This window comes from Salminus brasiliensis, chromosome 7, assembly GCF_030463535.1.
Source record: "Salminus brasiliensis chromosome 7, fSalBra1.hap2, whole genome shotgun sequence".
Classification (NCBI taxonomy): Eukaryota; Metazoa; Chordata; class Actinopteri; order Characiformes; family Bryconidae; genus Salminus; species Salminus brasiliensis.
This window is the reverse complement of record NC_132884.1, coordinates 3,485,015-3,548,840: the sequence shown is the minus strand read 5'-3', so window position 1 is coordinate 3,548,840 and position 63,826 is coordinate 3,485,015. Positions and strand designations below refer to the sequence as shown.

The 63,826-nt window shown below is 42.6% G+C and overlaps 3 protein-coding genes across 8 annotated transcripts; 2 read left to right on the top strand and 1 right to left on the bottom strand.

Annotated features, from left to right (window-relative positions):
- The first annotated feature begins 4,706 nt into the window (after window positions 1-4,706).
- On the top strand, window positions 4,707-13,174 carry LOC140559817 (HMG box-containing protein 4-like). Its single transcript, XM_072683478.1, has 12 exons — window positions 4,707-4,780; window positions 5,567-5,695; window positions 6,516-6,597; window positions 6,691-7,041; window positions 7,160-7,357; window positions 7,489-7,592; window positions 8,750-8,831; window positions 9,777-9,841; window positions 10,397-10,514; window positions 10,633-10,868; window positions 11,009-11,131; window positions 12,601-13,174. Exons 2-12 carry the CDS (start codon window positions 5,567-5,569, stop codon window positions 12,643-12,645), a joined length of 1,533 nt encoding a protein of 510 aa, XP_072539579.1. The 5' UTR covers window positions 4,707-4,780; the 3' UTR covers window positions 12,646-13,174.
- Window positions 13,175-13,512: 338 nt separating this feature from the next.
- On the top strand, window positions 13,513-23,747 carry LOC140559816 (GTPase IMAP family member 8). 2 transcript variants are annotated; one of them, XM_072683477.1, is made up of 7 exons: window positions 13,513-14,757; window positions 17,075-17,640; window positions 18,499-18,814; window positions 19,852-19,932; window positions 20,060-20,083; window positions 20,159-20,313; window positions 22,127-23,747. In XM_072683477.1, exons 1-7 carry the CDS (start codon window positions 14,739-14,741, stop codon window positions 22,928-22,930), a joined length of 1,965 nt encoding a protein of 654 aa, XP_072539578.1. In that variant the 5' UTR covers window positions 13,513-14,738; the 3' UTR covers window positions 22,931-23,747. The 2 variants fall into 2 exon arrangements, with proteins under 2 accessions (XP_072539578.1, XP_072539577.1); XM_072683476.1 differs by having other exon boundaries at window positions 13,516-14,757; window positions 20,060-20,313.
- Window positions 23,748-31,908: 8,161 nt separating this feature from the next.
- Window positions 31,909-46,774, bottom strand: lyl1 (LYL1 basic helix-loop-helix family member). 5 transcript variants are annotated; one of them, XM_072683472.1, is made up of 5 exons: window positions 46,013-46,774; window positions 45,546-45,876; window positions 39,629-40,645; window positions 35,089-35,183; window positions 31,909-34,361 (listed from the first exon to the last, which is right to left on the bottom strand). In XM_072683472.1, exons 3-5 carry the CDS (start codon window positions 40,228-40,230, stop codon window positions 33,796-33,798), a joined length of 1,263 nt encoding a protein of 420 aa, XP_072539573.1. In that variant the 5' UTR covers window positions 40,231-40,645; window positions 45,546-45,876; window positions 46,013-46,774; the 3' UTR covers window positions 31,909-33,795. The 5 variants fall into 5 exon arrangements, with proteins under 5 accessions (XP_072539573.1, XP_072539574.1, XP_072539575.1 ...); XM_072683473.1 differs by having other exon boundaries at window positions 45,546-45,614; XM_072683474.1 differs by having other exon boundaries at window positions 45,546-45,592.
- Between the last annotated feature and the right edge of the window lie 17,052 nt (window positions 46,775-63,826).

Genomic DNA, 63,826 nt, shown 5'->3' with positions numbered 1-63,826 from the left:
GTGGGGAAAAGTACACATGTGGACTCTAGCATTCACTGAGAGGCAGATGTTTTGGACGCTGTGGTGTGTTTACTGCTGCAGAATCTATAACCTATGAACCAACAGCTCAACGAATGGCAGGCAGAGTCCATTTGGCAGGCCATTTGGCCAGATGCAGGTCCAACTGTGACCACCTTTTAGCCGGCTGGGTTAAGTAACCAGATTTTACCGTTTTCGTGTAATGACTGACCAGGTCCAGTTTACCCCATGCCCTCATGCAGACCAACAACCTCAGGCCAGGTTTATTATTAATCACTCACTGTGTTTGTTATTTAATGTCAAATATAGCCAACATCTATAAATGAAGTTCTACTGAAGTCAGAATATCTATGTGTAGTTCTACTGAAGTTAGAATGTCTACATGTAGTTCCACTGAAGTTAGAATGTCTACATGTAGTTCTACTGAAGTTAGAATGTCTACATGTAGTTACACTGAAGTTAGAATGTCTACATGTAGTTCCACTGAAGTTAGAATGTCTACATGTAGTTCTACTGAAGTTAGAATGTCTACATGTAGTTCTACTAAAGTTAGAATGTCTACATGTAGTTCTACTAAAGTTAGAATGTCTACATGTAGTTCTACTGAAGTTAGAATGTCTACATGTAGTTCTACTAAAGTTAGAATGTCTACATGTAGTTCTACTAAAGTTAGAATGCCTACATGAAGTTCTACTAAAGTTAGAATGTCTACATGTAGTTCTACTAAAGTTAGAATGCCTACATGAAGTTCCACTGAAGTTATAATGTCTATATGTAGTTCTATTTAAGTTGAAATATCTAATTGTAGTTCATCAAAGTTGGAACTATAGACTTTAACTTGTAGTTCCACTGAAGTTAGAATGCCTACATGTAGTTCTACTGAAGTTAGAATGTCTACATGTAGTTCTACTAAAGTTAGAATGTCTACATGTAGTTCTACTAAAGTTAGAATGCCTACATGAAGTTCTATTGAAGTTAGAATGTCTATATGTAGTTCTATTTAAGTTGAAATGTCTAATTGTAGTTCATCAAAGTTGGAACTATAGACTTTAACTTGTAGTTCTACTGAAGTTAGAATGCCTACATGTAGTTCTACTGAAGTTAGAATGTCTACATGTAGTTCTACTAAAGTTAGAATGTCTACATGTAGTTCTACTAAAGTTAGAATGCCTACATGAAGTTCTACTGAAGTTAGAATGTCTATATGTAGTTCTATTTAAGTTGAAATGTCTAATTGTAGTTCATCAAAGTTGGAACTATAGACTTTAACTTGTAGTTCTACTGAAGTTAGAATGTCTACATGTAGTTCTACTAAAGTTAGAATGTCTACATGTAGTTCTACTAAAGTTAGAATGTCTATATGTAGTTCTACTAAAGTTAGAATGCCTACATGAAGTTCTACTGAAGTTAGAATGTCTATATGTAGTTCTATTTAAGTTGAAATGTCTAATTGTAGTTCATCAAAGTTGGAACTATAGACTTTAACTTGTAGTTCTACTGAAGTTAGAATGTCTACATGTAGTTCTACTGAAGTTAGAATGTCTACATGTAGTTCTACTGAAGTTAGAATGTCTACATGTAGTTACACTGAAGTTAGAATGTCTACGTGTAGTTACACTGTAGTTGGAGTGTCTGCATGTAGTTACACTGTAGTTGGAGTGTCTACATGTAGTTCTACTGAAGTTAGAATGCCTACATGTAGTTCTACTGAAGTTAGAATGTCTACATGTAGTTCTACTAAAGTTAGAATGTCTACATGTAGTTCTACTAAAGTTAGAATGCCTACATGAAGTTCTACTGAAGTTAGAATGTCTATATGTAGTTCTATTTAAGTTGAAATATCTAATTGTAGTTCATCAAAGTTGGAACTATAGACTTTAACTTGTAGTTCTACTGAAGTTAGAATGTCTACATGTAGTTCTACTGAAGTTAGAATGTCTACATGTAGTTCTACTAAAGTTAGAATGTCTACATGTAGTTCTACTGAAGTTAGAATGTCTACATGTAGTTCTACTGAAGTTAGAATGTCTACATGTAGTTACACTGAAGTTAGAATGTCTACATGTAGTTACACTGTAGTTGGAGTGTCTACATGTAGTTCTACTGAAGTTAGAATGTCTACATGTAGTTCTACTAAAGTTAGAATGTCTACATGTAGTTCTACTGAAGTTAGAATGTCTACATGTAGTTCTACTGAAGTTAGAATGTCTACATGTAGTTACACTGAAGTTAGAATGTCTACATGTAGTTACACTGTAGTTGGAGTGTCTACATGTAGTTCTACTGAAGTTAGAATGTCTACATGTAGTTCTACTAAAGTTAGAATGCCTACATGAAGTTCTACTGAAGTTAGAATGTCTACATGTAGTTCTACTGAAGTTAGAATGTCTACATGTAGTTCTACTGAAGTTAGAATGTCTACATGTAGTTCTACTGAAGTTAGAATGTCTACATGTAGTTCTACTGAAGTTAGAATGTCTACGTGTAGTTACACTGTAGTTGGAGTGTCTGCATGTAGTTACTCTGTAGTTGGAGTGTCTACATGTAGTTACACTGTAGTTGGAGTGTGTACATGTAGTTACTCTGTAGTTGGAGTGTCTACATGTAGTTACACTGTAGTTGGAGTGTGTACATGTAGTTACACTGTAGTTGGAGTGTGTACATGTAGTTACACTGTTGTTGGAGTGTCTACATGTAGTTACACTGTAGTTGGAGTGTCTGCATGTAGTTACACTGTAGTTGGAGTGTCTGCATGTAGTTACACTGTAGTTGGAGTGTCTACATATAGTTACACTGTAGTTGGAGTGTCTACATGTAGTTACACTGTAGTTGGAGTGTCTGCATGTAGTTACACTGTAGTTGGAGTGTCTACATGTAGTTACACTGTAGTTGGAGTGTCTGCATGTAGTTACACTGTAGTTGGAGTGTCTACATGTAGTTACACTGTAGTTGGAGTGTCTGCATGTAGTTACACTGTAGTTAGAGTGTCTACTGTGTTTCTATGCTGCAAAAACATGTTTAAATCTTTTTCCTGCAGTACTGAAGAACTGGATTTCCTTTACAGTCTTGACTTTTACTTTTGGTAATAACTGTGTTGATCAATTTTATTGCATTACTGTTCTGTCCCTTTAATGCTTCATTGTTTTCATGTGGTCATCATGTGTTTTTTTCTCCTTACAGATGTAACCTACATCCACCCAGTGGAAAGCAAGTGCAGCATTATAATAATCGTCCTTTTCTTACATAATGCCTGTAGAATGAGTCACAGCCTGCTCCTTGAGAACAGGCAGCCGTGATTTGCCTTTTCAGGGCAGAGATAAGACTGCGTCTTTAAATCTGAACCATGACTCAGCGAAACACCCCCCAGCAGCACAGCAGCAGCTGGGCAACATGGAAACCATTAGTCGACATTCTTTGCTGGGAGAGGGAGGGTGAGCGAGTGGAGCAGCTAACCATGAATAAGCGGAACATGTTCTGTAAACCTGAGCAAGGAGATTTCAGATAGCAGACTGGCGTTCAGACTTTGCCTACTGTACCTATAGTGCGCTACAGCTGAAGAAGGTGAAGCCATGCCTGTATCAGCAAGGTCATGAGTCCATATAGGCCTGTGCTTTCCCTGAACGAGTCTTTGGGGCTGGGGTGTCCAATCTTACCTTAAAAAGGCTGGTTTTAATTCCGTCCAAGCAGAAGCTCATTATTATCATCTTACATTATTATCATCAGTGGTTTAAAGACTGAGACTAACTATAAATTATAATAAAAAATAAAAAAATATTAAATATATATATATATATGCCTTCGGTCTAGATTTGGAATCCGCCAGCTTTTCCCTGTGTTAACCCTCCGAACACACACAGGAAAAGCATTGGTGCACTTACACACAAACACACACACTCACACACACCACTTACACACACAAAGCTTATGAGTCCTCTGAGAAAATCAATCAATCAGCCATAAAATTAAAACCACCTGACAGCTCTGTCCTGTCAAGGCATGGATTCCACAAGACCTCTGAAGGTTGTCCTGTGGTATCTGGGACCAGTATGTTAGCAAGAGGTCCTTTAAGGCCTGTAGGTTGTGAGATGGGGCCTCCATGAGCATCAGGCTGCCTTGGGCACCTGTGACCCTGTTGCTGGTTCATCGGTTTTCCTTCCTTGGAGCCTTGGAGTTTTTGTATATATATATATATATATATATATATATATATATATATATATATATATATATATATATATGTGTGTGTGTGTGTGTGTGTGTGTGAATCAAATATACACAACATAACTAGATTTCAGAACATAAAACATTGCTGTGAGGACCTGACTGCCATCAACCACGAGTTGGACAACATTAGTGGGTCAGATATTGATTTTGGATGACACTCCACTGGCCAGAGCTTCATGACTCCAGAGAATACAGCTTCACTGCTCGGCATCCCAGCACCGAGGGGGGTTCACAGTCCTCTAGCCCACCCTTGGAGCTGGGACTGTTGACCACACTCTGCTTCAGAGTGTCCCATTTCATCAGCAGTGTAATTCAAAGGAGCAAGTATTGTAAGTGCAAATGTATCTTCTGTTTTATAATATTTACCTACATTTTGGGTTAAATTGTTTTTGATTAAATGGTTTAATTAAAACCCCGGGCTGCGTTTCTCTCCCCGGCCACCAGGGGCGCTGCTGCTCTCGCTCTCTCCAATGGTGCATTCATCCACTGATCAACATGGCGCTGAAGTTAGCTTGAAGTTTACGAATGGTAGCTCACGGTAATTTTGCTCGTCACTAAACAGAAACTGCAGTCAGTCGGGGATGTCTGAAGCGTGTCGTTTAAAACTGCAGAGCTATGGAGTCGAGTCGGTGGGGATATTACGAGTTTGCGGCTTTAAAAGTCGCGAGTTAGCTATAGCTTGCTAACTGAAGCTAGCTAAACTGCTAGGCTGATTCAGCTAGTTATTTCACTAATAACCCTTATTAACTGTCACCAGTTGTATAAAAATACCCCGCAGGTGTTGTTAGTGAGTTACTGAGCAAGGAGAGAAGTGGTGTCGGCTGGCTAGATGGTTATCTGGCTGACATGCTAACATGCTAACAGGCTAACTGTACATAAACAATGCTTTCCCGCCTGGGTTTGAACCCCCTTGTTTATGTACGGGCAGTGGCCACCTGCTGAGGCTCCAGGCAAAGTTTCCCTGCCTATGTTTTAAAGGTTATGGCCAGTATAAGGACTTAATAACACCTAAATGACCAACTGACCCCCATAGCACAGCCCAGATGTTTTAGAGAGCAGTCAGTTGCTGCTGCTGCTGCTGCTGCTGCTGGGCACCAAGTGATGGTTGTCCATGTGCTCCGAGTTGTCATCAGTGAACCAGTGGGGTTCAGTGGGTTCTTACACTGGTTTTATGTGGGTTTTGCCTCACGTGTGCTAAAAACAGGTCATTTGCATTATTATTGTACTATAATATAATGTTTTATTCCCACCCTCCTTGCTGTAAGGAGGAGAAGATGCTGAGAGCTTGAGAATGTGATCCTTATAACTTTGGCTTATGTTTCAGATGGAGGGTGAGGTGAGCCTGGTGGCAGGCCGCAGTCAGAGAGAGAAGAGGAGATCTTACAAAGACCTCCTGCGAGAAGAAGAAATAATTGATGCAGAAGTTCGGAAGTCCTCAAAGAAACGCCCAAAGGTGAGGAGGCCAGGGACTGATGCAGGGTTCCCACACATCCTGGAAAAAAAAAACATGGAAATCATGGTCATGGAAATCCCTGGAAAAATATTAGTGAGATCCTGGAAAAGTTGACTGGTATTAAAAATAAATAACTGTGTCTGAATAAACACACTATGTCCAAATGTTTGTGGACACCTTCTCACAAATGCATTCAGCTTTTTCGAGTGGCAGCAGTTGCTGAAACAGATGGACACAAACACACACACAAAGCTTGTCTAGTCCTTACAGTAGGACTCTCTGGGTCATATAAACATGAACTTGAATGCCAGGCGTGGGCTAGAGGGGTATAAAGCCCACCAGCGTTGAGCTGTGGAGCAGTGGAAGAACTGTGTTCGCTAGAATGATGGTGGAGCTCCATCCAGTACTTTGTTGGGGGTGATGAGGTGGGGTGGTGATCATTGAACATCCTGACCTCAGTAACGCTCTTGTTGACGAATTCATTCAAATCCTCACAGTAATGCTACTCCAAACTCTAAGAGAAAGCCTTCTTCCCTGGACAGTAGAGACAGTTTCTCCAATAAAGCACAATCAAAGACCCTTGATTACAGAAGGAACAATGAATGAGCGGGTGTCCCAATACTTTTGTCTCCATACAGTGTACATATAATTAAAACAAGCACTGTACTTCATTTTGACTTGTTTAATTTCCAAAAATCTTCTGGAGTAACGACCAGTGTTTCCAGTTCAAGTCAGGAACCAACATATCAGTATTAATTCTGACACGTCCAATTAATTTTTAGTGTTAAAAACTAAACATTTCCATTTTATACTTCCCAAGGATGCTGAGGGGCCCTTAGCAAGCACTGAAGTTCACAAGAAGAAAAAGAAGAAGCATGAGGAAGAGGATTATCACTACAAAGGTGAGCAAGAATGCCAATCACAAGATGAATGAGTGATAAATAAATGTCATATCATTGATTTTTTTTGTTTACGTATCTCACTCTGTCCCAAAGATCATGGTTCTGGGGCGCACCACAAAAAGAAGAAGAGACTATTGGAGAACCACGGTGCCTCCGTGTCCTCCTCCAGCTCCCCACACACCGCAGTGACTGCCATGGGCCTCCTCCAAGCCATCACCTCCCCCACGGCCGTGGGCTCTGAGCCCAGCCCCTCGTTCCCCAAGAAGCCCTTGTACCCCTCGCATCACCAAATGGCTAAGGAGAGAAAGCGAGAGAGCATGGGGATGCCCAAGCCCGCCAAGAAGCAGCAGCAGCAGCAGCAGCAGCATCAGCAGCAGCATCAGCAGCAGCAGCACATTGTGCGAGAGGCGCTGCCTGTGGTTGGAGAGGAAGTGGAGCTGGAAGGTGAGAAGCTCTTTCATAATCATTTTCGTTGGAAAGGAAGGTAAACTGGCCTGTGTGAGGAGGAAGGAGGGATCTTCAGAAGATGCCTGTGCTCATGTGTTCCTCCACCGCACCACAGGTAATTATGTGGGACCCTACGAGTTTCTGGACGATGACAGCTCCTCATCAGCAGATGACACAGAAGACGGGCAGCTGGTCATTGACGACTCCTTCGCTTCACACAACAGGAAGAGCAAAAAGAGTAAGAAAAGCAAGAAGAAGAAGGACAAAGATAGGGAGCGGCGACACAGCAGTAAAGGGATGAAGAAAAGTACATGTAAGTCTGATTCTGAGTGACAGTGATGGTCAACGCTGTGGTCAGGAGTTCTTTGCTCTGAAATGCTTATTTTCTGAGCTCTTGCTTTGCCTTTGTCTCTCCTTGTCTTCCATCTTTCCTGCACGTTTTAGCCAACGGCAGTTCGGAGGGTGGGTTATACCCTGGGGCACGGCCAGGATCTCACAGTGAGAAGAAGAGGAAGAAGGAAGAGAAGGCCAGATTAAAAGCTGAGAAGGTAAGATGAATTGATCAGATTATTTACTGATCCAACTCTTGCAGTGTAATAAAATAAGAGAATACAGCGAAACCAAATCGTCCAATCAAAACAAGCTATGTGGACAAAATTAACGGGACACTTTTACCTCATTGTTTCTTCACAGTTCTTTAACTGTCTCCACCGTCCAGGGTAGAAGGTTTTCTCCTAGATTTTGGAGAAGCACTTGAGGTCAGGATGCTGGATGAGTACATCATCCCCAATTCCCCAACACTGTTCCACTGCTCCACAGCGTAATGCTGGAGGGCTTTATTGTGCGGGTTCATGTTTATCTGAGAGTTCTATTCTATTGGCATACTTCTCTACAGGGACTAGACAAGCTGTTTGTATGCATTTACACGCGAATGTGGGCAACTTAAAAGTAGCTAAATGCCTTCATTAGAAGGGGTGTCCACTATCATTAGGACACGCGGTGTGTGTCAGGTTAGTAAGACGTTAATGTACCAGTACTAAGGAATCTTGAATTGTATCGTATCATGATAAATTATTAGGTTATTGTGATACACAAAACTAATTTTTTCAGCATATCGATAATTTGTGGACATCACTGTTCAAAGAGCACTGACCAACTCCTGGGTGGAGGGCAGCAGGTTTTGAATGAAAATCACTGCACTAAGTGTGGGTTGGTATTTGGATATTTGTGTTTAAAATATGAATGTCAAAATATCACATGAAATATGGTGTTATTTATATATTTGGGGTGATATTTAAATATTTGTGATATTATATTTCGACCATATCGGCCACCCCTAGTTTTAATAAATCTGAAAGTGGGTCCTTTAAGACATGTGAGTTGTTGGAGGTGGAGCCTTCATGGATCCCCTCAATGAGCCTTAGGTGTTGCCAGAAAAATACCACAAGACTTTCCTGATGTTTTGGAGATGATCAGCAGGACTAGTTCCATTCTTGTTTCTTAGAACTTAAAAACCGTCCGTTTACATTGTTTTCCATGTAGCTTCATAATACCTCCAACCCTTGAAGTGTGGACATCCTTGAAGATTCAGAGAGGGCAAAGGATGGAATTAAACTGTATGTAGAATTAGTTCAAATTACACATCCTCTCTCTCTCTCTCACACTCCCATTGTGTGTATCTCTCTCTCTCTCTTTCTCCCCACAGTCCAAGAAAAAGGTCCTCACTGCATATCAGATCTTCTGTAAGGAGTACAGGTTGAGCATTCTGGAGGAGCAGCCAGGTCTCGGTGAGTACTCATTTAGTAGCTCTTGTAGCTCTTGAATTTACAATCCTTCACCAAAGACATAACAGAGAGCATCTCAGCGAGAGTGCCTTTCACTATGAGCAGTTTGAGCTGTTATGGATCTGGTTCAGCGTTATTGCATATTTATAAAACGGATAGTTACGGTCCTAAAATCTGATCATATTAGTGCGTCACTGTTTTAAAGCCAGTCAATCCTTTTTTGAGGTAAATAGTGTCTAAAGTTTCCTGCTAGGCGTCTTAGCTAGCAGAGTTTACACTGACTGACTGACTGGTGGAGGAGCGGTTATTGCCAATATTATTCACATATGAAATTCATCAGTTAAATACTGAAGTCTCGCGTGTTTTGTCACCATTTAATTACAGGAATGCAGCCAGCTTCTTGGGCTTAAATGCTTAAAACACAGCCCCAGGCTAGCCCTATACGTCCTGCAACTTTCCTTTCGAGGAAGGGTCCCTTCAGAAAGAGGGGACTGCATTTCTACATTATGTGGCATTTGATTGGTTTATTGTAAATGGATTTATTTGTAAATAAATAAATTTATTTATTGGACATGGGTGTATTTCATCATATTTTATGTTTTGTGTCGTGCCAAAAAAGCACCTTTCCCTGTGATCAATTTGCAGTAACGCACCGCCTCTCATAGCTTAGTGCTTTTCCAAATCTAACCCATGAGGAAAATGTGATGTAGCTTTCTATTTAAGGTGATTCAACGGGCTGATGGTGACATTTAGTACAATAGCTCTTGTTTTAGTGTTGCTTTCAAAGGTCACTGCCTTATCAAACCCATTGTGAAAAGCTTCAAAAATAGAATAAACAAACACTAAATGTTTGATTGCAATGAAATGGGAAATGTTGGAGATCATTACGTTTTTTATATGAATATGAATGTTTACCTTATTACATTTTTGTGTTGCTGTTTATCACAGATTTCGGTGATTTGAGTAAGAAGTTGGGAGATGCTTGGAACCAGCTCCCAGAGGGAGACAAACAGGTATCACCATGCAGTTGTCCGTACTGAGCAAGGCCTGTTCCTGGATATGTTGCATTGTTGAAATAATTGCAATAAGACCAGTTTATGTCCCTAATATATTAATAATGCACTGATCAGCCATAACATCAGCACCTATTATAGAGTAAGTCCCCCTTGTGCTGCCACAAAAGATCTGACCATTCGATGCATGGATTCCACAAGGTGTGCTGTTGTATCTGGCACCAAGACAGCAGTCAGCAGCAGGTCCTTTAAGTTGTTGGAGCAATTATGGTAGATACTGACCGCTGCATACCATAAAACTACCACTAAAAGACTTGCCTGATGTTTTGGAGATGTTCTGACCCAGTTGTCTGTCCATCACAGTTTGGCTCTTGTCAGAGTGGCTCATATTCTTGCCCCTTCATAAATTTACAGTTAACTTGCTGCAGACATATCCATCCCATTGACATATGCCATAGTATCTGTGTAGTGTTGCTGTACCAGTGGTACTAATGTTATGGCTGACCAGTGTATTATAGTTACCTTTATATAAAGTCTTCTGCTTGTCATTCTCAGGTGTGGAGGGAGCGGGCGGAATACCTTCAGCACAAGCGGATGAAGTCCGAGTCCAGTGCAAGCAAACACAGCAAACACAGCCAGCCCAAACCTGCCAAAGACACCAGCAAAAATAAAGGCTAGTAGCCCACCGCCCAAGTCACCTCTGCCACTCTTGACATTTTAACTGATGTTTTAATGAATGTCCTTGATCCATCAGACTGTAACCCCACCCCACCCCACCTCACCTTCTGCAGGTGTTGCATCTTTCCCAGGTGTGGTTACCCCAACAACAGGAGCAGCTTCAAGTGTGCCAAAGAGGGCAGAGCCACCGGTCTCACCGGCACAGAATGGCACAGTTCTAGTTCCCATAGCTGATGTCCCGCCCTCCCCGCTCAGAGACCCAGAGGTGGACCCCATCGATGCCGCTGCCCACCTGCAGCTGCTGGGGGAGTCGCTCTCTCTGATTGGCCGAAGGCTGCAGGAGACAGAGGTATGGTAGGCTTTCACGCCCAGTTTGTCGTTAGAGACTGGGAACCTCACCTAGCCAGGTGTCTTGTAGTAACGCACATTGCTTTTGTGTGTGTGTGTGTGTGTGTGTGTGTGTGTGTGTGTGTGTGTGTGTGTGTGTAGGGTATGGTGACTGTATCAGGCTCACTCTCCGTGCTTTTGGACTCAGTGCTGTGTGCTCTCGGTCCTCTGGCATGTCTCACCGCTCAGGTGCCAGAACTCAATGGCTGCCCTCCTCATGTACTGGTAACTGCGCCGTCCTAAACACCTTCCTATAACACTACTAGTGAACACAGCAGATTATAGTACCTGATAAGAGCAATCTGTTGATTTACAGATCTATCACAATAACCTGTGGGAACCGGTATCTTTATTTAAGGTCCGAAAAAGGACACGTATAGACAGCTGATGTTTGTTTGGTTGCTAAGTAAAAATAAAAAAAACCCTTATATTTACTCAGTACATAAACACCCAGTAGTTGTTTGGTAAGGGTTTTCTGTATGTTTAAAGAGGATGTAGGCTACAGTAACTCACTGTTAATGCTGCCAAACGTTACATGAAAGCAGTCTGATTAAGTCTGAACTTCGTTATCCAGCTATTCCTCTGTATTTGCTGATCATTCACAAATAGAAACTTGCAAATTTTGCAAGCTTTCAACAAGATACTTTTCTTCTGGGTCTTGCTGTGTTTTTATGACTTGCAACACGTATAAGCTAGAGATCCTGAGAATTTCTTTTCCCAGTTTTGACATTTTTCACATGATGTGAATCTGGATGTTGTTGATGTGATGATAAATGGACCAGTAGAAATGCTCCAAAATCTTTTTACACTGATTTGCATTAAAGGTCAGGAAGGTTTTTTCCTTAGGTTGACATGTTAGAGGTTTTTTGCAAGTGTGACAGTATGTATATAATCTCGTATAGTAGATTTAGTTGTAGTAAATCTGATAAATATGTACGATATGGACAAAAGTATTGGGACATCTGCTGATTCATGGGTTTTTTTTTGTTTGTTTTTTTAAATCAAGGGTGTTTAAAAAAATTAAAATAAAAATGAGCTGATCCTGCTTATGTTGGAGTAACTGTCTCTACTGTCCAGGGAGGAAAGCATTCTTAGATTTTGGAGCATAGCTGTAAATATTTGAATACATTCAGCGACAAGTGCTTTAGTGAGGCCAGGATGATGGATGATCACCACCCCACTTCATCCTCAACCAACTCCCCAACCCCATCCCAAAAGCATTAGATTGAGCACCATCTATCATTCCAGAGTTCACAGTTCTTCCACTGCTCCACAACTCAATGCTGGGGGGCTTTATACCCCTCTAGCCCACACCAGAGCCTGTCTGCTAAACCACTATGGGCAGTTCTTCTCTACAAGGACTGGACAAGCACTGTGTGTGTGTCAGCAGTGTAGCTAGATGTGTCTGTAGACATTTGGATGTATCATATAGATAGATAGATATAGATGTATTCTCAACGTCGCCACACTTCTAGTTGGGATGTGGTGCGTTTGGGAGGGAGGGAAGGCTTCAGGTTAATGCGGTACTGTTATGGAAGTGCTCTGCTTGTGCTCACAAGTCTGTATAAGCGAGATAAAAATCTGATGAACAGAATTACGTTATGTAAAAAAAAATGTTGCGTTTGCTGCAGCTTCCTGCTGTTCTCTGTGATCATTAACTGTGATCTTCGATTTTCTCTCCCAATCTTTTCCAGTCAAACACTCTGGACAATATAGCCTACGTCATGCCTGGACTCTGATTGCCACTGGACCGACTCTGTCTCACTGTCGGACACACAAAACACTCTCTCTATCCCCCCCCCACCTCTCTCTCTCTCTCTCTCTCTCTCTCTCTCTCTCTCCCCCCCTTTCTCTCTCTGTCTCTTATTGTCACTCTGTGGATAAAGGACCTTAGCTGGTAGCTCCTCACCTTTGGGCCATTGTGGGCCCAGACAATACTCCTGTTTTCCAACAAGGAAAAGGACTTGAATTGCACATTTTTGCACTGGACAGACCACAGGAACACGTCTACTTTTAACCTGCTTCTTAATCCGTTGTTCCATTTTTATCCTCTACTATTGGTTATGTTTTTCTGTTGGCGTGCGTTTTGTTGTTCTTTCAATTAAAAGTATTTTAGTGATGGCTTTTAGCTTCTGTGCGCGTGGTCTGATTTTTAAAGCGGGGGGATTCTTTTCTGCAGTAGTTGTTTGGTAAGGGCATCCTTTATGTTTAAAGAGGATGTAGGCTACAGTAATTCATCATTAGTGGTCCCTAAACCTCTTTTCTGGGGGCAGGTGTTGAGAATTGCTCCAGATCAGGTTGCAACCTGACCAGTTCAGATTGATTTATCGTTACCTCTCAGGCAGACAGGCAGTCAGTCAATCAGTCAGTCAGTCAGCCAGCCTATTCTTTAGTACAGCTAAGCATTTACACGTGTGTAGAAATTTAAGAAGGTGGGGTTAGTTTGACGTCTGATCACTGTGCAATAAACAAATATTATTTAATCAATTTAAATTCAGGTTTAATTACTAAAAAAAATTTAAACAAATAGAAATTAAAAATAAACTTAATTTTAGAAATTAAATCTTAACCAAACAAAACTTAGAATTAAAGGAGAAAGTATAATTCAAATTAAGCTAAATGAACTACAGATAATTAATTACTTATGTAATAATAATAATAATAATAAATAATATGAATAGTATTAAAAGTTACTGGCCAGCAAACTGAGGTGGTGCCACTCTGATCCCGGGTCATTCTGCCTACCATCAGCAGCCGGAGCCTGAGTGAGCACAGCTGGCCCTGCTCTCTCTGGGTGCTCCAGGTGCTCTCTCTCTCTCTCTCTCTCTCTCTCTCTCTCTCTTTCCAGATCACATCAGTCGTGACGCTGGCTGGCACGGGCATCTGCTAGTTGATGCATCAGAGCTGGGTACCCAGCACTTTCCTCCGAGTGTGTCGGATACCTGGTGATGTTGCATCAGCAACAGTTTGAAAAGAGGCGGTGGCTGGTTGCGCATGTGTCAGTCCTTATCTTACCAGCGTCGGAAGCATTACTTGTGAAGGGGAGATTTGGGTAATGGGCAATCAAAAATTTGGGAGGAAAATTAGGTAAGATTTTACCAACATTGAGTTATGTGGGGCTCTGAGAGACTTGATGCCCTTAATGAGCCAATGCAGCTTTGCCATCAGTGACCGGAGCCTGAGAGAGCACAATTGTCCCTAATCACTCATTAAAGCGACGGTGGTCGCCACAGGCATCTGTAAGCTGGCGCAGTGGAGGTGGGGACCCAGCACTTTCCTCCGAGTGAGACGGCTGCCCGGCAGTGCCCTGCCGGCAGCAGTTGGAAACACGTATCAGTGGACACGTGTGTTAAGTCATCACCCTCCTGGTGTGAGCGGGGAGGTTAATTGGCAGAACCAAATTTGGAGGAAAAATTTAACAAGCAAAATATGTCAGATATGTTGGGTCGTGCTCAGATGCCCTGCAGGTGTAGTGGGGACGGGTGTGGCTGAAGATCGCAGCAGTGTGATTCGTGTGGATGGCAGTCTCACCTCCACCCAAAAAACCAGAATGTGTGGAAGGCGATGAACAATAGTCTGTGTGAAGTGTGTTTAAGTGTGTGTGTTTGTTTTTGCAGGGAAGAACATGAATGTGGGTGGGGTTAAACAGCGAGTTACTATGAGTGAGAGACACTGAGAGGTGACAGAGAGAGAGAGAGAGAGGGTAGAAGGCTGGAAGACAGGTGGAGGGTTAAACCTGCTGGCACTGCTGCTAAGGTAACACACAGCCAACCTGCTCGAACAAGACGGAGAGAGAGGAGTTGGAGACGCTGTCCCGTGAAGCTGAAGGAGCATGGATCTGTTCGGTCAGGGTAAGTGAGCTGAAGTTGACCTCAGACATTTTAGATATTATTCATAATTTATTCAATTTCTATTATTGAAAGTATGGATATATTTAAATAAATAATCACAACAGGCTTTCTTTAGGTCATCTAAAGTGAAGAGCAAAAACTGTGCAATTTAAATCATTTAAATGCACTGGACATAAATATTGGGACACCTGTTCATTTATTGTTTCTTCTGAAATCAAAGGTATTAAACATAGTTCATCCTGCTTTTGTTGGAGTGACTGTCTCTACTGTACAGAAAAAAGCTCTCTATAAAATTTTAGAGGAGCATTGCTTTGCTGTGAGGATTGGATTGCATTCAGTGACAAGTGGCAAGTTAGTGAGGTCAGGATTATGGATTATCACCACCCCAACTCATCATCCCCAACTCCCCAACTAAATTAGTGGATGGAGCACCACCACCACCATCATTCTAGAGAACACAGTTTCTCCCTGCGCCTCAGGTCAATGCTGGGGGGCTTTATACCCCTCTAGCCCACACCTGGCATTAGGCATAGTGTAACCCAATAGGTTGCTGATTAACCACTCCAGAGAATCCTAAACTGACTTCCTCATGAATGCGGAAAAATAGCATTCAGACCGACATCTCATCACAACAGACTGTAATTATGAAAGCTGGTAATCCTGATAGGCTTCATCTCAGGTCCGGGTAGATAAGCATCTTCTTTTGAAATCATTCCAGTGAAAGCCATGTGGTCGTGAGCAGGGCGCATCCGAATGCGTACTGAATGCTGTTCAACAGGCCGGGCGGGGTGTTCAGCCTGAGAAAGCGTGTGTGTGTGTGTGTGTGTGTGTAAGAGTTGGAGAATGCAGTAGTTGCATGTCTAAAAACGACACACCCCCGGATTCAAGGACGAAGTCTTCGACACAAGCTCCCAGAGCAACCTACAGAGAAACACATACGACGGCAACAGTGCTGAGGCCTAGTGTGTAGAGTACAGTGTAATCTGTAGGGACGTCACGATTACTCGATAAAATTGATTACTCAGTAAGTGAATTAATAGTTTTGATTAATTATATACTAATTAATATATACACCAATCATGCCATGCAAAAGCATTGATTATCTTTATCTACAGTGGCATCTGTCTGTCAAGTGGTGGATCTATATATTAGGCAGCAACTGAACAGTCACCTCTTGAAGATGGAAAAATAGGCAAGCGTAGGAATCTGAGACACTTTGACAAGAACCAAACAAGAACCAATCAGGCAGGTCTTGTGGGGTGTTTTCCGGTATGCAGTGGTCAGTACTTTCCAAAAGTGGCCCAAGGAAGGATAACCGCTGATCCAGTGACAGGGTCATGGGCACCTAAGGCTCACTGATGCTCATGGAGGCCCCACTTCCCAATTTACAGGACTTAAAGGATGAGCTGCTACTGTCTTGGTGCCACAGATACCACAGGACACCCTTAGAGGTCTTACTCTTAAATGTATAAGTGCCTTGAAAGGTTCTTCAATTAGAAACTAAGGTGCTTTCAGGAACCTACAAGGAACATTTGTCTTCCAAAAACATTTTCTTGAAGGTTCCTGAAAGCACCTTAAGAGGTTCCTCCACAGTTTTAAATGGAAGAACCTCCAAAAAGTCCCTTGAGGAACTTTAAACAGTGTGGGGTCCATTTGCCAAGTGGGGGGCCTACTCAATATTAGGGAAGGGGTATTAATGTTATGGCTTATTGAATGTTATGGCTGAATTACATATACTCAGTCAGGGATGGACTGGTGTAGGTGTTGACCCAGGGCATGAGCCGCACAGTATGAGGGGTAGGATTTTGGACTTTCTAGCTTTGTAAAATGGCTTATAAATAAGTAAAAACTTTGTTTTCTTACTACATTTCCCAGCATGCATTACACAAATAGGTCCTCTTAGGGGCCTTCTTAATGTCCGTAAAGACTACTGACTGCTATTGATGTAAAAAAAAAAATATAGACAAGATATTCAGCTTTTCACCCATAGAGCTTGTAGATGTTTACAGACTCCTCCCACCTTCAAGACATGTCATCAAAAGGGGATTTCCCCAGGCTTTAAAACTGAAAATCTCTCTCTAGAGACCACTGTGGCACTGTGTAGGAAAGTGAGTATGCATGTCTACAACAGATGTTGTCATGGTTACATTCTTCATTTTGACTTAAGTGCCCCTTTAAAGTTATTCGGAGGAAAATATTCATATGTTTCTATAAAAGAAAATTTAAGATGGTCTGCAAAGGTGTCTCCAAACTTTAGGCCAGGCATGTTGGTGCACCCGTGTGTATTTGATTTTAATTTGCCGTCCTGTTAATCTAGACACATGTGCAGAATGGTGTGGCAGCCCACCTGACACACCAGAGCTGCGCCTGATCCTGGTGGGCAACATCGGCTGCGGTAAAACCCTGACGGCGGACACTCTCCTGGGCCAGAGCTCCCCCACAGGACTTCTGATGCCCTCCAGACTCTGCGAGGTGCGGCGGGGTCTGTCAGAGGGCCGCCGGCTGACCGTGGTGGAGACGCCCCGCTGGTACTGGAGCGGTGCCAACCTTGAGGCCGGCGTTCACAGGGAATCGGAGAGGGCGCTCAGCCTGGCTGCTCCCGGCCCACATGCCTTCCTCATCCTGGTGCCCGTGGGCCAGTTCACAGAGATGGAACGCTACATTCCGGCACAGCTGGAGCGGGTGTTCGGGACGGGGGCGTTGAGCCACACCCTGGTGCTGCTCACCTGTGGAGATTACCTGATAGGTCGGAGCGAGGAACAGTACGTGAGGCACGACGAGCTGCAGCTGAAGGCCATGGTGGACAGCTGTGGAGGACACTGGCACGTCATTAATAACCGCCAGCCACAGGAGAGGCAGCAGGTCGTGTCCCTGCTGGAGAAGGTGAGAGATTTACACAGGCTTTTTATTTATTTGTATTCATTTTATTAACAGTTGAGATCATTAGAGGTAAAAGTGCCTAGGAATGGAACGGTGTCTTGGGGGATCTTGGCATGGTTGAAAAATGAGAGTTCAGTAGATGGAAGAAAAGAACATCCAGCAGAACCTGATCACAGAGCTGGGGAAATGGTAAAGGGAAGGAAGGGATCCGTGCTAGGCTAAAAGCTACCAACTCTTTTCTCCATCGTCTGCTCCCTTAAAAACAACCTCTGGACTACCTCAGCAGAACCAAATTGGAGCTAAACCCACATCAGAAGGGAAGCGACTACTTAGAGAAAGTCAAACCCGGGGAAGTGAACGGGGGCAAAGCTTAAAAAAAAAAAGCTAACCGGCTACAGCTTCTATTTAGCTTGCTAACAGCCCATCTCAATAAGAGGACACAGCCAGAGGACAGCAGCACTATTCGTTAAGACTGGGGAATTATTTTGGGAGTGTTTGAGGTTTCACTTCCTGGCTGGACAAGTACTCCAAGTACTCTACATCCTCCTTCCTCCTAACCTGATTCAGGCATAAGACGCTCTGGATAAGAGCTTCAGACAAATGCTGTGAATTTAAATGTCCACCTTTGTCCGTAGATTTGATCCATTTACTGGTTCTTCTACAATCAGAAGTGTTCAGAACAGAGTTAGGGAACCAAAGTCCAACCAGAGTCGCTGATTTTCTTGCTCTACACCTCTACCTGCCAATTAATGGTTGAGATGAGTCAGGTGTGCTTGAGCAGGAAAACCACAAAACCACAAAAATGCACCCCTTCAGGATTGGAGTTCCTCTGGTTTAGAAGAATGTCTGTTGGCCTTTCAGGTGGAGCGGCTGGCGCAGAGTAATGGGGGCTGTTACCTGCAGAGCGCCCTCCAGAGGGAGGTGGAGGCGCGTATCCAGGAGTTCCACAGGAGATATAGCTTGCAAAAGGAGGAGATGGAGGCGTACGGGACGCTGGCCAAGTCGGCACAGACGAGCAGGATGGGGACATTAGGAAGCTGGAGCAGAGAAGAGGCAGAAGACAAGGTGACCTCCCAGAAGCTGGCCAATGGGCTTCACGCAAAGCCACCACAGCCAAGTCCACGGGAAACTGCACCTGGACCCATGCAGAAGAGTCCCAGTTTCAAGCTGAGTAAAGGTACACCCCGCTCAGACTGATCTGAGTGTCTTGGTTTTATGGATTATGGGATAGCTGGTGTTGTGTGGATGTTATTCAGTAAATATCTTGGAGCAACGGTCACCAATCTTTCTGCTGGAGATCTTGGAGATCTACCTGATCCATCCTAATACTGCCTTCAGCAGATCTCCAGGAGGGGGGTCGGTGACCACTGCCTTCAAAGGGGATAAATGAATGCCTGAATGCTGAGGAATGTGAAGGGAGTAGTTGAGGGAATGTTGGGGAGTGCTTAGTACATGCTTTACATCAGTGGTCACCAGTACTTCTCCTGGAGATCTTGGAGAGCTATCTGATCCACCCAATCCAATCCAATACCTTCAGAAGTCTTTGATTGGCTGAATGAGGTGTTAAGGTTCATTAAGGTTGGAGGCCTCTAGGATGAAGGATGGTGATCACTGCCTTCCAGAGGTTCTCCTGGAGATCTACATAATCCATCCTAATACTGCCTTCTGAAGTCTTTGATTGGCTGAATGAGGTGTTTAATTTCCTGGAAACTTGCAGGAAGGTAGATCTCCAGGAGGAGGCCACTGCATTCCAGGGTGGCATTTGGGAGATCTACCTGATCCCTGAAGCTTGGGTTAGCTTGGGTTGGAGGTAGAAGGTGGTTCTTCAATGGCATCACTCGAAAAACCATCAGAAGCACTTTTATTTATACTTACTTAAACTGTAAGTTGCTTTAGGCATGGTTGTGCAGAAACCTTGTATCTCAGTTTTGATATGATGTGAATCTGGAAGGTGTTCTTTACATCGTATCTGTAAATTCCATGAGGAATCGATCAATAGAAATGCTCCAAAATGACCTGGAATAAAATCTCTTTACATGGATTTCCATTGAAAGTTTAAGAACTTCAAAGGAGGTCTTTTTAAAAGGGTAATAAATGATTAATAAGCCTGGAGTTAGGGGTCTTGGTTTTATTTAGAAGGGCCGCTCAATGTTTCCCCCTCAATAAACCTCATTCATTTATTGCATCTGAACAATGTCTTTCTTCCACCACTAGAGGGAGCCATTCTCAGTCAGATGTCACAAGTGACAGAAGTCAAAGTCAACAACCAGAACAACCAGAACTTCATTAACACCAGTGAGTCGTCCTGCACACCTCCGGACACCTCCGGACAGCCTGCATTAAGATACTGAACCTGTTTTCCAAGACTTGCACAGTGGTTTTATGCATTTATGTAGAAATGTACTCTTCTTCACTCCTCTAGTCCATCATCGCATCACCTTGTCTGGTGAGTCCAGCTCCACTCCGCTCTCAGCCTCGCCGCCATACTCTTCCTCGTTTAAAGGTCACTCCTCATCTTCAGAGCTGAGGCTGGTCCTGCTGGGTCAGAGCCAGTCCGGAAAGAGCACAGCTGGGAATGCCATCCTGGGCCGCGAGGTGTTTAAAGTGCGCGGGAACGTCACTGGTGCCACCACGCAGCAGTGTGTTAAAGGAACAGCTGTAATCGCAGACAAGCGGGTCAGTAGCCTCTGATTACTGCTCCATGACATGTTTACTAGGGCTGTGTGTCGGCAGGAAACTGGCCAAGAAATATGATACGTATCACGATACAGAGGTTACGATTCAATATGTTGCGACATACCAGGACACTGTAAGGAACTCAAGATGCTGTGCTGTTTTTAAATATGTAAATTAAGGAAAACTGTCATAATACAAACACCATCATATGGATAAAATGATTTCACGGTCAGAACAGTGGCATCTGAAGACAATCCTCAATAATCAATACTGGTTTTGAGAATCGATACAGTATCGCAAAACATAGTATCATGATACTTCCATATATCAATATTTTTTGACACCCTTAATGTTTACTGTAGTGTAAAATACTGTAGCCTCCATTATTTTTGGACAATCCACCCTAATTAGGCCATACATTAGGCCTGCCTTTCAAGGCAAAACTGAAATTTGTCATTTTCAGCATTTTCAGCTGGTCTTGCAACCAAACTTAGCCCCACTGAGTGTTACTCCCTCAGCCAGGAGCTAAGATTTCCCATTACAGCGCTAATCTGAGGGCTCTGTGTTGCTGAAACTAGCAATTATTTGAAGCAGAAAGTGGCACAATTTATTAAGCCCCTTAACCCCTTAAACCTATGTCCCGCCGACAGGCCAAAAGTGTCATTAGAGACTTCTGTTACCAGAGAACAGCCCCACCAGTTTGTACAGAAGTCCCTGTGGGTACTGAGTAATACGCCTGTGAAGTGTGTAATAAGCCTTGCAGCATTAAAGGGGTTAAACTTAATATCCAGTGATTACCATGTCCATATTTCATAACAAATGGACCAATAGAAATAGTCCAAAATGACCTGGAATAAAATCTTTTTTACATTGACTTCCATTGACATGCAAGAAGGGTTTTTTCCACCTCCTGTAAAGTTGCCGTTTTGGAGATGCAAGGTTTTTGTGCGACAGATATGACATACACTATATGGACAAAATGACACACATGCATTAGGCCTCCATTTAAAGTTTCAGACTGAAGTCTGTCACTTCCCTCCAACCAATCCCATAACCACATCAAAGCGACCCCAAACCAGCCTCTAGCCGCACGCTTAGGGCATAGCACTGCTAGTCGACGTTTATGGCAAGCTCGCGACTGACCGAATGTCAAAATTCTACCCCTTCAACGTAACACAGCATTGATTCCGGCATCCCTGCGTATCTCCATGGGCTTCCTACTACTATGATCAGTGGCAGCATTCCAGACCAGTTTGAGGAACAAAAACTGGAATGAACGTTATTTAGCTCGAAACACAAACGCAACCGAAAGCATAGTCCTCCTGCAATGTTCTTTTGAAGTCTCTGCTAGCTTTTTGCCGGCAAAGCCTCAGCCATAACATTAAAACCACTGACAGTGGAGTGAATAACATTGGCTGCATCTGGCTCCAGCTGTACCTGTGACGGGGTGGTATGTACATACTAGACAGCAAGTGAGCGGTCAGTTCTTCTCAGAAGGTGATGGAGGTGTTGAAGGAGGAAAAATGAGCGAGTGTAAGAATCTGAGACACTTTGACAAGAACCAAGCTGTGATGGCCAGACGGGTCAGAACATCTCCAGAACATCAGAGAACACCCCACAAGACCTGATGTTTTGGAGATGTGGAGATTCCAGTATGTCGTGGTTAGTACCTAGCAAAGGAGTTCCTAAGGCTCACTGATGCTCATGGCTCAGGTCCCACCTCACAACTTCCAGGACGTCTTGGTGCCAGAGACCCCAGCAGGACGCCTCCAGAGCTGATTTCTAATTATTTCTGTGTGTGTTTCTGTTTCAGCTCACAGTGGTGGACACACCGGACTGGTTCTGGTCCTCCTGTTCGCCAAAGGAGATGCAGGCCCATGTGGCATCCTGCACAGCCCTGTGCAGCCCAGGCCCCCACGCTTTCCTGCTATGTGTGCCGTTAACACACCCTGGTCATTCAGTCCTGCATGGCCTGGGTGCTGTAGAGGCTGTGTTTGGACCTCACGCTGTCCAGAGAAACACCCTGGTCCTCTTCACCTACTCGGACCTGCTGGGCGGAGCAGCGGTGGAGAAATACATTGCGGAAAAGCGTCCAGAAATGCTGAAGCTGGTGGAAAAGTGTGGGGACCACCACCACGTGATGGAGCGGCGGAAGCCAGGAGGAAAAGAACGAGGGAACGTACCAGAGCTGCTGGAAAAGGTGGAGCAGCTGGTGAGGGAAAGCGGAGGGAGTTGCTACAGCTTCCAGCAGAACCTGAGGACGAAGCCATTGCTGAAAGAAGAATGTCTGGATGAGGTAGACCGAACCATCTCGACCACTCTTCATTCTCTGAAGGAGGTAGAGGAGGTTGAGGAAGAGGTAAATAACAGTGCGAAGCCACAGGAACCCTCTGCCTCGTCTTCTTCCTCTCGGTTTGGCTCTGTGCTGCGCTTCGTTGGAGAGAAGGTGGCAGTTGGTGCCAGGCGTGTACCGAAGCTGACGGCAGGAGGAGCTCTGCTGGGAGGAGCGGTGGGACTGTTTTTCGGAGGACCTGCAGGGGGCGCTGTGGGCGCTGCAGCTGGATCTGTAGCCGCAGAGGTGGGGAGGAGGAAATATGGAAAAAGCAAAACGGACTGATAGTCTCAGGTCCTAATAGTCCATTAAACACTATTCACTGCATTGGAACGTTACTATAGGGAACTATCCATGCTCCGCCCACAAATGGACTGGCCTACAAAAATCCCATCTAATCTAATTAGACTATGCCAATTTTTAATGTGCTATTACTGCCCAATCGTATTTATTTCTTATGCATATATATATAGACAACTGGGTGTGTGTTTTCATGTGTCATTGTAACTGTATAAAACAGAATCTTCACAATAGCAGAATTTTGTGCATTAGCACAATAAAGGATGTCCCGATCCAATCCAGTGACTCAGGATCAGGGGCCAATCCAGGCATTTTCAATAATGGATCTGGTATCGGCTTTTAAGGCCCCGATCCCCTTCCAAACCTTCCATCTTCTCAGCTTCCATCTTCTGGACCAACCTTGGACCAGCTTCTGCAGACGAACCTTTCAGAGTTCATCTGTGACCTTAATTCGGTGAGCAAAACTAAACAGAGCTTCCTTTGAACTGATAAGTGTGGAGACGTTACCAGTTAGCAGCCAAACCAGCAGCTAAAGCTGCTTCTAATTCGAACTCGCCATTCCACTTTAAATAGTGCCGCAGTTACAGTGTGTGCATTTCAGCAGCAGAGCGGAACTGCTGCGTTATTTAAGGTGGGACGGAAAGTTTGGGAAAGAGGGTTAGCGCAGAGCTGTGAGCAAAGCAAACGCAGCAACGATGATCAAGACATTGCTACTCACAGTGCTGAATGCAGAAACGGTGAAGCTGGATAATGAACATTTGTCTGAACGTCAGATGTCTATTAAACTGAACACAGAACAGTACTGAAATGTCTACAGTTTATTTACGTCTCACTTTTCATTTTCGAGGCAGAATTCTTCACACCTTTAGATTAATGTTGCGTTTCACACTCACACCTCATTTTACAAACATTTTTAAAAGACCATGCTTTGAGATTCATTACATTATTGTATCAGTTTCAGTGTTTTAAGATGTTTTTGATGCATGAATAGTAAATGTGTGATTTTGTAGTGTGTGAAAAATGCTCGGGTGCGGTTTTACCAGCCTGTTTTACCACCCTGTTATTTTGCCTCAGTATGAAACTCAGTAATATTTTGTTTCTGTGAACTCGAACGCCAACAGCTGCATAGCATAGCCTAGCCTAGCCTAGTCTAACCTAGCCTAGTATAGCTTAGCATTGCAACAATTATTTATTGTCATTATTCCTAAGTCTAGCCTTACTGGATGGTGTTGCTGTCCTCTCTGGATCCTCCCGGCAAGGTCGCTGTGGGGAAGCTGGTGAAGTGGGCTGGGGCTAGGCCTAACACTAACCCTACCAGATGATTGGCCGTTCTGTTGACTTAGCGTTAGTAACGAACCTCTGAACACTGGCAATTTCTGGTGTTTTTCTGTGAAGTTCATTAATGGGAGGCTTATGTTTCAGTATTATTCCATAAACATGTTAAATGCTTTATTCTGAACCAGCTCAGCCACTCGTGTTGGTTTATGTGATGCATGTTGATGATGAGGAAGTGTCCGAATTCACTTGTGATTCTACCACTACTTAGTGAACTAAACAGTTCCTCCCTATGTAGTGAGTAGGGATCCATTTCGGCCACAGCCTTGATGTCATGTGAGGCTTCATATGGAAAAATGTGATAAAATTGCTCCATTTATTAGGAATTTAATACGACACACAATGTCACGATAAGAGCCATCTAGTGAGCTTGTATTCACATGATGGCAAACCTGGCCTGGTTTTGATTAGCAGGTTGGTTAGCGTAGCATTTTAAACTGGACTCTCCGAGTGAATATAGAGGCTCCAAACAAACCCTGTGAAAATGTGAGCGACTGAGCAGTGCACTTCAGCTTCTCAGTAGGTTTGTAAGGGTTTCTATCAGTATTCTGTAAACGTTAGGGACAGTTAGGGACATGCAGACAGCTGTGGACATACCCCCTCTGTCCCCGTCTGCTTTCAGACATGGTAAACAGGGCACGGTTTTGGTCATAGCTACAGACTTCCAGTAAACTCAAGCTGGGTTTCATGAAGCAAAATTTGATAACTTAAAGCGAAACTCGCTCGCAGCAGTGCTGTTCCTCATTTTTCTCCAGCCTTATTATGCAATGAAGATGATGAAAAAGCCTTGTTTGACTAGACTGGACAGATCTTACTAGCTGTTTCTTAAAAAAAAAAAAAAAAAAACGGAAGCTTTACTACATTTTTCAGCCAAGTTGCATTTTAAGCGCAGTGTCAACACTGGCCAACTGAGAGAACCTGGAGCACAGTGCCTTATTAATTCTGGCTAAACTGGGAAATGACTGTATATCTGAAAGTGTTTAGTAGTTGAATTAGTTATAAGGTTAATAATGTAATAATGACTTCTTGCTACAAGGCCTAATCTATTAAATTGAGATGCTGAAATTCTTCCCCCCCTGAATTTAAGACAGATTCAGGCATAAAGCTAGTATTTAATGTGCTATTTTTCATTCAGTGTATTTTTATATTTTTATTATTATTACACACACATAAACACACACACAAATGTGTGTTTAAGATGGTAGAAACTTCTGGCATAAATAAATATATATATATATATATATATATATATATATATATATATATATATATATATATATAACAGATTGGTGGCGAGTGTTAGTAGTGTGTGTGCTGCGCTGGTGGTACAAGTGGATAAGACACGGCAGTGCTGCTGGAGTGCTTAAACCCTCAGCGTCACTGCTGTGCTGAGAACAGTTCACCAACCAGAAACATCCAGCAAACAGCGTCCTGTGGGCAGCGTCCTGTGGGCAGCGTCCTGTGACCCGTGAATGACTAGAGGTTGAGCAACACCAACAAACTGGGCGACAACTGATGAGCTTCTGCCTCCAACTTTACCTATCTACAAGGTGAACCAACTGGGTAGGACTGTCTTATAGAGTGGACAGTGAGTGGACACAGTGCAACACACACTAACACCAGGCCACCACCATGTCTGTCAGTGTCACTGCAGTGCTGAGAATGACCCACCACCCAAATACTACCTGGTCTGTGGTGGTCAGCCCTGAGCATTGAAGGACGGGGTGAAAGGAGGAGGGCCAGTAACACGAGTATGAGGAGAAACAGATGGATATGGCCACACTACCCAGTACGAACGTCACGGCAGAGGCTCGGAGAAACAGAAGAAGACCATGACAGAGAAGAAGAAAAAATAACAAGAGTGACAAAGCAGAAGACCGGACGAGATTAAATCTCATACTGACCTTTTTAAAAGGATGTGAGACAGATGCCGAGCTGGCCTTCTTCCTGTTGGACTAGTAAGTAAAAACGTGTTAGCTGCTGGTCTTGTGTTTCTGCACCTTCTTAATGTTCTGCTGTTAGCGAAGTTGTCGACTCACCAGTTTTTGATTCCTATCCTAGCTTGACGCGGTTTTAGCCGTTTGTATTTACAGCAGTGGTGTAAAAGTAGTTATACTCCTCAAATGATGCCAATTCTCGCTTGATGGGGCTTGACATGAGTACATCCCATCATGCATCATGCAAGAATTGGCATCTTTTGCTCCTTGGCTCCTCCTACAGTTGAAGAGTAGAAATATAGGGGGCATCTAGGAGCATTATGTGGGCTCCCCCTGCAGTTGAGGAGTAGAAATATAGGGGGCATCTAGGAGCGTTATGCGGGAATTTGTGTCTTTTGATCCTGGGCTCCCCCCTACAGTTGAGGAGTATAACTGCAAGACGCAAAGATACCAATTCCCATATAATGCTGCTGGGCTCCCCCTACAGTTGAGGAGTAGAAATATAGGGGGCATCTAGTAGCAACATGTGGGCTCCCCCTGCAGTTATACTCCTGAACTGTAGAGGGAGCCCATGAGCAAAAGATACCAATTCACATATAATGCTGCTGGGCTCCCCCTACAGTTGAGGAGTATAAATATAGGGGGCATCTAGGAGCGTTATGCGAGAATTGGTGTCTTTTGCTCCTGGGCTCCCCCTACAGTTGAGGAGCATAACTGCAGGGGAGCCCAGATGCATAGATACCAATTCCCACATAATGCTCCTGGGCTCCCCCTACAGTTGAGGAGGATTAATGTAAGGGGCATCTAGAAGCATTATGTGGGGATTAATGGAAAAGTCCTGAATACTTTCTGAAAAGATGTAGGAACCCTGAGATGCGAGCATTTTTGTCCGACTGTCTGGCTGTTGTCCAGAACACAACATATTAAACACAAGAAGTGAGAAATGCTATGACCTTTTGACCTTGGATGCTCTGAAACGGTTTGTTTTGAATAGTTGAACTTAGTAATTTTCCAGTGTAGCACTGTTATGTGTGTGTGTGTGTGGCTCTTTGTGGTGTGTGACCCTGGCCAGAGGAAGTGCTCCTTGTCATCAGGGATGTTGTAACCGCGGTAACCACAGCAGGAATGATGAAATTTAGCAGGTGGCCCAGCGCTGTGCCAGCACCAAGGGTGTGGTGCCCACAATCCTTTGCTCCAGGGCACAGAGGGCAACAGCAGAGGGGTTTATCTCTGCCATGCAGACCACTCTACTGCCCCCCTAAGGGCCTCCCGTATCAGTGGTCAGAGCCGGCGGGGTATGCGTTGTACGTCCCTGACAGTGTTAAACACTGAACGGCGTCTACACAAACAGCCCTCACTGCGCACGTCTCATCCACACACACACAGCTTGTCTAGTCCCTGTAGAGAAGTACAGCCAATAGAATAGGACCCTCTGGAGCAGATAAACATGAACCTGTTGGCACCATGCTGCCTAATGCCGGGCATGGGCTAGAGGGCTATAAAGCCCCCAACATTGAGCTGTGGAGCAGTGGAAGAGCTGGATGGTGGTGCTCCATTCAGTACTTTTGGGATGAGTTAAGGAGTTGGGGATGATGAGGTGGGGCGGTGGTCATCCAACATCCTCACTAATGCTGTTGTTGCTAAATACTATTAAATTTTCACAGCAATGCTCCTTCAAAATCTAGTACAAAGCCTTCTTTCCTGGACAGTAGAGACAATTACTCCAACAAAAGCAGGATAAACTCCTTTTAATACCATTGATTTCAGAAGAAACAATAAAATGAGCAGGTGTCCCAATACTTTTGTCCAAATAGTGTATGTATATTTTACAGAATTTGTGGACCAAAATGAAATTCTGTCTAGTTCTAAATGACAAATGTAGATGATCTGATTGTAACATATGCATTTTCACTCCCCTGTTGTAACCCACACCACACTGAGGTTGGCAGGGTTGCCAAACAGAGGCCCGGGCTTCTTGCGGCTTGTGATTCAGACCAGAATTACGAGCTTATGCAAGTTTCCCTTCCTGTTGTGCCGTGCGGGATGTGGGGTGTGTGTATGAGAAAGCGCTTGGTGGTGATTTTTGCTCCTCTACGCTTTTCACAAGCGTGTTCCCATCGTTGATCTGTGTCAGGAAGCGGGCTGGCCGCCGATGAGACAGCACCAACTGAATGCACTTCCTGGACACCTGATAGAGTTGGAGGGGGGGTAGGGGGTGGGGAGTTGTGCTGATGGTCTATGGTCTGGGATGAGTGCGTGGACCCCTGAGGCTTCTAACGTCGCTGTCCCGACCTCCAAGGGTGCCTGACCCCAGCCGTGACCCCCTGTGTTCCCTTCACAGCTGCAGTGGGAAAATACGCACTCACTCGGCCTCCAAAGGCAGAGAGCGGCTGCCCGTTTTTTCCAGCGCTGTCCGATTCTCACGGTACTGTCATGGATAAAGTATGTCCGGTTACAGGACGCTGTCTAGTGATCCCCCTCCCACCCCCCTTTTTTTGAGCTCCGGTTGCTAATGGCTTTGTTATTTCTGTGCTTCGTGTTACATTTGGCAGTTTACTATGATAAATCTTTCATCCAATCACCCAGAGCCTGGAGTGTATCCTCTCCACCAAACACAATAGCAGATACAGCAGTAGAGGTGCGCAGTATGAGGATACTTTATTGCTATCATGGAAATTTTTAAAGAATCAGGATTAACAGCATGCATTTCTGAGCGGATTGTGGATATTATTAACTTAGTAATCTATTTATACCCATATGAAAAAAATATATATATTCAGAATATATGGATGAAATTTATAATGTATGAAAATGGCCCAAATCGGTTAAATATATGTAATAAATACATTTTAAATGTATATTTGACGTATATTTAATTGGCCAAAAAATAAAATTATATTAAATTATTTTTAAATAAAAAAAATGGCACTTCAGGGCTAATCAGTTTGAAGCCCATAAGAACTCCAGCCCCAATTTCTGAAGTTTCCCTTTCTTGCCTCAGCCAAGCGAGCGTGGTCCACACTTCGCAAAAGACACTTTAGTGTGTGAAGTGTATTATTGGAATAAAATGCACTGTATTTCAAATGTATAAAAATACAAAATCTAATTAAAATATTTATATATATATGTATAAGCATAATTAGTCAGGTTTAAGTGGGTTAACTAAAAAAAAACACTGTATTTGATAATAGTTTTTAAAATCTGGCAACATTGATGCATTTTGTCTGTTTAACAAATATTGTGAAATTTTGTGTATCATAAAAATGTATTGCAGTTATGCAATTATATTTACATATCACTCATTCCTGAGAACCTAGACTACACCTGCTTAATTTATACCACAGTATTAATGGTGCAGTCAATTTTTCAACCCTTTTACATTGACTAGCTATATATATATATATATTCATGTAGAATGTCTAACTAAAATGTTAAAATACAAAAAATAAAAAATAAAATCTAGAATTATGTAAACGAGATTATGCTAACTGGTTATCAAATGATTTCATGCTAATATGCTAACTCCACTATTCTACCCCCATCTCAAACTGTTTGGCCAGAAAAACATGGCCTGCATCCTTAGCTACTTGTACTGGGAGCAAAACCCACCCGAAGAAGTTCATGACAAACATGCTAAACATGCGAGAGCTAACATGGGAAGTCAACGGAGATCATTTTTACACGTTAAGGGGATGAAGTTGAACACTGAATGAGCCACATTCTCCCTGGACAGATATGTAAACACTGTGAATCTGTACAGAGCTCTGAACTGTGAGCAAATGAAGATCCATCTTCATCTCTTGGGTATTTGAGTAAAGCAAAGCTTCAGGTGAACCTCCTACAGAGATATAGCTAGATAGATAGATATGACGCTAACTAGCAGTGGTGGTTCTGCGGTACGAGCAGCAGGCTATCGATGACAGGGTTGTGGGTTTGATACCTGGGCTCGGCAAGCTGCCACTATTGGGCCCTTGAGCAAGGCCTTTCACTCTCCCTGCTCCCTGGACGCCGCAGCAATGGCTTGTGGCATTATACGCGTTTACAGGTTCATCATTTCTCTAGCAAGAAGCTAAATGTTGTACATATAAACGGATACAACGCTAACACAATCATGGCCCTCAGGCACAGGAGGATACAGGCCAAACTCCACCGCTGATACAAGAATCTGTAGAGTATTTGTGTGGCAACTCTCAGAAAAAGAGACGATTCCAGTCCTTATGTGTTTGCCTGCTGAACTGCTAGAGCTTTTTATGTGAAGTGTTGGCTAATTCTCCTTTAACAGTGGAAGTCAATGCAAAAAGATGTTATTCCAGGTCATTTTGGAGCATTTCTGTTGGTCTGTTTATCATCAAATATGGACACAACTTAAGAACAACTGTTTTCCAGTGTTTTCCCAGTTTCCAACGATGGATTTGACCTGTAAGGTTGGGCAGGACTCACATATTAGAGCCATTAATACTCAAAGGTGTCGAGCAATGAAGTACAAATACTTCTTTATCTTAAGTAGAAATGTTGGTTATCTAAACTTTACTGGAGTAATTATACATTTTCACCCAATTATCCTTACATTTTAAAAACAGCCTCTTACTCCTATTTTATTTCCCTTTGTTTTTATTCCGACTCGTCATCCTTCAAAAAAACCCTATCCAGATCAGTCACGCCATCCAGAAACCTACCGTTCACACCATTCTGACTCCCTATTGGTTTATAAGAGATCCATCACACCTGCACACGTCCCGTCCCTCTCCAGCGAGCTCACAGCAGACGTCTGTAGTCTAGTATGAAGACTGTGTCCGTGGCAGAGACTCAAGAGAGCTGCAGTGAAACGTCCCGACTGAGCCCCACATTTACATTCCAATAAAGCTTATTGATCACACGCCTCTGAAGTCTGACTTTCTGCAGCTTTACAAAACTTCTAGACAACGACTCCTCATATTTTCCTCCATGAAGCTCATGTTACAGAGACGCTCCTTTAATAGAGCTGATATTACTGAAATGCTTCATTTTCAATGGGCAGATCTGCAGCTGAAACAGGAGCCTAGTGCAGCCCAACATTTTTAACATCAACATTTTAATAGATCATTCTCCTCATTATGGCTTTTAGAGAAATGGGTTTTTGGGGAGGGGGGGGGGGGGTAGTGCACTATAGACCCCTGTGGCATGGCCTAAGCTTTCAGCCTTTGTTTTCCCTCCATTACTTTTACTTTTCTACTTGAAGTGGTTCTGAAACCAGTACTTTTACACTTTTACTGGAGTAAAAAGCTTCAGTTGATACTTCAGCTTCTATAGAAGTCTTTTAAACCCTCGTATCTCCACTCACTTCTACCTGAGCAATGACTGTGAATACTTTTCACACCTTTGTTAATACTTTGTCAAGCTCTGCTGTTACTCCGGTTTTAGGAAGTGGGTTTTAGGCCCAGGTAGCTCGGTTTGCTCCGAACAGAAAACCCACACATGTTTATAGTAAGAGGATGTCGAGTGAGGAACGACAAACCCAGGATTTCTATTTATTCCTGCTGTCTACGATACAGAGTGTCACAACATCCTCAAAGTTTGGAGCTTGTTCTTTTTTTTGCTTTTTTTACTGATGGTGAAAAGCCAAATGGAGAACTAAACGATGGCAGAGCTTCACTGAGTGTGAAAACTGGACCATCGGACGCAATAGATAGAAGATAAGAGATGAGTCTCCCAGATCAGCTCCGGTCAGGGGCAGGAGGCGGATGTTTAATGTGGGTGGAGTCAGAAAGAAAAGTCCAAAATAAAATCAAAGTAAATAAAAACTCACAATAGCCACACAAATATACCACACACACACACACACACACCCCACACACACTCCATACAGATCTTGAACAACTGCTCCTCAGACTGTCAGTTTGTAATGTCCCAGAGTGCTCCTGTTCCCAGAACGTCTTCTGGAAGCACGAGAAGCTTGTCCCTCTACTCGTCTGAGAAGGCTTTATACATTGCTATGAGAATTTGATTGCATTCAGACGAGGTACCAATGTTGGCTGATCACAAAAGCCACTCCCTCCAGCTATTAGCAGTGAGTGCGCAGAATACATATAATAACATTTTCCAACCTAAGCTGTATCTGCTGCATCTGTAGCATATCGCCATATTCCCAAAAACCTTGTATCTCCATTTTTACTTTTTAGCATAGTGTAAATCTGGCAGTTTTTGTCAGAATTTCATGATGAATGGACCAATAGAAATGCTCCAAAATGACCCGGAATAAAAGTTTTAACGTCAACGTCCAGTGAAAGCTGAAAACCTTTTGGAGATACAAAGGTTTTGCATGACAGCAATGATGAGGATGATGACTGTGGACCATGAATTAGACTTATTTAAGATTGGACACACTTATGCAGTGCTTATGCTTATGTCTTCTGTAAATCCGTGGCTGAATGGTATTTGTAAATTGAGCTGTAGATCTATATTATTGATCCAGTCGAAGTAGGCCCTCTTTTTCCAAAGGGAAGACAGGGTGATAATAGCATAGCATTGTGGGTGCAGTGGTGCCCTGGTCTGATTGTGCATGGATACCAAAGGACCCTCTAATGAAAGCTTCATTTCTATTGTCTTTCAGTAGAATCTGTGTATCTCATGTCACATTGTACCCATTCATGGCAGTGAACACACACACTAGTGGATAGGTCAGTCCAGGGGATTGAACCAGCCAGCTTCTGGTTCCAAGCTCATGTCTTTAACCTTCATCTTAATATAGGAATACTTTAATAATTACTATAATAATACAGAAAAAAAGTATTGGGACACCTATAGGAGCTTTTAAGACACCCCATTCTAAACCCATAGGCATTATTATTAATATGGAGCTGGTCCCCCTTTGCTCTAAGCTCTACCAGCAGCAGCAGGTCTGTGGCTCTGCTGCAGTTATTGAGTCAGTTGGAGGCTTTTCTGCACTCTGCTCTGAGCTCAGCACTCGGCCCTGACCCCGCTCTGTAGCTTTACGTGGTCTGACAGACACTCGGTGGACACTGAGCTGCTCTCTGTGAGCTGTTCCTCCTAAACTCTTCCACTGTTCAATAATAACACCACTCACAGCTGATGGAGGAAGATCTAGGAGGGAGGGTCTAAATTTCTCCAGCTGACTTGTTGTTGGTGGTGCAGCGGTGTCTCCTATTACATACAGAACCACGCTGGAGTTCAGTGAGCTCTTCAGAACCTCCCGTTCTTTCACTGATGTGTGGAAGAAAGGCTGACTGCAGGACTAGGGGCTCAATTTTATACACCTGTGGAAAATCAGGCTGAATGAAACACCCGAATTCAATGATTAAGTGGTGTCTCCCAATACTTATGTTCATATAGTGTATGTAATAGCCTAACAACTTGTTATTAACTAAGCCACCCTCAAACGAACAAGGACAGATGTACATCTAAGACATGTGACTTGGTCCGCAGTGTCCACAGGTCTTAGCTTTGAAGCTTTGATACAGATGCAGCAGATAAGGTTGGAGAATATCGTATTTCTTGATGAACCCACTAATCAGAAGTGGCTGTCGGGACGCTTCTGCGTGACAGACATACAGTATATATAAAACACTAACACAGGTGATGTCATCGCTGGTATCCGCTGGCTGTGACGCTCTGTATCTGCTCCTTCATCTTCTCCATCATCCCTCCACTCACGCCTGTCTTTATGATCCCAGAGTTCTGCAGGCTCGGGGTGTCCTCGCTGTCCGTGTCGCCATAGCAACTGGAGCCCGGCGACGTCGTCAGGGCGACAACCGAGTCGGTGGAGTCCCTGTTGCGGCCGGCGGTAGCCATGGCCGGACGGCCTGTGGCCAGGCTGATCTGGGACGGAGAGGCGCCAGCTGGGCCCAGTCCGTGCAGGCCGTGACCGCAGTCTCTGTCCCTGTTACCCAGCGCCTTGCCCTCTGCCTCCTCGGGCCCGTCAGCCAGGCCATGGCCGGCCCTCTCGCTGGCCTGGTCGTTCAGCAGCTTCACCAGGAAGTTGATGTACTTCATGGCCAGCCTCAGGATCTCGTTCTTGCTGAGCTTCTTGTCGGGAGGGTGTGTGGGGATTAGCTTACGCAGCTCGGAAAAGGCTCCGTTCACATTCTGCTGCCGCCAGCGCTCCCGGCTGTTCGTGAAGACCCGGCGTGCCAGCTTCTGAGGAGGACCTGAGAGAGAACCACAGAAACACACTGTAATACAGGGGTCTCACTTCAAATGTTTGCGAACCCCCTTTCTAATGAAGTCATTCAGCTAATTTAAGTTGAGCACATTGCTGACACTGATGTGCAAATGCACACACACAGCTTGTCTAGTCCCCGTAGGACTCTCTGGAGCCTATTGGCACCATGCTGCCTAATGCCAGGCGTGGGCTAGAGGTGTATAGAGCCCCCCCAGCATTGAGTTGTGGAGCAGTGGAAGAACTGCGTTCTCTGGAATGATGGATGGAGCTCCATCCAATACTTTTGGGATGGTTTGGGGAGTTGGGGATGAGGCAGGGTGGTGATCATCCAATGAGCTCACCTACGCTCTTGTTGCTGAATGCAATCAAATCCTTTTTCTCTAAAAAAAAAAAAAAAAATCTAGTAGAAAGCCTTCTTCCCTGGACAGTCGAGACAGTTGCTCCAACAAAAGCAGACCCCTTAATTTTGTAAGAAACAATGAATGAGCTGGTGTCCCGATACTTTTGTCCATGTAGCGTTATATCTCAAATACTATCGATACAAAAATCAGCTGGCTTTGATTGGTTATAGAAGCTGAATGCATTTGCTAGAAATGTCCACAAACATTTGGACAGGACTGAGAATGAACTTTTAACATCTGCTTGAGGAGACCAGCCCACACACACACACACACACACACATTTCCAGAGGACAGAGAAGTGTTGTAACTTACACTCAGTCAGTTCTAAGTCAAAGTGTGATGATGGCCTTCTCTTAATGCGGTTGTTGCTAAAGATCCCGTAGCCGCCAGAGGGACCAAGGAAAGAGCTGCAAAGACAAAAAAGACACACATGGGTTAAATGAGGCAAAATGATGCCCTCAATCCAAAAATGGAGACCCAATTTAACCCCTTAAACAGCCTATAGCCTGCAGGCTGGCCAAAAGGGTTATAACAGACCTCTATTACCAGAGAATAGCCCCACCCGTTTGTACAGAAGTCCCTGTAATAACTGAGTAATACGCCTTTCTATGTTAAGGGGTTAAATATGAGACTTCATGTAACCGTCTGCAGTCATGTAATCTGCTCTTATAAAAGCCAAAGCAGCTAGTTATGAAATTCGTGAAAAGAACACCTCTCCAACTGTTAAGCATGGGCTTGTGTTGCAGCCAGTGACATTCCACAGGTAAAGGGAAGAATTAATGGACTTAATTAAATACCAGCAAAGTCTAGAAGCAATCATCACTCCATCGGTAAAAAAAAAAGCTGAAGATTAAAACGAAGAAGAGCTGATGAAGATCTTAAACACATCTCAAAGCATCCACAATGGGCCGAAAGACCTCAAAAATCTGTGGATGGACCTCAAAAGAGCACCTGATTGGAGTCCTGCTTCCTGCTACATGTAACCGTCTGCACTCATGTAATCTGCTCCCGTAAAGGCCAAAGTACCTTAGTTAGCTTTAGCTAATGGCTGAATTTAACCCATGTTTCTGAGGGGAAGAAATCCATAAAAAGCAATTATCCAGGATTTGATGAGTAGTTGTGCTTTGATTGAACAGATGTGCCCAGGCAGGACCTGACTTCATTACAGCAGCTCAGGGAATGATCGAGGGAGCCGAAATAGATCTTTACTCATTGTGAAAGCTGCACTGCACAACAGGTTGCGGTTGAAGGGGCCTGTTAAACCAGACCTTTCCTCATCTATCTGAATATCTTTTCCTCCAGGCCTGATCAGGAACAACAATCCACTTGATCTATAAGGACTTGATCTTTTTTGGATTCTGATTTGTGTGTTTGCAGCTTTCAACAGTTTTGCATGCGTCGTTTTATATATACGACTGAGTGTATTCCAATGGTGAGTGCATGCTCTGCTGAAACATCCAGCTTAGGATCCAACCAGTTGTTGCTGGTAGCTGGTTTCAGATGGTCTAAGCTGGTCTTCGATGGTTAAGGTGGTTGAATAGCTGGTTATGCGGATGAAAACATACCATATGCTGGTGAGCTAGCTGGTTAAATCAACGCTTGGCTAGTGTAGAGTATACGTATATATTGAAACTTCATAATGCTTGGTCATGGTGGTCTTCCAGGTTGGTCATGCTGGTCACACTGGTCATACTGGTGGACCAGCTTTGTCATATTTGTTACCAGCTTGGTCTTGCTGGTCATGCTGGCAGTGCTGGTCGACTAGCATGGTCAAGCTTGATCATAGGGGGAAAGTTTAAGCAAGCTTGATGCTTTTTGGAAAGAAGTCCTGTGGACTTATGAAGAACCTTTTGGCTACAATGGGATCTACAGCAGGATAACGGCTCCTAAATCTCAAAATATCCACAATGGACCTAAACAACATCAAAAATCTGTGGATAGACGCTTGAAAGAGCACCTGATTGGAGTACTAGAAGATAGCTTTCTGCTAACTGTAGCTGTAAAAGAGAAAAAGGCGCTGTAGGCAGCGTGGCAGCTTGGCACTGCTGGCGTGTAGAGAACGGAAGAAAGACAGAGGGGTTGAGCAACAAGTCATGGGTTTCTGGTGTGGGAAGGAGGTGCTGTTTTTCCCCATTTTCCTGAAAGCAGCGGACAAGTGTTTAGCGTTAACCGATCCATTCTACACTCTACTGGGTCTCTGCTGCGACTTCTCAAGTGACACCATGAAAACTGTGATTTAGTCTCTTTAATAGTAGCTACATCTGTCAAGAACGTTCTCACTCCCTCACTCCCTCACTCGCTGCTTTGTGAGGCTCACTGAATCAATTCAGTGACAAGGCCTTAGTCAATGACACGACCGGCTGATCCGAATCCCTGAATACCCGAATGCCTGTAAAAAATCTTTAGCGTGATTTAGCACCTGCTGAACGTGCTGGTGCACCGTTCTACTGTGCGGCAACACCAGCGCTAGTATGATCTTCACGGTCGAGTCGACTAAAGAAAGCCCTAGTCAGAGCTGGTGAAACACTAAAGCATGACAGTGACCTGAAGAGAAGGTCTATGGTGTTGTTGATGCTGGAGAGCAGCTCATCACCTCCGGACACCTCCGCTAGTTATGAGAATACTAGTGGTCGCTACAGAAGCCAGGTTTTGTGATCGTGGCTTGCCCTGTGCCAGCGTGAGAAGCTCGGCACACGATGAAGGAAAAGTAATGCTCTCTTTGTAATGTTACATGTTGTTGTCATTTTCTTCCCAATTTGGACCGGAAGTTACCAGACACGTATGTACCCGCCCCTCCATATCGCCGCCACGTCCCCCTCCAACACGTTCGCAGTCAAGCCTGGAGGGAAGCGCCGCATACCCGGCCTTGATGCACCAGCCCGCAGACACCAGCGACGAGGGCGCCATCTACCCACCCTGGAGAGAGCAAGGCCAATTGTACTCTCTCTCTCTGGGGCCTCGGCTGCTGATGGCTAGCAGTATGACCGGGATTCGAACCAGCGACCCCCTGATCATAGTGACAGCGCCACTCTGGCAAGTTCTGAGGAAATGCACATTAGACTCAGTACAGCAACACAGTTTATCATGTAGACCATTAGGGATTGCCATATTTCCCAGCACCCAGGTTGCATTACTGTAATATGTTAGTCTATTTAACATGCTAGATATTATTTATGTGGGTGTGTTCATCCAAAAAGTCCCCAGTTCACAGAATTCTAAAGTTAACGGACGGCCACGATCATCTCTATGACTAGTTCTCCTTTTCTTTTCAGTTTGTACTCCAAAATAAAGAACTATAAAAGCCCTTGGAAAGTACGTTCCGATAACATTAACATTAACATACTACCCCTCATGGCCATAAAAAATAAATAAATAAATATAAATAAATATATATATATATATATATATATATATATATATATATATATATATATATATATATATATATATGCCAAGTGAATAGCAGGGAAATGCCAGTAAGATGTACCAGTCTTAGTCCTGTCAATAAAACCCGAACAGTCCCGCCACGCACAGTGACATTGGAATCAGATTACCAGGCATCTGCAGATAATCAATGGCATTGGAAAGATGTGTAGATGTGACGTATACTACATGGACAAAAGTATTGGGACGCCTGCTCGATCAGTCTTACTTCTGAAATCAAGGGTATTAAAAAGAGTTGATCCTGCTTTTGTTGAAGTAACTGTCTCTACTGTCTAGGAAAGAAACCTTTTAATTCGATTTTTATATAGCACTGCTGTGAGGATTTGATTGCATTCAGCAACAAGAGCCTTAGTGAGGTCAGGATGTTGGATGATCACCACCCCACCTCATCATCCCCAAATCATCCTAGAGTATTGGATGGAGCACCAACCATCTATCATTCCAGAGAACACAGTTCTTCCACTGCTCCACAGCTCAAAGCTGGGGGGCTTTATATACCCCTCTAGGCCACTTCTGCCATTAGGCAGCATGGTGCCAACAGGTTCATGCTCCATTATCTGCTCCAGAGAGTCCTATTCTATTGGTTATACTTCTCTACAACGATTAGACAAGCCGTGTGTATATGTGTGCGCATTTGCACATCTGTGTCAGCAATGGGTGCAACTGAAAGTAGCTGAATGCATTTATTAGAAGGGGTGTCCACAAACATTTGGACATATATAGTGTATATTAATGTTCACAGCATTTGGGTCCTGCCTAAGGACTCTTATTGGCGTAGCGTGGCGAGCTTGACCAGCTTAGAACGAACCCTGGTCAATTCCAAAACCCCCAAACTCATCACAGTCACAGGTTTGACTTGTGATATTCACACCTCCAAAATTTACATAAACCCCGCCCACTAGGAGGAGAAAGTTGTAGTCACTTTGGGAGAATATGGTGTTGCTGCTACTACAGAGCAGCTCATCACCTCCAGACCTCCAGGCTAGTTATGGGAATACGGGTTGCTACGGTAACTAGGCCTCGTGACCTTGGCTTTTCCTGTGCCGGCGTCTGCAGAAGAAGAGGAAGTAAAAAAAAGCTGAGGGGAGCAAACAGGGATCCGTGCTAGGCTAAAAGCCAGTACCTAGCCACAAGGCTAGCTTTACCATGTCTTCTCTCCATTGTCCAGTCTCTTGAGAAAGCTAAACCCAAGGAAGCGAGTGAGGGGGCAAGGCTAAAAGCTAACCAGCTGCAATCTCTTCAGCGCATTGCACTGAGAGGACACAGCAAGAGGACAATCAATAGAGGGCTATCCGTTAAGACTCGGGCCTTAAACTATGCTATTATATCTGGGTTCAACATGAAGCAATTTCCATGATGCTGCTAATTAGCTATTAGCACGTAAATGTTTACTGTGGTGATTCCTTACCTGTTCAGTAGCGTGTGTCCTGGCAGGTACTGGTGTGGCATTAGAGCTCCAGGTGGAGGCACGGTGGTTGTGGGACTGGCCCCAGAGAGAGATGCTAGCTGGGCTAGCCGGAGCTCACCGGGTCCATGGGGCAGGGTTGGGATAGGGTGCAGAGCAGTGAGCTGTGGGGCGGGCATAGGGATAGGGGGCATGGGGGGTTTACTGTGAGCCAGGCTGATGACAGGGATGTTGGGCGGTAGAGGAGCATGGGTTGGAGTGGAGGGAGAGGACAGAACAATGGTGGTTGTGGTGGTGGTGGTGATTTTGGTGATGGCGGACGGGGTGGTTGAGGGCTTGGCCCCCGACAGCAGGGGAGGGGAGGGTGTAGCAGGTTTGTCCTTTGCATTGATTTTCTCAGCAGGTTTAGATTCAGGCTCTGAAGGGTCTTCAGTCACCGCAGGACTGCTGGGGATCGTGCGCGCACCGCTCTCCACGTGGTTAGCCTCGTTAGCCGCAGGGCTGCTAGCACATGGAGAAACATCACGGGGAGGGCTCAAGCACTCAGTCTCTGAGGGAGTTGGCGAAGGGGAAGGGGAAACAGGGGGATCCAACTTCTCCATCATTGTCCTCCCCTAACCCTGTGCCCTGTGTCTCTCTCTCTGTCTGTCTGGCTCTCCGCCTGGTGAGGGATCTATGCCCCCTGGTTGTGTCCGAGGTTCTGATGCAGTGGTTAGCGCAGTAACTCTGGCCCAGGTGTGCTTTTGGATGCTCTGCTCTAAAAGCTAAAGGTCGTCACGCAGCTCGGAAGACGCTGTTGTTTTCTTTGCTTGGAGTCAGGAGTATGTGCTGATCCCATCGCTCTGAGGTTTTTCCATTTGATTGGTTCCCTCTGATGCCAGATCAGGTGTCCCAGTCAGGTCGATCGTGATGGTAAGGCTAGAAGCTTACTGGAACTGCCTGGAGATCAGCTTCTACCAGTCTTCAGTGAGACGCTGGGCTGCATGTCTTTACCTTCTGAGTTCAGATGATGCGGACAGACTGCAAAAGCACAACAGGAGAAACTGAGATGCTGTAAATTCCATATTATGCACCATATTTCAGCCATGAGAAACCATGATAATGAGCAATATTCATACACTATATGTCCAAAAGTTTGTGGACACCTGTTCTTATGAATGCGTTCGGCTGCTTTAAGTTGCACCCATTCCCATTGCCGACACGGATGTGCAAATGCACACACACACACACACACAGCTTGTCTAGTCCCTGTAGGGGACTCTCTGGATGAACCTAAGAAACCTAAGATGAACCTATAGGCACCATCCCTGATGCCAGATGTGGGCTAGAGGAAACATTGAGCTGTGGAGCAGTGGAGGAGCTGTGTTCTCTGGAATGAGGGCCAGTACTCCATCTAATACTTTGGGATTTGGAATGAGTTGGGGAGTTTGGTGATGAATGAGGTGGGGTGCCTATCATCATCCAACATCCTGACCTTACTAACGCTCTTGTCACTAAATGCAATCAAATCCTCACAGAAATGCTTCAGAATCTAATAGAAAGCCTTCTTCTTCCCTGGTCAGTAGAGACAGTGACTCCAACAAAAGCTGGATAAACTCTTTTTAATACCCTTGCTTTTGGAAGAAACATTGAATGTCCCAATACTTTTGTCCATATATTGAATGTAGTACTTTGCAAAAGTTCATAGCAGCCATGACAACTGTTGAAATCTACTGAACTTGTACACAAGCGCTAAGCTTTCTAACGTTTAGGATTAAAATCATGGATTAATACATTATATAACATATATAATATAATATATATAAATAAAATGTTTTATACAGTGCAGATATAAGAGCTTAAACAGTCTTTAAGCAACAACAAGACAATTATCAGTGACTAGGGTTGGGGGTAGTAGTGGTCCAGTGGTTAGAGCACTGGGTTATTGACCACATGCTTGTGGTCCATCCACTTCCATCCACCAACTAGTAAATGTTGGGCCCTTGAGCAAAGCCCTGTCTTTTTAACCTCAGGGGTGCTGTAGCATGTCTATCCCCAGCTTTGTAGGCTGGGATACAGCAAGAGGATAGTTTTGTTGTACTGTACAAGTAGAATCATAATAAAAGCTCTTACTTAAATTAGATTAGTAGTAATTTTTTATTTTTTTATTTCAAAATGAATCGACCAATAGAAATGCTCCAAAATGAACTTAAAAAAATAAAACCTTTTTACATCGACATCCATTGGAACTTTGGAAGGTTGTTTCTTCTTAAAAACAGCATTTTAGAGATACAAAGTGTTTGTGTGACAGTGCTAATATGGTAATATTGTAATTATCTATGTATAGTTTTTTTCTGTTCAGTTACCAGCCCAGAAATCTAAATGCAGAATTGTAATAATAATGTATTATAGGAATAATAGATCTCAATAGTTCTTACCCTAGTTACTGTTTTAGTATTTATTAATGTAACTTTTTAATTTCTATAGTAATTTACAGCTTTCTAATAATTGTTTGTAATCACTTAAACTTCTAAAGGAGCACAAGACTCATATATCTGTTTGATCCAAAAATCATAATATAATTTATACAGAAATGTCTTGCTTTCATTTATTGTTATTATGTTATTGATGACTTCATATATGTTATAAAAAGAATTGCTTACATGAAAGATAAGCAGCTTTACATATCAATTTCTCAGAGGCTTTTGCTAAATGTTGCATAATAAATGCTATATTGCATATACTTAATATACTCAATAAATACCCAAATACATACACAGTATATATTTAGGTATATAGTAATCTAGGAATTGTTTACACAAGAATTTCTTGCTTTCATTTATTGTTTGTTATTGATAGCTTCATTTATAGTTTAGTTTTTCAGATAAATAGCTTCACATATAATTTCTCAGATGCTTTTGCACAGTATAATATACGCTGTATTGTATATACACAGTATATACAGTATAAACAGGTACCAGACAACCACAAAAAAGGACAGAACTGCCTATTATATGTGTAGGCCTACAGGTTTTCCCATGCAGTTACCAGCCCTAAATATGTTTGAAACATTAGAATTATGATTTATTATAGGTAATAACTGTATTATAACTAATTATAGCTACGCTTTTCACAATAATTCTCTGCGTAATTCATTATTTATTAATATTTTACAAATGTATATATTTCTTGTCATTTACAGCTTATTATTATATTATTATTATTATTATTATTATTATTATTATTATTACATTATTTATGACTTCATGTAATTATTCAAAAATACTTGATTACAGCCAAGATAAGCAGCTTTAGACATACATTTCTATTGGTAAATATTGTATACTATATCCTATATTGTATATACCCAATATATATGCAGTATTTACAGCATATTCAAAGAAGTTTTGCTTTCAATTATTGTTTTTATGTTACTGAAGACTTCATATATGTTTAAAAAATAATTGCTTAGTTTTGCCTACTATTTTCTGAAATGCTTTTAAAAAGTATTGTAGAATATGCTATATATCCAGTATATAAACAATACACATCATATATAAACAATACAGTATATAAAGTCACCAGACAAACACACAAAGGGACTGAGGTAAATACTGCAGTCACATGTTGGCTGATGAGAATCATTTCAAATCTAATACTAAGATCGTTAGACAACAAAAACATCACATTTAAATTAATACATAATTAGACGTTCACTTTTGTCAGCAAAGAAAACTAAAACAATGCTCCGCTGATGACATCTGCTTCTGAAAATATAAATACGTAAATACTGTTGACAGATAAATTTGCACGGCCTTGAGTGATTCATGGCCTGCTTTTGCAATCCAGATCCTTCCCCTTTTCCCCTCTCGGTTATCCTCTTTCCATTCACTGAGCTGGTTTCCCCTTTCTGGTGATGGTTATAAATATTCCTTATCATTGTGGTTTTCTTAGTTATGGCTGAAATGGTGGAGGTGCATTTAAGGAACGTTACTGTGATGCACGTCTAACAGCCCCAAATATTAGGCCTCTTGCTCTCTTTTGAGACTCGACTCTTTTCGCTCATTTATATCTGTACTATATTTACTGATTATGGATTTACACTGCCTCACCATTTCAACTGAATGCTTTAGGTAGCCAGTCTGTAGATCTACAGCTTAATGAACAAAGAGGTCTCCATTGTTACTGAACAATATACACTAAATTTAGCCCAGGCTACTTTAGCTGATCAGGGTTTAGTTCAGAGTTGCTTTAGTAAGCAGCTTAAATCACTACATGGGAATTGTCCTGACAGCATGACAGTCGGATGTTGATATTCATAAGCAAGCTGTTGGAAAAGTAGTGGCTTTAGTGTTTAGGTGTTTTCATGTGTTAGATTTAGATCTAAGTGCACAAACTAAAAGTAAACTTAGGCTATTAATGTGTTTCATCACTTATTGGATTCTAGAGGAATTTCTTCTGAATTCACCTAAAATTCGATTCCAATTTAACTGACATACAATGAATGTGCTCCTTTAAGCACTGCACTGTATAAACACAGCAAACAAGGACGCAGATCCAATATCCAATAAGATATTAAAAGAATATCTTCAGCTTAAAAACTGCGTATATATACTATATCATATAAACTCTTAATGGGGTTCATGGTGCCATGTAATCCCACTCTCCTCAAAGAATCTTGCAGGTGGATGTTTTTTTAGAAAACCATAAATTATATTAAAATACTACTATTTTGCTTCAAAACTGTGTATCCATATATACAAATATATGTGTATACAAGGTTTATTCTGCAGTAATACACTCTTAATAGGGTTTTTGCTGTTATGTAATCCCACTTTCCTCAATCTTGCGAATGGATGGTAAATGTGTTTAAAGTACACAACATACAAGGAAGCAGATCCAATATCCAATAAGATATTAAAAGAATATCTTCAGCTTAAAAACTGTATATATATATATATATATATATATATATATATATATATATATATATATATATATATATACACTCTTAATGGGGTTCATGGTGCCATGTAATCCCACTCTCCTCAAAGAATCTTGCAGGTGGATGTTTTTTTTTTTTTTTTAGAAAACCATAAATTATATATAAATTATATTAAAATGCTATTTTTTTGCTTCAAAACTGTGTATCTCACACTCTTAATAGGGTTTTTGGTGTTATGTAATCCCAATTTCATCAAAGGATTTTGGGAATGGATGGTAAATGTGTTTAAAGTACACAACAAACAAATAAATAACAAATTAACTCTGGTATCAATTAATTTAGATATTAATAAGATAAGATGGTGCCATTAATTATATTATAATACTATTTTTTTTGCTTCAAAACTGTGTCTCCATACATACAAATATATGTGGATACACAGTTTAGAAGCTATATATATATATATTGTATATATATACACACTATCATGATTTATCATGATGTTTATTCTGCAATAACACACTCTTAATAGGGTTTTTGGTGTTATGTTATCTCACTTTCCTCAAAGAATCTTGCGAATGGATGGTTCTTTGAAGAACCTTGTTTGTAAATGAGATGTAAAGGTGTGTGTTTAAAGCAGGACAAGATCAATTAAAGGTTCTAGGAAGATCCCTTAATTTGTTTGAGAAGTTTTAAATTAGGTGAAGGCCCTTTAGAGGTTTAGAAGGTTCTTCAAACTCACAAATCTCTCTTTGGAACCTTTTTATGGAACCAAAAGGGCTTCTTTCCTTTTCTTTCCTTTTCTTTCTTTCTTTCTTTCTTTCTTTCTTTCTTAGGGACTCATCCCGGATAATGTGGCTCCACTTCTATCACCTCTGTGTTTTAACGGACTGTTCTGTTTTAAGTTGATAAACAGTGTTAATATTAGTGTTACAGGTTAGAAAAGAGTGTGTTTAGTCATACGGTGGTTATTGGATAACTATATAACATACTTACTGTATATCGTCGCTGTCCGGCCAAAAACACGTATCTCCAAAATGCAGCTTTACAGGAGAAGGAAAAAACCTTCATAACATTCAATGGAAATCAGTGTAAAAATAGTTTTATTCCAAGCCATTCCGGAGCATTTCATTGGTCCGTTCATCGTGAGGTTTGCCACAATGTTAAGAACAACTTGTTAGAGTCACATTATGTCAAAAAGTGAAAAACGTCAAAAATTGAGATACAAGTTTTTTGCAGGACAGCTGTGATATACGTTATAATGCACAGTCTGTGCTGTAATAGTGGATATTCCGTCCCCCAGTTCTACAGGAAACTTACTGCCAAACTGTACAGAAACAGGGTTTAGTAGCATTAAAAGCTGGGGACGTCCAGCCGTCCAGCTCCCATAACTGCAGACTGATGAATGTCAGAAAAGTCCACTTCCTTAATAGCCTCATTGATAGCTTCCTTAAGGTACTTACCATGTTTGTGGTCAGAACGCCGATCACACCCTCACACACGCTCGCCGAGCTCTCCACTGCTGGTGTGTGTGTGTGTGTGTGTGTGTGTGTGTCCTCGACCGCCTGTCTTCTGTGCCACAAAATACAACCCCCTATTTTTTCACGCCTTCCATTCGCTCCTCACTAGCTTACTTTCTCTGTCTCTCTCTCTTTCTGTCTCTCTCTCTCTCGGTTTTCCTATGTCCACTTTTCCTTTGCGTCACAGCATGTCTGCCATCCACTCCCGTCCTCAACTTCAGGCGGCTCGCTGGACAGACCAGAAGAGATGCACTGACCGCTCCTAAAACCAGCTGGTGGTTAGTGTGGTCAGCCAACCAGTGTGAAAACCCAGTGTGACGTGTAGAGTCCAGTGTTTTAATGGTAAACCACTATGAAGGTGAGGTCAGTGTCAATAGAGGTGATGCGTTTTGCTCCCATTCCCACCCAATGTCTCTCTCTCTCTTTCTCTCTCTCTCTCTCTGTCTCGCTTGCTTTCACGCTCTCTCGTTCTTCCCCTTACCTCCTCTTCCCTGTAAGAGACATGGTGCTCCTGTGGACTGCCATTTGGATGGGGATGTGTTGGACTGTACAGAGAGGAAGAGAGAGAGGTGGGGAGGAGGGTGGTTAGAGAGAGGAAGAGAGAGAGAGAGAGAGAGAGAGAGAGAGAGAGAGAGAAAGAGGCTGAGTGAGTGAGTGAAAGAGAGAGTAGTAGACAGAAAGACGGGGAGAGAGAGAGGGAGAGAGAGAGAGGGAGTCAGTGAGAGAGATGGAAAGCAGGAAAGAGGTGGAGAGAGAAAAAGAGCGAGAGAGGTAGAGAGTAGCAGATAGAGAGGGAGAGAGAGAGAGAGAGAGAGAGAGGGAGAGAGAGAGAGAGAGAGAGAGAGAGAGAGAGAGAGGTAGAGAGAGTAGTAGAGAGAGAGAGAGAGAGAGAGAGAGAGAGAGAGAGGGACAGTTTTCCGCTCTCTGCTGGACAGGAGGATGTACTCACACAATATGGTGAGTGCTGATAAGGGACTCAAAAACCGCCTGTGGACCCTAGATAAGGAAACATGCCCCCCAGTGCACACACACATACACATACACACACACACACACACACACACACACACACACACACACACACACTTCTCTCTGGTCAGTCCTAGACTCTAAAGGTTCTTGGATCACAGCTAGAAGGAAGCTGACTTTACATCACAATTGAATAACACCAAAGACGGTTGTGCGCGCACACACACACACACACACACACACACACACACAGACCTGATCAGCTCCAGTTCAGCAGACAGACCAGTAGGTGTTTTCATGACTAACACTGTTTGCTCATTACACGCACAAATTATTCGCCCGGGTTTTTTTTTCGTTCCTTTTTTCGGAATGTTGGGAATTTCCCATTGATTTCCCGACACCACCAGTACATCACAAACGGAAAACGAAAAAATCCAAAGGGGGCAATTTTCTCTCACCTTTGCTGCAGGAATTGTGTCTCCTCTTCTGAAAAGGCTTTCGACTAGATTTTGGAACATTGCTGTGAGCATCTGATTGCAATAGTGATGACGTGGTTCTGATGTTGGATGATTGGTTGTATCAATCTGACTCATCCTAATTGTATTGGATGGAGCACCATCACAGTTCCTCCACTGCTCCACAGCTCACTGCTGGGGGGCTTTATACCCCTCTAGCCCACGCCTGGCATTGGGCATTGGTGGTCCCTTTCTACTGGCAGAGCTTTTCTATGAAGATTATTGCAGCAGTGAGTGGACGAGCCCAAACGGCTGAACGCCTGAACGCCAGAAATGAGTTAAGGCTAAAGGAGTAGTTCAGGGAAAATCACTGATCCCGGATGCCACGTCTAAACCACGCTGATTTGTCTGTAAATAAAGATCTCAGTGCAGTTCGAGAGGCGTTTAGAGGGATGCATTTACAGAACTGAGATCGGTGACAGTCTAAACCCAGTGTTTGTTAGCAGTGTTAGCCTAGCATCTCCTATTGTAAACTAAACAGACAACCATCAGCACACATCAGATACCAAACATGTCCAGACTGATTGACTGTTCTGGGGTCAGTGATAAATTATGTTTGTTTGATTTTAGTAGCTGAATAATTTAAAGCCTTAGTATGAACCTACCTGTAAACCTACCCTTAAACTCCCTTATACTTAAACCCTTACCTCGTTTAATTACTTCAAAAACCTGCCAGAAACCTACGGTTGTTACCAAAGTGGTCATCGATCGTCATTGGGCTTCTAGAGTAGATGACCTAAGCTTCTCTACTAAGTTAGCTAAGTTAGCCTCTGCGTTTGGGAATTCACATAGCTTTGCCTTTAGGCATCTTAAGTGGAATGACACTCTTCTACTGTGCTGAGCTGCAAGTGCTCCCATGCCACCATTCAGCTCTGCAGAGAAGTGAAGCTGTGTGTTTCTAGACGTCTAAACCACACTGATTTGTCTGCACAAATAAAGATGAAGATCTGGATGTGTTTACAGAGACATTGTAGTGTAGAGCAGGTCCATAGAATTTAATGACTATATTGGGTGGCCAAACTTGTTAACGTAGCTTCTTAAAAGATGTTTGATGCAAATAAATCAAGATTTTGGGTTTATTTTGACAGATTTGGGATTGGTGACAGTCTAAGTCCTGTGTTTGTTAGCAATGTTAGCCTAGCTTAGCCATCTCCTGTTGTTAACTAAAGAAGCACACATCAGATATCAAATATGTCCAAGCTGACTGATTGCATTTGGGGTCAGTGATCAATCATGTTCATTGGAAACGACTCCTTTAAAAGAACTAATAATAATAATAGTAATAATAAGAGTTTGGGATGTACGGTATAGAGTATATAATATTTTTTAAAGCATATCAATTTTGACTCATTTGACTCTCTTAATTTTTAATTATCGTTAGAATTCCTTCTCAAATTTCTCCGCAATATTCCAGCCCTCTTTCCCATGTTTTCTAAAGGAACTAATAGGTTATATAGTACATACACTGTATGGACAAAAGTATTGGGACACCTGCTCATTCATCACTTCTTCCAAAATTAAACAGAGGGTTTATCCTGCTTTTGTTAGAGTTACTGTTTCTACTGCCCAAGAAAGGCTTTCTACTACTTTTTGGAGGCATGAGTGTGAGGATTTGATTGCATTCAGTGATTCAGGAGTGTTAGTGAGGTCAGGATGTTGGATATTCACCACCCCACCTTATCCCCAACTCATCCCAAAACTACTGAATACAGCAAAATACTTTATATCCCTCTATATATCTCTCTATATATCCCCATAGCCCACACCTGCCATTAGGATCATGTTTAACTGCTCTGGAGAGTCCTATTGTATTGGCAGCACTTTTCTACAGGGACTAGACAAGCTGTGTCAGCAATGGGTGCAGCTGAAAGCAGCGGAATGCGTTTATTTGAATGTGTCCACAAACATTTGGACATATAGTGTGTGTGTATATATATATATATATATATATATATATATATTGTTACAGTATCTTTAACTGTATATATCTTGTATTACTAGAGATCTTCAACAGTTCGTCTTCTATTTGTGTCTTTGACACCTGTGGTTCCAGCTGAGTGCCTGCCGTAGTTCGAGCAGCACCACTGTGCCGTGGCATCTCTGTGGATTTGCCTATGTGTTAAATTAAGACTATGAGAATGACTCGAAGCTTAATCCCATTGAGAGAAGCTGCGTTTCTTCATTTCTAAATATACCCCTTCTCAAAGCGTAGAATAGACTCTCCAACGCCCAGTCAAACCAGCAACCTGCCCACAGGGTTTCAATAGACCTCAGTAGGTTCACACGCCAATGGGCTTCCACTCCTAAGGGACTGAGCAGCAACACCTGGAGGAAACTGGTTCTAATTATAAGGTCAAATGAAGCAGATACTCAGATCAGCTTAGACACACCGCAGACTTTTGTGGAGTGTCAGTTCTCTTGTTTTGGCTTCGTTCTCAAGCACAGTTCAAATAAAAAATGTTACATTTATACAAATATTAAATTCCGATATTAATATATATTAAACTCCTGACACTATTAGCACTTCAATTCTGTGATCATTTGGATTAATGTCGATATTATTCAAAATTATTGTTGGTTTCTAAGCATAATAATAGGACTCTTAATCAACAGGGCTCAGTCTGGCCAGACAGTTTGGCCGTATGCAAGTTAGCTAGCTAGCTGTCTTCTAGTTGATGCCGATAGCCTGCATGCTAATCTAAAACTTTTTATCAACTTTTAGTGCGGAAATCTTATACGATTAACCTTGGCTAGCTAGCGAATGTTAGCCTAGCTGGCTAAATTCACAACAAACTAGATACTGATGTTGATGTGAGGTCAAGATAAATTAAATGAGGTACAGTTGATCATCAGCTGATCATGGTTGATTTCGTAAGCTTAGTCATAGACCAGCTAAACCATCTAAACCATCTAAATAAATAAATAAATACCCTGCGCTGGTCAAGAGCTAAACTGGTCAAGCAGTTTGACCAGCTAGCCCCAGCAGGGAATTATGCTATTCCACCAGGAAACTACTCCTGAAGTAGAAAGCTGAAGGCCGACATGGACGGTAATGTCCATCAGGTAGCCAGTAGCCATCTGGACAGTTGTGTCCTGTTTGGCAGGAGGGTGGTTAGGAGCGTAGGCTAGCCTAGGTTAGCTACCTGTATATAGCTATATATCTTACCGCTGGTCAAGGTGTCTTACCGCTGGTCAATACCGCTGGCTCTTTGATTAACAAAACAGTCAAGGTTGCTACCCATGTTTTACACTGGCTAAACATGCTAACAAGCCTGCTAGCCAGCAAGGTGTTGAGTTAGTCCCATCCCTTTGCATCCATTTGCACTCATGCTCAGCCCAAATCGGACAGGGGCCACGAATCGGCACGTAGCGGCAACTGGCCGAGCTGTGGCGGAACTGCTCTTTCCAACATGGCCGAACAGTTCAGCAGTGGTAAGATATCAAACAATAATGTACAATTTGTACATTAATCCTAATGGTAACTGATAAAAAATGATATATAAAATAAAATATATATACATATATATAAAAACATACATTTTTTACCTCAAAATACACATGAACGCAGCTAGTCGAGCAAATATCTGCACCATTACATGATGATTATCGTACATCTTTGTTTAAACTCTGCATAAAAGCTAGTCATTGAGCCTGGCTAGCTCTCACTGAGTTGAATAGAAGCCACAAATGTAGCTAAAACTGAGGTCAAACGTCAGCATTAGCAACATTAGCGTGTAGTGTTCCTGTAGCATTAGCATGGTTAGCATTTCACCCCGAACAGGTGAGCTGAGGCACTTAACTGCTTAACCTTAGCGCTGCTACGGAGGGTAGACTGCCTCTTAGCCATCTGCTGGACTCTTGACCAGCTCCGGTTTGGGTCGTAACCCTTTCCAACTCTTTCATAGTTGAACTCGAGGATCTTATAGAACACAAACGACTCCAAATAGTCACGAAGAAAAGCAGGCAAACACGCCACCCTGTTGACATTTCAATTTAAGTCTTTGTGTGAAGATCCAAACTGTGTATTTCAGCGCTAATAACAGCAGTGGAGGGTTTCCGCTGTTAGCAGAGGGAGGAAGAAATCAGAGCCGCTATTGGAATCCTGAAGAGTCTCATTGTGTAGGCTTTTCCAAACACACGCCACCCCAGTGAAGGGCCGAGACTGACCCCCATTGTGTGTGTGGACGCTAGCTTGTTTGCGTGTGCAGGTGTACACTTTTACACGTCCATATAAGACCTATTAGCAACCGTTTAATATATGTAATGTAATTCAAATGTCATTTGAATGTATATATATATATTTAATACGATGATCATTTTGAATATGAAATATGAAATAAATCAATATCCCAGTGAAGTTTAACATAAAAGGATCAAACACAAGTAAACAGAAAGCCCTTAACTTTCTCTGTCTTTCAAACTCACACACACACACACGCACACACAAACACACACACACAGTGAAAGGTCTCCATGGACACGTTTCCTGCGGCCCATGTAAACACTATTGTGCGAGTTCTGTGATAGGGATCGGAGGGGCTAATTGTTTAGAGCAATAAGAGCAGTCCATTCTGTGGAGAAAGTGACAAACAGTGCAGCATGCCAGGAGGTCAGACAAGTGTGTGTGTGTGTGTGTGTGTGTGCATGTGTGTGGGTAGGTGTGTATTTATCTTTCCCCATCCTTCAGTGATAAGCCTGGAGGAACATCTTAGAAGACAAGGCTACAGAGATCTTCACACATATGAGCGACACTAGCACTCGCAGATTCTATTAAGGTCACCAAAGACCATGCCCATATACACTACATGTCCATATGTTTGTGGACACCCCTTCTAATGAATGCAGTCAGCTACTTTCAGTTGCACTCATCGCTGATACAGATGTGCCAATGCACACACACACACACACACTCACACAGCTTGTTTAGTCAGTGTAGAGAAGTACTGCCAATAGAATAGGACTCTCTGGAGCAGATAAATAAACATCATGAACCTATTGGCACCATGCTGCCTAATGCCAGGTGTGGCCTAGAGGGGTACAAAGACCCCCAGCATTGAGCTGTGTTCTTTGGAATGTTGGATGGTGCTCCATCCAGTACTTTTGGGATGAGCTGAAGAGTTGGGGATAAGCTGAGGGGGTGATCTTCCAACATCCTGACCTTCATCTCATGCCAAAGGTGCCAAGGGTGCAAAAGGGGCTTTAAATCCTTCTAGCTCAGTTTTTCTCAAACTGGTCCTTAGGGTCCTCAAAAATGTGGACCTCAAAGACTAGTTGAGAACCATTGCTCTTGCAGGTTCTCTTGCAGGTTCTCACCATTGCTCTTGCAGGGAATGGTGAGCTTAGGCTTAATGGTGACCTTCTTGATTAACTTCTGCAACAGTCACTCTTAAATTATTAAGGGGCTGGTTCAGGTGGTGCTAACACTACAGTGCTTTTGGAAAACTGGTCCCAAATCATTCCCAAAAATTCCCAACTTGCTGAATCCACTTGTCAGAAGGAATGTAAGCAAGGTCTTTGGAGAGATGGGGAAGATGAGAATGGGGCAAATCTAACAATCTAATGCCTGTAGAGTACTTACTTTTGTCATGTCCTCCTTCTCCTTCTTAAGGAAAATATACAAATGAATAAAATCGTGTATCTGTTGCGAGTGCTGAGTACCCAGGATGCACCTGGGGGAGTGGAGAGCGGATGCAAAGGACAGCTGTTTCCTGTCCACACTTCCTGTTCAGGCCTGGTGGGGGGGTGGGGGTTAGTGGAGGGGGGTAGGGGGGCGTTGGCGAGGCCAGCGGCCATTTCCAAACAGGATATCTCTGCCACAGTCACAGGTGCGAACTCACGAACGCTCATAATTCACAAGTCATTTCTTAATACGCGGCACGAAGGAGGGGGGGCACATTTCCGATTGCGAGTGCAGGGCAGCGGCAGAGAAGAGGGCAAAGGAAGACTTCTCTTATCTTTTACCCGAAGGCTCCATTGTGTTCTCCAGAAGGGCTCAATCCAGCGACAGTAGCAGGTCATTTGAAGTCATCTTTGGATGAGCTTTGTTTGAATTGCACATAAATTTCACCACAGTTGTCCATCCGTCCCGACGGTGCCTCCATGGGGGTTGCCTTTGATGAGGTTGACCTTGGGCAGATTGGATGGCCTTGTGCTGTCCAGGACAGGGTCAGTGGTTTGGCAGTTGGCAGCTGGTTTCTGAAACACTTTGGCCAAAAGATTTAGGATTATTTCCAGGTGTTCCTACAGTACACCCATGATGCTAACATTGACAGGCTTGGGAATATTCAATATATACCCCCTTCCCTGCGGCAGACTGGGGTTCGATTGCCTGACTCCTAACAGGGCAGGACTCCTAACTCTGCTTTCACCTACCTGTGTAACCTGATTCGCATGCAAGTCGCTCTGGATAAGATACTTAGCCAGTTTCTGTAAATGTAAATAAACTGTACCCATCTTATTTTTCATTACACAATGGTGGAGGGCGGCCATCTTTGATTAGTTTGTGTTAGAACTTCCGTTGCGACTGTACGAACAGATTCATCAGGAATTTTGAGCTGTCCTTTTACAGAAGAGAGGAAAAACTAATCGATTGTTGCAATTCCCAGAAACATCTGGAATCCAGGCACCGAAACGTGTGGGAGCTCACTGAGTGGTGGGGAAAAACCCAAGCCCACTGTAGCTGCAAATTTAGCTACATGCTAAATTCAAGTAAAAGGGAAAGCTAGCAAACCCGGATGAGCCAGTCTACTGAAAACTCCTAAGAAACAAAGAAAAGCACTCCTAAGACTCTCAGATATGAGGCTTTATCCTCTAAACGGGTGGGATTTGAGCCTCAGTTAGCTGGACGTTCCTGGCTACGCATCGATGTCTATGGACCACTGATAATCAGTCATATGATAATCATGGCTGGTTTGGCCGTTTTCCCAAATAAACACTGCAGACGTGCTGATGAATGTCGTGCCACTCAGTCTGACTAAACGGGCGGATTTAAAAGGAATGTGACGTCAATGCATGCCCTCTATTCTTAGAGAGAATTACAAAAACCTAACCAAAGGCCCGAGGCCTCAGCAAAGCTAAAAATAGTCAAAGTCCACTTGTTATTTATTTATTTTTTTTGGGTTGATCTTGATTATCACCTTATTTCATTTATTTCACGCTTGTGTTTGCTGGTAATCCTGTGCCGTTTCCTTAGTCTTAGTCTGTTTTAGTCACCTTGTGCTCTGTTACATTTTTAGCGCCGGTATTTTTGGACTACTTTGTGTTTTGTATTACAGGCTATTCAAATGTTGCACTTGAACTTCAGTTCATGCCAGCTGAAAGGGGTCATAAGGTACAAGGTTTCTCATATCCTTTATACTGGAGTGCCTCAAAGAAGCCCAGATACAAGCCCAGCACACTAAAGCTGGGATGTTTCAGTCCCATTTCAGTCAAGATGAAAAATGTGCAGTCGGTTGCAGTTTGGGGTTGTCCAGGTTGTCCATAAGAGAGTCAAATGGGAAGACATTGCCAGTCTCTTTAGCATTTAGCCTAGCATGGACACCAACCCACTTGCTGTGTTTCTGTTTCCAGCTGCAACAGGCGCCGCCTGTGTCTCGCCCCCGTCCTTCCCAATATTGCAATATATTTTTTCATATATTTATTATTCATTTATTCTCACAGTTGAATATGAGCTCTTCACATATTCCAAAAAAGTAATGCAAGTCCATAATTTCAAACATTTTTTATTAGCAGTGTAAATTCAGAAAACAATTATATCTATGTTTAAATACATTTTCCAATTCTGAAGTCTGGAAAAGGTTTTCCAAAAATTCATGAAATATTATTTATCAGTGTGATTATGGATCAGTTTTATCAGTGTTTTTATTGTATTGTATTTTATTTACTGTATTTTTAGTTTTGGGAAACTTACTTGATGTTTTCATAATGTTAATGTTCGTCTATCTGGGAATGTTGTGTAAGAAAAGTTCAATAATATGGGTTTAAATACCACTCATGGACTGCAGGTGGCGCTACTGTTAAGTTCAAATGTAGTGCTTCCTGCTGACCAAAGAGAAAAGTTGTTGTACTTTCAACACTGGGATGCTGGTCAACCACCACCAGACCAGCACAATCCAGCTTGTTATTCATGCTAGTCAATGCTAGCAATGCTTTTTGTTAAGCAGGTCTGACCTGCACAAAAACATATTTAGCACAAATAAGCTCATGTTGAGCTTATTTTATCTTCATTAATCACCAGCATTACATGTCCATAACATCGTCCATCAAAGAGGCAAGCTCTTAGTCATGCATGTAGAAATATACTGAAGATATAACATCTTTTAAAATATGTTTATAAATGTAAACAATGGCAGCTAGCTATGCTAGGCTAATGGAAATCATAGCATTCTAGTATTTTCTAGTATTTTAGATTCTTCCCTGCTCAAAATCAGTTTTTTTTATAAGAGAAAATGCATTTTTATACTGATCTGACTGTCAGAAAAGATGTTAAGTAATGAAGTACAAATACCTTACTTATCTAATATCTTACTTAGATAGAAATGTTGGTTATCTAAACTTTACTGGAGTAATTATTGATTTTCCAGCCGACTTTTTACTTCTACTTCTTACATTTTCACCCAATTATCTGAACTTTCTACTCCTTACATTTTAAAAACAGCCTCTTACTCCTATTTCATTTCCCTTAGTTTTCATTCCGGCTTGTCATCATAAAAAAAAAAAATAAAAAAAAAAACCCTATCCAGATCAGTTGCGCCATCCAGAAACCTACCGTTCACACCATTCTGACTCCCTATTGGTTTATAAGAGATCCATCACACCTGCACACGTCCCGTCCCTCTCCAGCGAGCTCACAGCAGACGTCTGTAGTCTAGTATGAAGACTGTGTCCGTGGCAGAGACTCAAGAGAGCTGCAGTGAAACGTCCCGACTGAGCCCCACATTTACATTCCAATAAAGCTTATTGATCACACGCCTCTGAAGTCTGACTTTCTGCAGCTTTACAGAACTTCTAGACAACGACTCCTCATATTTTCCTCCATGAAGCTCATGTTGATGCTCAGTAGAGCACAGAGACGCTCCTTTAATAGAGCTGATATTACTGAAATGCTTCATTTTCAATGGGCAGATCTGCAGCTGAAACAGGAGCCTAGTGCAGCCCAACATTTTTAACATCAACATTTTAATAGATCATTCTCCTCATTATGACTTTTAGAGAAATGGGTTTTTGGGGAGGGGGGGGGGGGGGGGGTAGTGCACTATAGACCCCTGTGGCGCGGCCTAAGCTTTCGGCCTTTGTTTTCCTTCCATTACTTTTACTTTTCTACTTGAAGTGGTTCTGAAACCAGTACTTTTACACTTTTACTGGAGTAAAAAGCTTAAGTTGATACTTCAGCTTCTATAGAAGTCTTTTAAACCCTAGTATCTCCACTCACTTCTACCTGAGCAATGACTGGGAATACTTTTCACACCTTTGGACAAGACAGTTTGCATGTTATCTGTTAAGGGAAAGTGTGTGAGCTGGTACTTGAGAAAATTTGGATTTCTTGGACATTTTCAGCTCTGGTTTATTGTTTTCCACTATACTAATAATTGAAATCCTTCAGTTGTTAGATATCGTGACTAAAAGTGACTAAAACTGAAGTGGTATCCATACAGGAACAATTTCTATGTATCAAATCAAGATGCAGTGATGCTAACTTGTTTCGCTAAAATGCTAACAGTGCAAAAGCACAGCGATACAGGTGTTTAAAAGACAGTAGCTCCTGATTCACTCAGTACAGCCATTCACACTTCAACCTCTGGGCAAGATCAAGCACTACGAGTGCCAGGAGAGCCAGCCAGCCTCACAGCCTGTTAGCCGCCCGGCGCTGTAGTCTGTCAGGAAAGGCTCCATTCTCTCTCACACAACTGTAGCCCTATCCTGTGTCTTTCTTTATGGTACGTGCCCTTTTTTTTTTTTTTTACGACTCTTTGTGGACTTTTTAAATGTCTCTCAGTGACCACTTCCCCATACTGGCTTTAGCTTGAGATATTTCCCAGAGAAGAACACAATGGCCTGCTGGTGGATCAGGATGGGGGTGGGTTAGGACATGAGGTGGGCCAGCTAATGTGGAGCGCTATCCAACGTCTGGGGTCACACTGGCACGGCGAAAGAACAACAGGAGCCGTCCCAGGCCTCCACTCATATTGTGGATATAATATTCAGTGCGCTTGCCATCCAAAACCCGTCTCTCGTAACAGCAGTGTGGCTGAGCGGTTGCCAGATCATCCGTTGTCACAGGAAATGCCACTCCATATCACCCCGCTTTCTCCTTTTTTCCACTCTCACTCTACTTTCACTTTTTCCATGTGCGCTCATTACCATTCTCTCACATTTTCCCTCCCTCTATCTCTCTCTTTCTCTATTCCTCTCTCTCTCTCCTTCCCTGATGATCACTGCTGCAGCTAAAACGGTCCGTTAACTACAACAAAAGAAATTCAGCTTACATTTATATTAGGTTATATTAACATGGCACCAGCTTTGCTTTTCTGTGCTCAAGGTCAAAGTGTAAACATAGCATTTCTATGTAGCTGCCACTAGAGGGAGCAACAATACTGTATACTACAATGGCCTTGGTTACGTCTGATACTATATGTTCTAACGTTTGTGGACATCCCTTCTAATGATGTATACACAGCTTGTCTAGTCCCTTTAGAGAGGTACTGCCAATCGAATAGGACTCATGAACCTACTGGCACCATGCTGCCTAATGCCAGGGTGGGCTAGAGGGGTATAAAGCCCCCAGCATCGGTTTGCTCTCGTTACATTGACTTCCATTTAAGGTTTAATGTAAAGTGAGTTAGGTCAAGTTTAGATTAGGTTGAGGTTAGAATTAGGGTTTAGGTGTAGTAGGTTAGGTTTAGATATTGGTTTAGGTTGATGTTAGAATTAGGTTTAGGTGTAGTAGGTTAGGTTTAGATTTAGGTGTAGTAGATTAAGTTTAGGTTTAGGTTGAGGTTACAATTAGGTTTAGGTGTAGTAGATTATGTTTAGGGTGAGGTTAGAATTAGGTTTAAGTATACTAGGTTAGGTTTAGGTTGAGGTTAGAATTTGGTTTAGTTGTAGTAGGTTAAGTTTAGATTTAGGTGTAGTAGATTAAGTTTAGGTTTAGGTTGAGGTTAGAATTAGGTTTAGGTGTAGTAGGTTAGGTTTAGGGTGAGGTTAGAATTAGGTTTAGGTATACTAGGTTAGGTTTAGGTTGAGGTTAGTATTTGGTTGAAAGTTAGTAGGTTAAGATTAGGTTGAGGTTTAGGTTGAGGTTAAAATTGGTTTTAGGTGTAGTAGGCTAGGTTTAGAAATGAGTTGATGTTAGAATTAGGTTTAGGTGTAGTAGGTTATGATTAGGCTGAGGTTTAGGGTGAGGTTAGAATTGGTTTTAGGTGTAGTAGGCTAGGTTTAGGGATGAGTTGATGTTAGAATTAGGTTTAGGTGTAGTAGGTTAGATTTAGGTGTAGGTTTAGGTTGAGGTTAGAATTAGATTTAAGTTTACTAGGTTAGGTTTAGGTTTAAATAAGGTTTAGGTGTAGTAGGCTAGGTTCAGGGGTAGGTTAATGTTTGAATTAGGTTGACATGTAGTGGGTTAGGTTTAGGGGTGAGCTGATGTTAGAATTAGGTTTAGGTGTAGTAGGTTAGGTTTAGGTGTAGGTTTATGTTGAGGTTAGAATTAGGTTTAGATGTAGTAGTTTAAGATTAGGTTGAGGTTAGATTTGGGTTTAGGTGTAGTAGGCTAGGTTTAGGGGTAGGTTGAGATATGAATTAGGTTGAGGTGTAGTAGGTAAGGTTTAGGTTAGGTTTAGTTTCAGGTAATAAAATTTCACTGGTTGTTTGTATCATTCTCTTTTCAGATTGTTTGGTTTCTGAGTGTCTGGGTTGCGTCAGTAATTGGTGTGAAAAAATGAAAAGCCACGTTCACTTTTAGTTTGAAGTTACTAGGATGGGTTTGGGCCATTCTACACAACTGCCCTTGCTGCACATGCCTGTAGTTCACCTCAGCCCACAGAGTGGCGCTGTGCTCCGGCTGCGCTTTTGAGGCTGCAGGGTGTCCGGTGCAGCCTGCTGTGGGTGGTCTGCGTGACGGTGGAGGAGAGAGGGATTAACACTGCGCTCATGTTCCAAAAAAAGGGAGGGTGGGGGGAGGAGAGAGACAGAGAGAGAGAGAGGGAGATAGAGTGCATGGAAAGAAAGAGAGAACTTACTCATACACTCACACATCTGTCATGCAGATGTGGCCCGGAGTGAAATAAAACTGGGGTGGAAAACGGGAAGGAGATGTATGAAGAACAATGGTTCAGAACAATGGAGCAATGGAAGTGTGGGGACCTGCACAGGAGAGCTCCCACAAGCGATAAAGACAGGGAGGGAACTGCTGTGCAGAAGTCTTAGAACATTAACTAACTCATAACACACTGTCAGTAATGTACCCTCATAAGGTACAACATGGTCCTTAAAGGACAATGTTTGTCCTGTAGTTTATGTAGTTTATAAAAGTCCATGGAAGTCACAAACCTGAAGCACTCCTGTTCCTCCTTTAAAAGAACATCCAGCAGAACCAAAACAGAGTTAGAAAACGGGTCAGTTCCCAAACCACAAAACTGTTACATCACAGTCTTGACTCATATTCATATTCAGTCACCCCTCTAAAACCTCCCACTAGAGAAAGCTCTAGTAAGAGCTGGTGAAGCAGTAAAAATTGGCGGCTGCTTCAGGAGAACATGGTGTTGTCGAAACTGGAGAGCAACTCATCATGTCCAGACTCTGCTAGTTATGGAAACACAGGTTGCTACAAAAAGCAGGCTTCAAGACTGCAACTTTTCCTGCAAGGGGAGCTCACACTCAGCACGAAACAAAATAACGACAAGGAAGCCAACAGGGATTCACACTAGGCTCTAAGCTAACGCTAGCTGTTGCTAGCTTTTACCAAAACTCCACACCAGCTTTTATGAGCAACCAAAGGATTGTACATTATGAACATGTTCTAAAGACCAAACTCGAGATGATCAAACAAACAAGAAATATTACTGTACCGCATTTTATTATTCTTACCCCCTGAGCTCAGACTATGAGAAGAGTGTAAAGCCAGATGAGACAATGGACTAGTATTCCTACCTATTCGAAGGTAATTCTGCGTTTCCCTGTTCATTTGCTTGTTAACACACAAGATAAGCTAAATCTGACGTTGCCAACAATCACAATTAAGCGCAGTATTGTTGAACTTGCAGGGACCCATAGCTGCTGACATTAACACCAATCATTGGCCTTCAAATGTGTTTGAGTCATTACATTGTAAGTGGACAGTGGATGCAGCCAAAAATGCATTTCATCTCCAAAAAACATTCAATACCAAAAATCCAAATTGAGTGTCACAATTTTTTTTCCAAGAAAGAATAGTTAGAAAATGAACAGAATCATTTTATGCATGGTTCATAACAGGATTACTGCTGCTGGCGCCAGTGCCCATATGTATACATTTAAAAGGCATTTGTTGTGCTCATATTTGCTCTTCTTCCACTTTGTGGTCAAAAATAATTGTTTGTCATGTTTGACTCAGCCTCTTTTTAGTAGCCATGTTTATTTGGAGGAAGGTCTCGTTGGCCTCTCTGATGAAGCAGAGCTGTATTGGTTTAATTGGGTTTATATCAATGTATCAGACTTTTTAGAGACAGTTACTCAGCCCATTCTGTCTGTTTCACTTAACTCTGACTATGTGCTAATTACGGAGCAAAGCTGAAATATGTTCGGCTGTGCCCCCGCTCTCCCCTACAAGCTAAAGTTTCCCTCAAAACTGCAGCCTCAGCTTCTATTTCATCTTCAGTCTGGAGAATAGAGCAATGTAGGACACACACTGCTGTGTTAACCCCTTAAACGGCAGGCTTATTACTGAGGGTATCAATCATAGAATTCAGTAACTTCTGATAAGTAAGAAATTGACCCTTAATTGCACATGTGTATGTGTGTGTGTGTGTGTGGGGGGGGGGGGGTATTGCACATTGTATTTTTACAGTGAGGGACCTCTATTCCCTGAACATGTGTGTGTAGTTTAAGTGTGTGTGTATGTGGTCCGCTGGGAGCAGTGCTGGTTGTGGAATTAGTGCTGGTTCTGTAGAGTCAGGATTCATTACTTAAGGTCAGGATTCATTAACTACTTTAAAATTAGTATTCAGTAACTAAAGTCAGGATTCATTACTTAAGGTCAGGATTCATTAACTAAAATCAGGATTCAGTAACTTTTGTAAAGTCAAGATTCAGTAACTAAAATCAGGATTCAGTAACTAAAATCAGGATTCAGTAACTTCTGTAAAGTCAGGATTCAGTAACTAAAATCAGGATTCAGTAACTTCTGTAAAGTCAGGATTCAGTAACTAAAATCAGGATTCAGTAACTAAAGTCAGGATTCAGTAACAAAAGTCACAATTCAGTAACTAAAATCAGGATTCAGTAACTTCTGTAAAGTCAAGATTCAGTAACTAAAATCAGGATTCAGTAACTTCTGTAAAGTCAAGATTCAGTAACTAAAGTCAGGATTCAGTAACTTCTGTAAAGTCAGGATTCAGTAGCAGTAACTGTAAATCACTGTTACTGTTACAGTAGTTGTAGTAGGGAGGAAGGCCTTTCTACAGACCTTAAGAGTTTATGGACCTAAGCTAACAGGCCATACCCCAGTCTTTCTCTCTCTCTCTCTCTCTCTCTCTCTCTCTCTCTCTCTCTCTCTCTCACACACACACACACACACTTATTCACTACCTCTCCAACTAGTTCATCAGTTACATTAACTGGTCTGTGTCTGAGGCACACACACACATGCCTGCACACACACACACACACACACACACTAAAACAGAAAACATCAAGCCAGAACAAGAGAAAAGAGATATAGATAACAGAATAAAGGGCCGCCATTGTGAGCCATCTTACACAGACACACACACTGGAGGTCCTGAGGATGGGTGAATTCTTTAACTCTGTGGGGAAGGCAGAGGTTTATGGATACGGACACAGCTGCATCCACAAATCCGAGCGCACAGCAACGCGCCCATCAGGGACGTGTAATTAAAATAATGATAATAATTTATAGAAGCCTTCCAGTTCTCGCCGTGTGGTCCAGCCTGGGATTTTTCCCTTTCTGCAAATGTGCAGATTTCAGATAGTCATTTCTGCTGCTGTGCTTTTCTTAAAATAAAAATCACTAAACTTCCAACTTGAACCAAAAAGTCCCCAAAGATGCAGATACAGCTGACATTGAGTTACATTGAGTTTCCAGGTCTATCCAGTGTTTGTGGTGTAAAATATTTTAAACCTAATAGAATCACTTTCAAGAAGGAAATCTCAAAAAATATTTTCCTTTAAAAACTTGATGATTTTCTGATTTGCCAAAAATATTTTACTGAATTTCCAAAAAGAAGATTTTCAAAAAGTATTGCACTGGATATTCCTATTCCTGCAAATGATTGCACTGAATGTCCCAAATTAAACATCCTACATTTTATTTGTCCTAATAAATGAAAAACAATATTAATAAAAAATATATATTATAAATTTATTGCACTACATTTTCTGAATGCTTTACTTTTTACTGATAAGTGTCCATCTATCTGATCCACCAAATAATTCACCAATCATGTTACAATTAAACCTGATTTAAATATTCTTAGAGGGACATTTGAATTATCAGTGTATTCAAACTAGCTGAGGTTTTTCTTGGGTAAATAGTAAAGCACTTTTGTAAGTCGCTCTGGAGAAGAGCGTCTGCTAAATGCCTTAAATGTTAATGAACAAACAAGCATTTGATTGTTTTTTGAATGTGTTGATATTTCAGCATCAGACGGAACAGAGGATGTTCAGAGGAACATCTAGGTCCTGCAGACTGATCAGAAAGTTCTCCACTCCACCAGGTCTTTTTTTCCTCATTTACTGTCACAGTGAAACAGTGTTTCTCAGAAACTGTCACAGATACAAAGACACAGAGAAAATGAGACCCCTAACAACCTTGCTGCCCCATCACAGAAACTGAGCTCCAGAAGACCACACAATGCTGTAGGTCTGAAAAGCCGTGGAGCTGGCCGAGAAGCTCTTACTGAGAAAAGCAAACAGACAAATCAAACTGCTGAAGCCGCCGCTGTTCTCAGACTGATGGACAGACCACATCAGTCTCCAGACCTCAACATCAGTGTATTTGGGATAACGTGGATGCCTTCTTCCAAGGCTGAACTTTCCTGCAGATTTCAGACTTATTCTGGTG

What these genes read in the sequence shown, in the direction of transcription:
- LOC140559817 (XM_072683478.1), top strand. Translation starts at nt 5,567, where the DNA reads ATGGAGGGTGAGGTGAGCCTGGTGGCAGGCCGCAGTCAGAGAGAGAAG. An exon ending in CCTCAAAGAAACGCCCAAAG is followed by an intron (nt 5,696 to 6,515) that starts GTGAGGAGGCCA and finishes ATACTTCCCAAG; the next exon opens with GATGCTGAGGGGCCCTTAGC. An exon ending in GAAGGCTGCAGGAGACAGAG is followed by an intron (nt 10,869 to 11,008) that starts GTATGGTAGGCT and finishes GTGTGTGTGTAG; the next exon opens with GGTATGGTGACTGTATCAGG.
- LOC140559816 (XM_072683476.1), top strand. An exon ending in TCGTGTCCCTGCTGGAGAAG is followed by an intron (nt 17,641 to 18,498) that starts GTGAGAGATTTA and finishes TTGGCCTTTCAG; the next exon opens with GTGGAGCGGCTGGCGCAGAG. An exon ending in CCAGAACTTCATTAACACCA is followed by an intron (nt 19,933 to 20,059) that starts GTGAGTCGTCCT and finishes TCACTCCTCTAG; the next exon opens with TCCATCATCGCATCACCTTG.
- lyl1 (XM_072683472.1), bottom strand. Translation starts at nt 40,230, where the DNA reads ATGATGGAGAAGTTGGATCCCCCTGTTTCCCCTTCCCCTTCGCCAACT. An exon ending in GGACACACGCTACTGAACAG is followed by an intron (nt 35,184 to 39,628) that starts GTAAGGAATCAC and finishes TTGTCTTTGCAG; the next exon opens with CTCTTTCCTTGGTCCCTCTG. An exon ending in TGACTTAGAACTGACTGAGT is followed by an intron (nt 34,362 to 35,088) that starts GTAAGTTACAAC and finishes GTTCTCTCTCAG; the next exon opens with GTCCTCCTCAGAAGCTGGCA.